At 50.5% G+C, this 71,625-nt stretch overlaps 2 protein-coding genes across 2 annotated transcripts; both read right to left on the bottom strand.

The window, feature by feature from the left end:
- Positions 1-16,332: 16,332 nt before the first annotated feature.
- On the bottom strand, positions 16,333-19,988 carry LOC144951184 (discoidin, CUB and LCCL domain-containing protein 1-like). The gene is made up of 5 exons (XM_078881325.1): positions 19,937-19,988; positions 18,994-19,014; positions 18,017-18,068; positions 17,759-17,828; positions 16,333-17,327 (listed from the first exon to the last, which is right to left on the bottom strand). Exons 1-5 carry the CDS (start codon positions 19,956-19,958, stop codon positions 17,142-17,144), a joined length of 351 nt encoding a protein of 116 aa, XP_078737451.1. The 5' UTR covers positions 19,959-19,988; the 3' UTR covers positions 16,333-17,141.
- A 4,545-nt stretch (positions 19,989-24,533) lies between these two features.
- LOC144951239 (collagen alpha-3(VI) chain-like) lies at positions 24,534-65,627 on the bottom strand. Its single transcript, XM_078881389.1, has 29 exons — positions 65,437-65,627; positions 61,340-61,379; positions 59,955-60,295; positions 59,192-59,486; positions 56,777-57,117; positions 56,011-56,305; positions 53,600-53,940; positions 51,746-52,013; positions 50,659-50,993; positions 49,052-49,280; positions 47,321-47,478; positions 46,725-46,892; positions 46,159-46,390; positions 43,068-43,396; positions 42,581-42,856; positions 41,774-42,109; positions 40,921-41,134; positions 36,681-36,980; positions 35,581-35,912; positions 34,825-35,041; positions 33,067-33,380; positions 32,678-32,906; positions 31,621-31,638; positions 31,446-31,487; positions 30,967-31,298; positions 30,364-30,589; positions 29,466-29,782; positions 27,955-28,183; positions 24,534-24,574 (listed from the first exon to the last, which is right to left on the bottom strand). Exons 1-29 carry the CDS (start codon positions 65,551-65,553, stop codon positions 24,534-24,536), a joined length of 6,912 nt encoding a protein of 2,303 aa, XP_078737515.1. The 5' UTR covers positions 65,554-65,627.
- Between the last annotated feature and the right edge of the window lie 5,998 nt (positions 65,628-71,625).

Here is a 71,625-nt window from a genome sequence, read left to right as displayed (position 1 = left end):
GGCACGGCGACATTGTCCGTGCCTCCATTCAACACTTGCAAAAACGGAACTGACCCGGCCGAACAATCGTCCGTGCCGCGACCAGCGCCAAGCCAGCCGTAACCGCGCTGGACGGCGACAACAACACCCCCGCCGCCCCCTCGACCCCAGACACGGGCTTCCGATAACGCAGTGGAATGAGCATCTGCGAGCCAGGTGGAATGTCAACCGAAACATTGGACAGCGCCTGCACCTGGCGGTCCAGGGTGGACTGGCCCCACGGCGACGGCAAAAAGAAAATCTTTTGGCCTGCCGGTAACTCAATACAATTCTGATCTACCCTTATCTGAATGGGCATCTTTGCCAGGAAATCGGTCCCCAATAAACACGGCACAGCGAGGGACCTGGAGATTAACACCGTCCCCGAAGCAGACACACCCCAAATCGAAATACGCGCCTCCACCTGACCAACGATGCCCATACTCCCTCCGTTCGCCGCAACACATGAATCGTAAACCGGTCGTACCCGCGACGGCGGTAGGGACAGGAGATGGAATATTACGTCCGAGATGATAGTTGCGGACGCGCCCGAATCTACCAAAATCCGCACGTCGATCCCTTGTTTCGAACCCGGCACGGTCGACGACCCAGTAGCGGCTGCGACCACCCTCTGTGCCAATTTTCGCCACTGTGTCAGTGAGCAACGCGGATCCCTTAGAGTCCCCCCGTTAGAACAGGCCGCCGGAACACATACCGACGGTGATGCATGAGATGACTAGGCCTTGCCGGGTGTCTCATGCGTACCGACTTGCCTGACACGGTTGACTCTGGCGTTGACGTCGCATCCCTGGGCGGGGACTCCGGCTGAAGAGGTGGGGCGAGGGCGAGGGCGACTCCAAAAGTCCCGCGTGAAGTGTCCAAGACGCCCGCAGTGGTAACACGACGAGTCGGCCTGCCGCCCGGTTCCCCCCCCCCCATCTCGGCGATCCCTCAGCAGTGGCCCGGAGCGCGACTCCGCTCCCCCTCGAGGAACCCACTGGCCCGCCGCCACAGTGAGATCACCAGGCCCCCTCTCATCCGGCACAAAGACGGCCTTCGACGGAGTCCACCCGACGGCATCTCCCTCCACGGTCGGGCTCCCCATCCAGGCGGTCATCTGCGCCCAACGGCGCAAGTTGAACTGCACTTGGCTGCCATCTGGGAGGTCAACTGCTCATGGCCGCACACCGGCAGCGGAATGCCCAAGTCCTTGGACAGCTCCAACATCTTACCCAGTATCAAGGGCTCCAACAAGTCGGGCTCCGTCTCTGGATACGCGGCCATGGCCAGCTCAAGCACAGTGCCCCAGAAAGCCACAGGTGATTCCTCCATTGCCCATTGCCCATTGCCTCTGGACGAATCTGCGGTGTGCGTCGTCTGGAGGTTCGTACGCTTCCGCCATTTCGTCGAACGCCCCTTTCAGTGTCGCCTTCTTCGCGGCTGTGATGGAGCCGAAGAATTTCAAAGACTTGTCATCCAGGAGCGTCGGCAGAACTTCCAAGGCCTCCGCATTAGTCCACTTGGTGGATCGGACGGCCGACTCAAAACGCCACGCAAATGCGCTCCAATCTCCTCCAACTGAGAATTCTCTAATCGTCGTCAGGCGATGGCTGCGAGTCCCCGAGCTGCTGTCTTCCGATGCAGGCGTCCCATGCGGCAGCGACAAGATGGCGGCTTCCCGCCGTGGCGGTGACAAGATGGCGGCTTCCCGCCGTTCGGCCGCGACCACACCCAAGATGACGTCGTCCTGCCCCGTGTCGGAGAGGGCGGGAAGCCTCGCAGAGGCCCCAATGGCGGACTGCTCGGCCCCACCCTAAGGCTCCCTGCTTGAAGGCCCGCCGCGTGGCTGTCCCGTCATTGTCGTTGGTGCGACCAGGGTGACTAAATCCAGCAGAACTGCCCGCAGGGAATCAAGCTGGACTGCCACGTGTCGCCAGCCGTCCTCGGCGCCCGTTGACGCAGACGGCCCAGCCGCCGCGACGACATTTTGTACTCCCGTCGTGTCGCTCGCCGCCACTTCGCCCATCCCCTCCATGGTCGGGACCGCTACCGCCGGAGGAAGGTCCTCTTCATCTTCTGAAGATGGTGCAGGTATATTTTTTTTCTTGAGATGTTTTGACATCTCGTTCCACTTCTGACACCAGTGTAATAAAAGATTCCGTCATGCACTGCTGGTCTCCGCTTGTTTTTTTATTCAGGTTCTTCTCCGCACCCCGCTGGTCTCCTCCACGGACCAGCATCGTCTCGCGCGCGCCCCGCGCACGCTCCCTCTCGCGTGCCACGCACGCTCCTCCGTTAGCTCCTCTACTCCCGCACTCTGCACACCGCTGGCCGACGGCGTGCTGAGGTCCTCCAGCCACGTGGCCGATGGCGCGGATCTCTCTCTCACCACCCAACGTGGCTCAGACTCTTAACTTCCCCGACTGCCCCGATCTCTTCCGGGCTCCCACTTATATCCATTCCCCCCACGTGACCCTGACTCCTCCCCATCCAGATCGTCAGATCCGGCCTTCCCATACTACCCCGCTGGCCCTGCCCCCATTCACCTCGCCTCCCATTGGAGCCGAGGTGAACGGTGGCCCCTCCCACATGCCCCGCAGACCAGGCTCCGCCCCCCAAAACCCCGGGCCGTGTGATTGACCCAGCAACAACCCCATTTACGCTCGCATTACACAGGTAACAAGCTGAGATTATGAGCACTCCCTTTAAGAGTGTGCTCCTAATCTCAACTCGTTACGTGTGTAATGCGAGCAAGGACAGGGTCACGTGAGTGTGGGAAGAGTCAGGGTCACGCGAGGAAGAGGAGGAGTCAGGGGCACGTGAGGGGGAGGATATAACGGGAGAACCGGAAGGGGATCGGGAGTGGAGACAGGATAGAGAAGGGAGAGGCCACGCGGAGTGCTGGCGAGGAGTGGCGCGATTGCCACGAGGCTGGAGTCACGGCACCGTCGGCCAGCGGTGTTCGTGGGGCAGCGGGGGGTGTCTGCAGAGTGTGCGGGAGCACACGGAGCAGCAGAGTGGCTGCTGAATGTGCGGAGTCACACGGAGCAGCAGGGTGGCTGCGGAGTGTGCGGAGCACACGGGCAGCGGTGTGGCTGCAGAGAGCGAAAGAACAGAGGACTCAGACGACGTGCGGAGGCACGAGGCGGAGAAGGTGTGGGTCTGAACGGAGACATCGCGGGGTGCGAGCAAGAACCCAAATAAAGGACAAGGAGAACAACATCGCCTGAGAGTCCTTTATTACACGTGTATTAAAGACACCTGGGAGTCAGAAATCTTTCTGATTGAGAGGTGGTCAAATACTTATTTCCCTCATTAAAATGCAAATCAATCTATAACATTTTTGACATGCGTTTTTCAGGATTTTTTTGTTGTTATTCTGTCTCTCACTGTTCAAATAAACCTACCATTAAAATTATAGGCTGATCATTTCTTTGTCAATGGGCAAACGTACAAAATCAGCAGGTGATCAAATACTTTTTTCCCTCACTGTATATAGGGTAGCAGCTTATTTCAATACGCTTGACAGCAATTGTTAAATTGAACATAACATGCTTGTGGACGCGATAAAGAGTGGGGTTGTTATTATTATTCTTGGTTCTTTCAGTAAGGTCACGTAGAAGGGAAATAATAAAATAATATTCTTTATTATATGTGTAATAAACGACTGGACCACGATGTCTGGCTCAGTGTGCTTTATTCGGTTCGTGCTGTACACCCACACGGCTGTCTTTACTCTGTAGCTTCTCCACGGTGCTGACTCCAATGTCGGCCCGATCCACAACAGCAGCTCCGCTGCTGTTTCTCTCACACAGCCCCCCTTGGCTGTACTCGCTGCAACTCCTCTCCCTCCGCAGCTCTGACAGCCTCTTGCTGTCTCTCTCTCTCTCTCCGCAGCTCCTCCTGGCAGCCACACCGCTGCCTCTAACATGCAGCCCTTCTGGCTGTCTCCTCTGCAGCTGCACACCACTCCGCAGCTTCCTCTTATCTTCGGGGTTGGCTCCCGATGGCCGTCGGCGCCCCCCCCTCTCCACACTCGCCCGCGTGGCCTCACTCTTTTCCGCTCACACCCCGACTGCCTTCCCCTTCCGGTTTACCCGCTTAAGGCCCCGAACCTTCCACCCACGTCACATGACTCCACCCCCCGTGACGTCACATCCGGAAGGTCGCTTACGCCCGCATTACATATGTAAAAGTCTCTGCACGCTCGCGCTTGCGGGGAATTTGGCTCGGTGGGCTTTAGGAAGAAATGTTTTGACAGTCAGCACGCCCTAAGCCCCGTGGTGGGAATAGGCTATTCCGTTTTCCCATCCGTAAACTTTAAAGTAGTTAGTTAACACATTTGTGCCGTTTCTATTATTCATTATTTACTTATTGCGCGACATCGACCGTACCAACTCACGACAATTGTGTGGGGGGGGCGGACCCTGCCAAGTCATGCGCGTTCGCTCCAGCTCACGGGAGACATTTTATTTTACGCGTTTAACATGGAATAAATATCCAGATCACGCTGCCGATTTCTCTTCACAGTGTGATGTCGTCTCCACACCCCCCCCCCCCACCACAATGCGTGCAGTTACTGCTATAAAGCCCTTACATATTAATTTAATATTATGACAACGCTTACATGGTATTATTCTGCCTCGGGCGGGGGGATGGTGGGGGGGGGGTAGCGGCCCAGCTCGCAGCTTGGCAACGTCTCACCTCCTCCGGCTTGCCAATCTAGGCGAGGCCGCGGGCTCTGCACGGGACGACGCGTCACCACGCCAATGTTAAGTACAATTTTCTTGCATCTTTCGCTAAGAACTGAGGTTTATTATTTACTATTATTAAACAAATAAGTTTACAAATATTACAATGATAATGTTTGTGTGCACATAACAACTCTGCTTCGTTTACTATTATGAAACTAATAAGTTGCCTAATATTACAATTATAATGTTCGTGTGCAGAAACTACATGTGTGTCCCTAAAGTCGATGTCTGTGTGTGTGAGTCCATATTTCTTCGTGTTCGTGTAAGTCGATGGGTTTCTATGTGTGTGGCTCCATGTCTGTGTGTGAGTCCATGTGTATGTCTGTCTTTTTCAAACGGACAACGCCCCATGTGTGTGTGTGTACATACAAGTGTTTGTGTGTGTGTGTCAGTCCATTTGTGTGCATATCAGTCGATGTGTGTGTGTTAGTCCACATGTGTGTGTAAGTCCATACGTGTGTGTTTCACTCGATGTGTGTGTGTCTAAGTGAATGCGTGTGTGTGTGAGTCGATGTGTGTTTATGCCTCCATCTGAGTTTGTAAGTCAATGTGCGTTTGTGGGTCTATTTGTGTCAGTCGATGTGTGTGTGTTAATCTACATGTGTGTATCTAAAGTAGATGTCTGTGTATCACAGTACATATGTCTATGTGTGTGTAGGGCAATGTGTGTGTCAGTCTATGTATGTGTGTGTAAGTCCATGCGTGTGTGTCTTAGTCGATATGTGTGTGTAAGTACATGTGTGTTTACGTCAATGTGTGTGTGAGTCCACGTATGTCTGTATGTGAGTCGATGTATGTGTGTTAGTCTATGTATGTGTGTGTAACTCCATGTGTGTGTATTTAAAGAGCATGTCTATGAGTGTGTCAGTCCATGGGCGTCTGTGTTAGTCGCTTTGTGTGCATGGCTCCATTTCAGTCAGTGTAAGTAGGTCCATGTGTGTGTGTGAGTGAATGTATGTGCTTTATTGACCTGCTCAAGGCCTATGATACCATCAGTAGGCCTGGCCTCTGGGTTGTTTTTGATGCTTTCGGAGTCCCTCAAACTTTGCTCACGATCCTTAAGGACCTTCATGATAGTATGCGGCCCCGTGTCAAACTACGTGGCCGTCAGTCAGAGCGATTCACTCTACACCTTGGGGTGTGACAGGGATGTCCTCTGGCTCCATATTATTTAACATATCTTTTGACCACGTAGTTCGTGAAGCCTTCAATGGCTGTACCCGATCAATTACCATATGGTGCAGATACAATGGGAGGCTGATCGATGCCCGGGTGCGGTCAACGGATGCCTCCCTATTGCTCAACCATGTTATGTATGCCGATGCTCTGGTGATTGCTGCTCACTGCTGCTGAACCTGCCACTAAGAGGTGGGGCCTTACCATCAGCCCCACCAAAACTAAGCACCTGCCTGGTTATTTTGTACCATCGAACAATCCACCCCCACAGCTCACAATTCGTGATGCGCCAGTTGTGGAGAGATTGCCGAGATTACCATACCTGGCCAGTGTGCTCATGGCCGGCTCCGGTATAACAGCAGAAGTCTCACTTCAAATCAGTCGAGCACCATTATCTTTTCATCGGCTGCGTTACGCTGTGTGGAAGCTACCTGGTCTGTCGCTCTTCACGAAGCTTCAGGTCTTCTTGGCCACGGTAATTCCCTCCCTTCTATACGCTTGCGAAACGTGCATCTCCCTAATGGAACATCTTTGCCGGTTAGAAACATTTAGGCTGGCCTGCTAACGATCCATCCTGGGTTTAACCAGGCTGCATTGTGTGAGGAGCTCACAAATCCTTGAAAGATGTGGACAAAGTCCCATCAGTGAGCTCTTCCGCCAGGTAAGGCTGCGTTGCCTGAGTCATGTAGCCCGCATGGCCAGACACCACATGCCTAAACATCTTTTGTTCGGCCGGATCGAGGGCGCTAAACGGCCCGGTACGGGCTAGAAAAGAGATGGAGTGATGTGGTACAGGAGGACGTGGAGCTGAGTCGACTTGCCGATGACTGACTGGTACCAGCCGTGTCAAGATCGGCCTCTGTGGAGGAGCCTTCTGAAGGATGCTACTGGCAAGTTGGAGGCAGTCGCCCTCCAACAACAACGGAGGGCGGAGGAGCGACGCTCACAACAACGAGCGGAGCGCCGGGTGACTAAAGCACAGCAAGTTGCCACAGTAGGGGGCACAGGTGGTGCATCAGCCAGTCGTCTCAGTCAGTCGACCTGTGCCATCTCGGTCTGCCCCGTGACCTCCTGCCAGCGGGCGTTCGACACTTTACGTGGCCTCAAGGTGCACATAGCCTGGCACAAGCGTTGTGGTGATGTTACCGCCACTTACTGGCGAATGGCGGTTGTTGTTGTTCAGTTTATGTATGTATGTGTGAGTCGATATGTGTGTGTAACTCTATGTGTGTGTCAGTCGATTTGTGTATGTAACTACATGTGTGTGTCTGCCTTTTTGGCCCGGGCAATGCCGGGTACTCACCGCTAGTATAAATATAAAACAATAAAAATTCTCACGACGTTTCGACTGAAACACAAGCAATCATCATCAGGTGTGAAATCCACAGCAAGAAAATTTGAAAAAAGTGGCGATTATTCCTAACGTTAGCACCAAGGACAGCGATTTGGCAGTTTGCCAGATGGACGAGTCCATCTATGTTCGGGAAAAGAGGAGGGGGGAGCAGAAAATGGAATGCGGTCTGAAAGTCACCGTAAGCGTGAACACAATCAATTAAGACCTGAAATGGTTTATCAAATCCTTCCAATTATTGCTAAGCCAGAATCCATCTTCTCGGTTGAAATTGTCTCTGTGTTTGTATATGTGAATAGCCTCATATGGGTTGGGGTAGTGATAGCTAGATGGGGTAGTGATTGGGGTAGTGATAGGTGTTGGGTCGTGATAGGGGTTAGGGTAGTTATAGGGGTTGTTATTAAAAGTGGTGGTGTAGATAATGGTGACAGGAGAACAGGCAGGAGTGGTGAAGGAGGGGTTGAGGTAGTGATAGAGGTTGGGGTAGTGTTTGGAGTAGTGATAGGGATTGGGGTGGTGATAGAGATTGGGGTGATGATAGGGGTTGGGGTATTGATAGGAGTTGCGGTGGTGATAGGGGTTGGGGTAGTGATAGGTGTTGGGTCGTGATAGGGGTTGGGGCAGTAATAGGAGTTGGGGTAGTGAAAGGGGTTGGGGTAGCGATAGGGGTTGGGGTAGCGATGGCGGTTGTGGTAGTGATAGCTAGATGGGGTAGTGATTGGGGTAGTGATAGGTGTTGGGTCGTGATAGGGGTTGGGGTAGTGATAGGGTTTGGGGTAGTGATAGGGGTTGGGGTAGTCATAGGGGTTTGGGTAGTGATAGGGGTTGGGGTAGTGATAGGGATTGGGGTGATGATAGGGATTGGGGTAGTGATAGGGATTGGGGTAGTGATAGGGGTTGGAGTAGTGATAGGGGTTGGGGTAGTGATAAGAGTTGGGGTAGTGATAGGGGTCGGGGTAGTGATAGGGGTTGGGGTAGTGATCGGGGTTGGGGTAGTGATAGGGGTTGGGGTCGTGATGGGGGTTGGAGTAGTGATAGGGGTAGTTGTGGGGGTCGCTGGCCCTCGAGATCTCTCCCGCCTGTATCCCGACTGCAGGGGTCCCGCCGCTCCCCGACCCCTCGCTGCTGTGCGAACCGCCCCGGCTGCCGCTGGGCTCATCGCTCACGGGGCAAGGCCTATCGTCTGATGGTTCCCCTCCCTGGGTCCCCCCACCTCGGGTTCGCGTGAAGGGCATGGCTCGTCGCCGGCTCCCGTACGCCCGTTAACGCGGCGTCGCCTCTCTTTCAATCAAACGCAATGCCTCCCCTCACGCAGCCCTGCACAGCACACACACGCCGCGAGCGTACGGACACACAGCCCCGCGCTCGTTCACACTCCATCTTTACACAGCCCCACGCTGCACTCGTCTCAACACCGAATACCCACGTTACGATTGCACACCTGTCGAGCACTGATTACACACGCCGCGAGCGTACGCACACACAGCCCCGCGCGCGTTCACACTTCTCATCGAGACCACACGAGGTTACGATTAGTTATTAATGATTTATTATCGGCTGCCTGCGATTTGCTGGTAAATCAGTGTGGATCGACAAGGCTGACCTACGCTAACGCCCAAGGGTCTATTCCCGATTTATCTACTTATGATACACTTTTACCTCTTTACTCACGGTTTGATGCACTTGGCATTCCATTGGTCTCCTCGCTGCTCACCTTGACGCGTCTCACGGACGTTTGGGCGGCCGAGCTCGAAGTCATCACGAGAGCTGGCTTTTGGGGTAAGAGAGCCTCTACCTGGCTGCGTCCCCCTTTTATCGTCTCCCTACATCAAGGGATGCCAACTCGAGAGCCTTCTTGGCCAATCAGGTCCCCACGCCCATTAAGCCACATTCCCATGTTTCCCTAACAATGGGCGTACGCCGGCCGCGGCGGCTTGCAGGCGCCTTTGTTATGCCAATCAGCCGCGGTTTCCGTAACAAAGCCTCGCTGTGGGCTGCTTCGCGCCGGCAGTTCCCGAGCACTCCGCCACGCCAATCAACTGCCCTCCCCCCCCCTCTGGCTTCCCCTTAGTTCGTGGCTGTTGCCCCCCTGCCGGCCTTGTCGATACGCGTGTTTGTGGGGGGGGTGCATTTCAACCGTGGTGGCTGGACAGCCCTCGCTGTTACCATACAATCTCAACCTGGTCACAGCACCGCGGTGCGAACCAGCATCGAGGGAGGCCGCCCAATTCCCTGGCCGCAGGAAACCGTGAAGATTATCCCTATGAGGGCTTTCGGGTAAAAACCGGCCAGCCAGGTGATCTCCCCTCGGAGCTCTATGGGGGGGAGGGGGGGGGAATGCGTGAGGGTGTGTTTATGTAGGGGGTGGTGAGGGGGAAGTGGGGTTGGCCCCGTCGCTTGGTGGTGGCGAGGTCGTAGATGGGGCGCCCGCCAAGCGGCTTCGCGGCGGCGGCATCACATAGCCCCCCGAGGTGCCAGTCCCCGTCCCGGGTTAACTGGAGCACCTCGTCTGGGCCACACCCACGAGGAAGCGCTGCGGGGTTTGGGGGGTCCGTCCGGACCTCATGGTTGGTCTTGGGGTGGGTGGCTCCGTCCCCTGGGGTTCCTGCGGCGGCCTCCTCCTCCACTCCAATGGCTCTCCCTGTCCCTCGGCACCTGCGGGCTGGGGCACAAACTCTGCAGCAGAAGGGTTTAGGGGTCGCCATCCCCGCCGTCCCCTGGCGGGGCCGGGACGCCTCTGGGCTGGAGGTCCGGCGGGGCCAATGTAGCGCGCGAGGCCCCCGAGCCCGGGTGGTGTGGGGGCCCTGTGGGTTCGCGGTACTCGGGCGGCGGAGTTCTTCCCCACCAGGGCTGCCCTCCATGGTTTTAAGTGGCGGACGTTGACCACCGTTTCTCGGCCCCTCTCTCCACCCTGGATTAATACCGTCCAGGGGGAGATCTGCCGCACCACGGTCCAGGGTCCCCGCCAGTAGGTCGTCAGCTTCCCCACCTGTCCGGCCCCGACGCGAGGGGTGTGTAGCCACACCTTTGCGCCTGTCGAGAAGAGGGGGGGCTCCAGGCGGGGTCGGGTGCCCTGCTCCTGTCGCCGATGCGCGGCCTCCCCTTGCTGTATATGCCCGGCCTCGGGCCCCTCGTAGGGTCTCCATTAGATGTTCCACGGGGCGGCTCCCTTCGTTTGGGGTGGGGGAACGCCGAACAGCAGGTCTGTGGGTAAACGAGACTCACGACCAAACATCATTATGAACGGGGTTTGTCCCGTCGATGTGTGTACAGTGGTGGCGTAGGCAAACAAGGCGTAGGGGAGGTGATCGTCTCAATCCCGTTGATTTGCGGCCGCCATACGTTTGAGCTTCCCCGCTAAGGTCTCATTCATGCGCTCCACCATACCGTTCGCTTGGGGGTGGTACGCTGTGGTTCAGTCCTTCTGGATTCCGAACTCTCGGCACAGCGCCTGGAACAGCTCGGCCTTGAACTCGCTACCCTGGTCGGTGAGGACTCGTTCCGGGATCCCATGCTTAAGTACGTAATGCTCCACGAAGGCCCGGGCCATTACAAGGGCCGTTTTATCGGGGATGGCTACCGCCACGGGGTAGCGGGTGAAGAATTCTACCGCTACGAGGATATAGCGGTTGCCCCGGTGGGATCGCGGGAACGGCCCCTGGAAATCGATGCTGACCAACTGGTTCGTTCGACTGACGCGGAACCGCCTTAGGGTACCTGGTATCGTGCCGGTTTCGGCCCGCACTGCTGATAAGCGCGGCAGCCCTGTACCCATGCGGCCACGTCTTGTGCCAATTTGGGCCAGAGATACTGGCGACGCAGGGTCTCTCGAGTGCGCCGTTCCCCGTCATGGTCCCCGAGCGGGTGGTCGTGCACCAGCCGCAGCAGCTGGGGTCGCACCTGGGCGGGAACACAGATGCACCCTGGCTGGCCGGCCTCAGTTAACTCTCGTACCACCCCGTCCTGCACACACAACCGGGCATACAAACCGCTCCAGGGCCCTGGCAGGGTGCTCTTCCCCTCCTGCAGGGCCGCTTCCACCGCCGCCAGATCCGAAATCCCGCTGCTGGGTCTGCCTCAGCTGCTCGTTGTTCAGGCCCGGGAAGGCGCAGCCGACGTCCTCCTGGATCTATCCGATCGGGGCGGGGTGGTCTGCCAGGTCCCAAGCCGTGGGTCCCGCGCTTGCCGGGCGGTCGATGGGATCCTCGGTTCCACCTGTTCAGGGTCTCTGTGGCGCACACCGCACTCTCTCTCGTTGGGGGTGGGGTCAGTTGCCGCGGCCTCCAGGGGGTCCGTGGCCCGCCGTTCAGCATCCCCCCGTGAAACACTGGCAGGCCTCCTCCGCGCTTGTCTCGGCGCGCACCGCGGGCCGCGTTTGCATGCGTCTGACCAGCCCGATATTCGATTTGCAGGTTGCACTCCTGCAACTGCGCCAGCCACTAGGCCATCTGCCCCCGCAGCTCCTTGAATGTAAGAAGGAACTGCAGAGCATAATGGTCCGAGCGTACTCCACATTTCCGGCCATACAAATATGGTCGGAACTGTTTACACGCAAAGATCACAGCGTACAATTCCTGACAGGTCACATAGTAGTTCAGCTCGGCCCCGCTCAGGGTCCAGCTGGCATGCGCAATAACCCGTTCTGTCCCTTCCTGCACCTGTGACAACACCGCGCCCAGCCCGCTGCTGCAGGCGTCGGTGTCCAAAATTAAATCGGTGGTAAAATCGGGGAAAGCCAGGGTGGGGGCATGCGTGAGGTGGTCTTTGAGGGTAATGAAGGTGGTCTGACAGGTCTCCGTCCACTGATAGGGGTTCTTAGGGGAAGTGAGTCGGGTGAGGGGGCGTGCAATCTCGCTGAATCCCTTCACAAATCGACGATAATAGGTGGCGAGTCCCAAAAATGATCTGATCTCCGTCAGGTTCCTTGGCCATGGCCAATCCACTATGGCGCGTACCTTGTCCGGATTGGTGCGCACCCCTGCCTTGCTGACGCGATGTCCGAGGTACCCCACCTCGCGCTGTGCGATGTAACACTTACGCGGCTTGAGCTTGAGATGAGCCGCTCGTAGTCGCTGGAACACCTCCCGTAACCTGGACCAGTGCTCAGACAGAGATCTACTGAACACTATCACATCATCCAGGTAAATCAGGCACTGTTCCCATTGCAAGCCCCGCATCACCAACTCCATCAGCCGCTGGAACGTCGCGGGCGCTTTGGTGAGTCCGAATCGGAGTACTCGAAACTCCAATAGTCCCATCGGGGTGGTGAATGCGGTTTTTGGCCGATCCTCCTCCGCCATCTCCACCTGCCAGTACCCAGACGCGAGATCGAGGGTGGAAAAATATCGCGCTCCGGCGAGGCTGTCAAAAGTGTCGTCGATGCAGGGTATGGTGAAGGCGTCGCCGAGGGTGACTGCGTTCAATTTACGGTAATCGACGCAGAACCGGGTTGACCCATCCTTTTCCTGACTAGTACCACCGGGGCCGACCAGGGGCTCGCCGAGGGCTGAATTATGTTATTGCAAAGCATGTCCCCAACCGCCTCTTTGATCTGGGTGCGTTCAGGTGCGCCCACTCGGTACGCAGGGAGTTTTATGGGTCGGGCGGCAACGGTGTCATTTGGTGCTTAACAAGATCTGTCCGACCCACGTCCGAGCCGTGTTCGCTGAACACATCGGTGTACTCCCGCAGTAACCCGAGTAGCTGATCGGCCTCCCCCCTCGGTAAATCCGTCCAAGGTATGTGTAATGCGTCAAGCTGGGGGACGACCTCGGCGCGGGGAGTCGGGCCGACTCGCCAGGCCAGGTCCTGGTGGTCCTCGGAGCGATCGGGGTCCTCAGCCCAGAGTGCGAATACCGAGTCGTTGGAGTGGCGCGCGTGTAGGGGGTGCACGGTGGCTACTGTGGTGCGCCGTCGCAGTATTGCCGGGGTACCGTGGGGGTTAAACACACGCATAAACAATCGGCTCTCATCTGCGTTTACCAACGTGGCGGATCCCACGACCCCGTATCGTTTTGCCAACTCCGGGTGAGGAGTTAGCATTACCTCACCCGATGGTCGGAGCGCGGGGTCGGTGGGGGGTGTTGCCACCGGCACCAGCATCTCGGCGAGTGGCCCGATGGTGACTGCCGTCGCCAGGGTAGTGGCCACTGGTGCGAAGCGGGGGCGCATCGGCTCTCATCCCAGGAACGTAATCCGCTCACCGCTACCTTCCACGGTGGCGCATCATTGGCGGGGCTGCACGTTGAGCGCCAGTTTTTCCAGAAGGTCGGTACCTGCAATACACTCGTGGCACAACACACTCGAGACATATAACTCCTGGGTGCACACCTGTGGCCTATGCGGACCTCCAGGGCGGTTCTCCCCAGTAGCCCCATTTCGGCTCCACTTGCCGTGTGCAGTGCGCGGTCCGGGGCCTGCAGGTGACGTTCGTCGACCCCGATCGCGTTGCAGTGTGCTGCGCTCACAAGCGAGGCCACCGCCCCCGTGTCCAGCAGGATTCGGGTACGCATTCCGTTTACCTACACCAGTGATGTGGCCCCCATGATCCCAGCAAATTGCTCCCATAACCATTCGCCAGGAGTCAACGCCTCCACGGGCGTTGTTGCTGGAACCTGTGTGGAGATCACTCGCTCGCCATTATTCCCATTGTCGTCGATATGTGTCGGGACCGCGTCGATTGCACCCCTAGGTGGTGCATTCTCTAGGGGGCGTTGGCGTTTAACCCATGCGTCTGCCTCGCACGGGCGAGCTGAGGGCAGTCTCTCATGAGATGCCCTCGACGATCGCACACATAACAGTCCGGGGAGGGGTGGCGGCTCCGTAGTGGGCCCCCTGCCCGCTCCCTCTCCCAGTACTCAGTTGTCCCAAATCGGACTCTAATTGGGCTACCTTACCGGCCAGCCCCCCTACTGTGGAGCGTAGTTCCCCCATCTCGGTCTCAACGGTAGACTGTAGCTTGGTCATATTTCGGCTCATTTTGTCCTCCATCCCACCAATGCTGGCGTGTATCCCGGCTACCCATCCCGGTGCTGTTTCCCGGGGTCTCGGGGTTTCCCTTGCTCGTCCGTTTGTTGGGATGGCGAGCTCCTCCTCCTCTTCCTCGTCTGAGAGTAGGCTCGCCACGGCGCACTCCCGTCCCCACCCTCGAAGCTGCGTGCGCTCACCGGAGAGCTTCTCGCATTTATGCGCACGCTCGACAAGGGTGTTGAAGGAGAGGCGTGCACCGTCTACATTTGGCTGCCACCACGGGGTGCGTGCCAAATATCGTTGGACCTTCCCAGCGGCAAGGCCCTCAATTACTTTTGCCTCGTACTCCGGGTACGCGATCTGGGTCAGCTCGCGTACGTCCTCGGCATAATCTCGCAAATCCTCGCCGGGTTGGTGGCGGCGCGCCTCTAAGGCCGCCTGCGCGTTCTCCTCATCATATGATGTGCCGTAGCGCAGTTCAAGCTGGCTCATTAATTCTTCCCACTGAGTTTGTGTGCTTACGGGCAAAGCTTCCACAAAGTCGGCTGCCCGCCCATCCAGATGCATCTCCATCTGCTGCAACGCCTCTGCGTCTGTCCAGCCATTAACATTTTTAGCCCCTCTGATGCTGCGGGCAAACGATTTCCATGACGGAATCCCCTTGCCCGTGAACGTGCATTTTATTTTAGCCTGGGTTGGTGTGCCTCTCTCCCTCGGGGGTGCGGGGGATCGTCCCACTTCTGACACCATATTATGGGGGTCGCTGGCCCCCGAGATCTCTCCCAGCTGCATCCCGACTGCAGGGGTCCCGCCGCTCCCCGACCCCTCGCTGCTGTGCAAACCGCCCCAGCTGCCGCTGGGCTCATCGCTCACGGGGCAAGGACTATCGTCTGATGGTTCCCCTCCCTGGGTCCCCCCACCTCGGATTCGCGTGAAGGGCATGGCTCGTCGCCGGCTCCCGTACGCCCGTTAACGCGGCGTCGCCTCTCTTTAAATCAAACGCAATGCCTCCCCTCACGCAGCCCCGCACAGCACTCACACGCTGCGAGCGTATGCACACACAGCCCCGCGATCGTTCACACTCCCTCTTTACACAGCCCCACGCAGCACTCGTCTCAACACCGAATACCCATGTTACGAGCGCACACCTGTGGAGCACGGATTACACACGCGAGCGGCTTCGCGGCGGCGGCATCACATAGTGATAGGGGTTGGGGTAGTGATAGTTATAGGGGTTAGGGTGGTGATAGGGGTTTGGGGTTGGGGTAGGTCTGGTCCGTAGCTGGGGGGCAGGGGCAGGGAGTAGGAGCAGTAGCAGGAAGATGATGGGTTCGGGGTGGAGAGATGGCAGTTGTTTTAAGGGAGTAACGGATGCAGCTGCCTCAGTGTCCCTGCGGCGTTGGAGGACACATGTGAGAACCCTGGACACCGCACTCTTGGCCACTGACGGGGCCGCTTGATGTGGATATCGTGCGGTTGCATCCTGTCAAGGGACCTGGATCGAAACCACTTGACCGCAAAAAGTCGACGCCGCCAGGATGATAATGTGCAGGAGTCTGGGGTTGAGTCACGCATGTGCGTAGAAACATGCATTTAGATTATTTAGATTATTTTGCTGCAAGACATTTCCACGTAAGCTAATTTGTTGAGCTATCATCTGTGGCCAGGTCGCTTCCGAAAAAAATAGCTATATATAGCTCAGTGGGCCTTACCTGGTAAAATTAAGAAAAGTTTAGTTTGTTGCATTTCTTGTACTTTACACTCCTATCGTGTTTTTTTTATTATTGGTTGTTGCAACGTTCTTACCCGCCCCAATTGGACATGTATGAAAAAGAGCTTATATAGCTCATCGGATATCACCAATGTAAACAATCTTCTGATTCTGTTTCTGTACATATGTTGAACGTCTGTTGCACCGTACGTAGCTGCAGGGTTCACGTCCAGGCGGGTAGTAAACTATCTTTTCCGAGGCAGAAATGACGAAAGTGCAACCCAACGCCCGAAACAAAAAATAATTTCAAACTGTAGATCGCACATGGAAAAAAAGTTAAAACCGAACAAGTATTTTCTGGATTCTTTTATTTAAAAGGCGAGTCACATTCGGGGTCTTAGCAAACGACACCGGCGCGCGTCCCGGCCACGCTGGTGACTCTCACACGCATGCGACTGTGGAGTCCTCATGCCGAGCAACGGTCAAATATCCACTTGTGCCACGATTGTCTTGGTCAAGGCAATGCTGGGTCTGTACTAACGGCTGGAATTGCATCATTGCCTCATTGCTCTGTTACAGAACCTTCCATTTATCACGTTTTTGCTTGACCCCACGCTCGGCTCGGTTACGTGGTAACAGAAGAGGTCAGTGGGGAGAGGTTATGTCTGGGCTGTGCTGGCTGTGGCCACACCTGTTAAAAAGCAATATTGGCACGACAATCCCAACGTGTACAGATCTCTAGAGGTGGCCCGGACGGGTGTGCCTAAAGCCTGGCCCATAGACGATCAGCGTGAGCAATGAGCGGCGAGCCACGGGGTCGCTTCTGAACATCACCAGAACGGGTTTCACTTGCAGAGCGACTGACGACACGTAGCGGACGGCCGTAATCCGTGACACCGAATCACCGGGCCTGGTCGCATACGAGCACAGCAAGTACACGCGGAAAAAACACTTTAACGCAAATGTAAGGATTTCCCCTTTTAGATGTGATGTCCAAGCGATGACCGAGTGATTTGCGCAGAATCTGGGAATCCGTGGCTCGGTTGCCGTTGCCGATGATCAACGTCTCGCGCGTGAGCCAGTTTGAAGGGTAGACTGAGACGTCTGGCCAAGCGAGAAGGAGGCGGGGGGCCGGGGGGGGCGAGCGGCCGATCCCAAACGTCTAAGCGCAGGGGCAGCCCTTGAAGACGAAGGAGAGGGGCTCCCCAGGTGCGGCCTCCGACGAGATGCTGTTGATCACGGAGCCGTCGAAGGAGAGGACCCCCGGCTTCTTCACCACCCTCACCACACCGCCCAACTCTGGGATGACCACACCGGCGTGTGCGGCAGCAACGCACACCATCGAGTCCTGCCGAGGGGCCACCAATGTTCATTACAGCAGCAGGGGCGGCGGTGGCAGCGATAACGAGAAATATTTTTTCTCCAGTTTGGCCCGCGTTCGCGTGGATTTTTCTCCGGGTCCTCTGGGTTTTTCCCTCCACATTTAGGATCAACGTGCGTTCAAAGTATTTGGCTACTGCTATAAATGTCCAGACGATGATAAGCCACTTCGTTGAGCTATAATTTGTGATATGCAGGTCGCTTCTGACAGCTATTAAAGCACAATGGGCCTTACCTGATAAAATAAAATTTGTGAAGTTTTAGTTCAAACAACTCGCCATGCTTGAGAACCCACTTCAATCGCGTGCGGCTCATTCCCATATTCTATCCCGGAATCTCAACGGTGCCGGCTTGGTGTTCCAACCCCTGAGTCATGCAAGCACCACTCTCCACCCTTACCAACGAGTAGATGTAGCTGCCCTTGACTTTGTAGCCCTTGACAGCTTGGCATCCCGGAAGACACAAAACCCTACAAACCACAATGACACAGCGAGCGTGACAATTATCAACATCACGGAGCCGTACCATTAGGGGCCCTGAGCAAACGTTCAAATGAAACGACGTCTGTTTAGCCTGCACGCGAAGTGACGGCTTCGTCGGTGCATCAGTGCGCCCCCCCCCCGCCACCCGTATCTTGTAATTCCGGCGTTCTCTTACACTGCGGCGCTGTCCGTCAGTAATTCCTTGGCCGTGGTGGTGCAGGTGATGGCTGCAATACAACGCGCACACACACGCTCGGGTTTAATTATGCTACTAGCCTGTAACAGACTATTGGGGGCAAGTGCTTTTAGAGAGTAGCGGGCACCTATGAAGGCCGGCACGGCGCATGAGGGGGTTGGGTGGCCAGCACCACGCCCTTTGTCTCCCACAATGGCGATCTTTACACAATTCGCACTGGGTACCCATTGGAGGCTGGGTCGACTTAGGGGAGGGCTCGGGCCGACTTCAGATAATCGTCACCGGTGCTGGTGGCCGCCGTGAGCTAGAATCGAACTCGGGTCGTCGGGTTCGTAGCGTGGCATAGCGCTACCCGCTACACTACCCCAATAATACTATCATATCACACACGGGATAGATTTTTACCGATCCTGGCCCGCTGAATTAAATGGGTCCATCCTGTTTTAATTTCTCACTTTTTCAAAACCTGGCACCTGCGTTCTTCTGGTCCATGGGCTTCAGGTGCACTTACTACTCACTTACCACTTTTTATTTTACCAGGTAAGGCCCACTGAGCTATATAGGTCTTTTTCAGAACCAACCTAGCCACAAATGATAGCGCTATGAGGTGGCATATCGTGTAGAAATTTATAACACCCAAATACGCTAAACGTGTGCTGTTGATTCTAAATATGAAGGGAAAACCCGGAGGACCTGGACAAAAATCCATGCGACCATGGGGAGAGAAACATGAAAATTCCAAATATACAGGCGACAGGGTCGAAATTGAACCCACGACCTGCTGCATACCAAGCGAGAGAGTTAACATCCTGCCACCATACCGCCTAGACACTCCACAGCTATGCCCATGTGTTCAGACAATCGTGCAGGGTGGCTACAATCCCCTGGGTCAATCTGCAATCTTTTTGGCAAGGATGTCGTAGGTGGGAAAGTGGAGATGGGAGGCACCAACTCACCTTTAGGTCCCTTGGATTCACCTGTGGGAGGGAAAGGATGGACAGGTGGGGGTCAGTAAAACACGAGACGACACAACAAGCATCGCCCAGGGTTACTGGCGTCCATTATTTCTCCAATTGGTGCCCAGTTGCATTGACAATGCCATTATTCCCGAAGAAACAATGACAATTATCATCGCAGACTTACAAATAACGACGCTGGCCGTCGATCAAAGGCGGTCACCGCTGCGGCACTTTCAAATGCGCTTCTGTGGCCGTCTGGAACGCACTTCCCTTCCGATATTAAGAAGCCACTGGGAGCTATGCGCTTTTAAATAATATAGATTGACAAACTCATTTCTTTAGTACTGCTTTTGTGTTTGTTGCCCTTACCACACACCTCCGATTAACACGGTTGGCTATGTGCGGTGTGAAAGAAGTTCAACATACATACATTCACAGAAGATCAAAACCAGCAGCAGCAGCAGCATCTGAAGCTCAGGACTGTGTGAGACTGACAATCTATATGGGATGAATCTGCAAATTCCACCTTTGAAGTGGAAAGAGCGGACCAGGCTGCGGGAATTTAAACATTAAGTGTGCCACGTCGGATAAAACGATTTAAACCATTAACTGTTAATCTTTTTTTACCAGGTAAGGCCCCACTGAGCTATGTAGCTCTTTTTTCAGAAACGACCTGGTCACAAATGATAGCTCAACGAAGTGGCTTATCATCATCAGGTGGACATTTATAGCAGCCAAATACTCTAAACGTGCGACATTGATTCTAAATGTGGAGGAAAAACTCATGGTGAGAGATACACCGTCAGGGTCAGGATCGAACCCTCGACCTCCTGCATACCAGGTGAGGGAGTTAACATCTCACCACCACCGCAGATGATGGTGAAATGTGAGTCTCTGTTAAAAAAAAGATAAACAGGAGCCTGACTGATGCTGCATTTACCTCCGATGATCCGTGTTTTCATCAGCTGGGTCGTGTCTATGACCACCCCCACATTCTCTGCAAAAGAAGGAGCCACCACGTGAACAGTTAAGTCTGTAAAAAAGTGATTTTAATTACTTTTCATAGAAAAAACAATGTTCTTCGTCTCTTTAACTGCGATTCTTAAAGTTATTGTTAGTGTTTAATGTTAGGTTAGTAACACTTAGTGTGTGCTGTTCTCCAGTTGCCTGGGTTAAAAGTGGGCGAGGTTTTGCACAATCCTGGCGAGCTGGCTCGACAACTTAATAAACTAAACTAACATAGAGACTCATAGAGATGCATAGAGACTCATAGAGATGCATATATACTCATAGAGATGTATAAAGACTCATAGAGATACATATAGACTCAGAGATACGTAGAGACACATAGAGATTGGGTGAAAAGTGGGCTATGTTTTTCCCACAAATCAGCAATGTGTCACTTAAAACCCATTGTAGGGCTGATGAATATGGTATGGAGGGGTCGTGGGGCATGCGCGTGACTGGCTCCACAATTTGTGCGTATACATCACACGGGATGGGTGACGGGAAGTGCCGCTTACCAGTCTTGACGACTGCGGAAACAAAGAGAGCACAAAAAAAACGTTCATTAGCCATTGACTGACTGCCTTGCGTAATCAGGGCCCTCCATAGGGGGGCCCCGGGCAAATCTCACCATGTGGGTCCCACCCCCTCCTCCGCCGACGCCTTCAAACTAAACCGGGGAGTATCGCGTCTAAATGTGTCGTCGTTCACCCACCAGCACAACCCAAGCGCAGCCAACTAGCAAGGTTCGTCACGTGTAAACATAACGTGGTGCTTCTTCTTGGTTCTTTCGGTAAAGTCACGTAGAAGGGAAATAATAAAATAATAAAAATAAAACATAATAAAATAATTCTCACGACGCTTCGGCCACAACGCAAGCAGCCGTCCTCAGATGAAGAATAGGTCTGTCGGAAAGACAGCGTCTGAATGAACACCACCAGGCTTGGCAGCGTATATTTAAGCTGGGTTGGAGGGGGTAAAGCGCCTTGACAAAATAATTTGCATATCAAGAGGAATTTAGCATATTTATGGGAAATGCAGATATGGGATTAGTCACTACTTGTGGAATGCGTCGGAAGTGGGCGGGGGGTTTCAAAGTCATATTATGCCCGTGCATTATGCAGGATTAGCAGCATCAAAGGGAGGGAGTAGGGTTAGCATTAATAAAGGGAAGGAATGTTAATAGTATGGAGCTGCAGCAACGAAACCACCACGTAAAAAACTAAAATATAAACTACATCAGTATCATCAGTATACTAAATATACTCTCCAATAAGCTGAGCTACTAACCTCTTCAGCTGCCGCTATGTCAACCAAATGTAAGGACAACTTGATTTCCAAATTCAACCTCCTCTCTAATAAGAGACCGGACCCACACACTGAAAAGCTAGACGTTAACAAAGTCGTAATTAATCGCCGTAACAGTTGTATTTCTGATGGTCTGAAATCCGTTTTAGCTAAAGGATTAAACTTTGCAGTCACACCTAGACACATACCAGTTAATTATATCATTTCCTGAGTAGATGTGGCTTTCAAGGGCCTGGGTCACATCGCTGCAGACGTAGCAAGATCTGAAATCGCTGCAACCCTCAAAAACGCAAAGATGCCAGGTAGCAACATCAGCAAAGATGAGCCTTTTGAATTAGCTCAATTAAAAAAGAGGGATGACATTGTCATCCTCTCAGCCGACAAAGGCAAAGCCACTGTCATCATGGACAAAATATAATACAACAAAATTCAAGAACTACTCAACGATGGCAGCTATACAAAAATAAAAAGAGACCCCACCAACAGCCTCGTCACTAAAACCAACAAAATCATTTCTGATTCAACCGCATTAATTAATCAAACCAAACAGTTCTCGTTGAAACCTTCTGCAGCCAGGCCACCAAGATTATATGGCTTGTCAAAGATACATAAAGAAGATACACCCCTTCGTCCCATTGTCTATACTATCAACTCCCCTACCTACAAACTGGCTCGTTTTTTGTCTGAAATCCTGCGGCCTTTCATTGGAAAAACCACCTCTGCGGCACTAAACTCTACTGACCTGGTATCGACAATCAAGGGAATTTCCCTGTCCCCAGACGACCTGCTTGTCAGTTTTGATGTGGTTTCCTTATTCACCAAAGTTCCTGTACCTGACACCATCGCAATCATTGAGACTTGGTTCATCAAGGACTGAATACTGAGGTACCCCCCCTGGTGAGACACTGCTTAACCAATACATACTTCACCTGGAATGGAACTTTCTACAAACAAACTGATTGCACCCCAATGGGCTCCCCCCATCTCCGGTTGTAGCCAACGTTTTCATGGAGAAATTTGAGACTGACGCCATCCAGACTGCCACTCTACGCCCGACCTTACGGAAGAGGTACGTAGATGACACTTTTGTCATCTGGCCACATGGCCGGCCTGCTCTGGACCAATTTCTCGACCACATCAATTCCATACACCCAGCCATCAGATTCACCATGGAAGTCGAAAAAGATGGCAAGCTACCCTGTTTGGATGTCCTAATTAAAAGGAGACCTGATGGTTCAATGAGCCACTCTGTCTACAGGAAAGCCACCCATACGGATGCTTACCTAAAACCGGATTCCCACCACCATCCATCCCAGAAAAATTCCCTCATCAAGACTCTACACCATAGAGCCCAATGCATCTCCGACCAGTAACACATTGCCAGTGAACTCAAGCACGTACGCCAAGCTCTTAAGGCTAATGGTTACTCCGACTACACAATCCGCAAAGCCATCACTCCAACCATCAAGAAGGATCCTGTTGAGGAGCCTTTCAAAACCATCACCTTACCCTATATTGCTGGGGTCACAAAAAAGATCTCCAAAATCCTGATTAAACACAAGATCCAGGTCCGATTCAACACAATACATACAATCCGTGATCTGGTCCCATCTGTAAAAGATGTGGTTCCAGACATACAGTACCCTGGCGTCTACAAACTAAGTTGCCTCTGTCATAGCAGTTACATTGGAGAAACCAAACGACATGTCTCGGACCGCATCCGTGAACATAAAGCAGACCTGAAACACGGTAGGACAAACACCTCAGCCATGGCAGATCACTGTTACAATTCAGTGGGCTCACATGACATTGACTTCTCCAAGACAGAGGTTCTCTGCAAGCCATCTGGCTACCATGAGAGATTTGTTCATGAGGCGATCCACATATACAAATACATAGACAATTTCAACCGAGAAGATGGATTCTGGCTCAGCAATCATTGGAAGGACGTAATAAACCATTTCGGATCTTAACTGATTGTGTTCACGTTTACGGTGACTTTCAGACCGCAGTCCACTCACTGGCATTGACTATATATATTTTATTCTCCGCAGGGAATGGATTCTTTGCTCCGCTGCAAGTCTCCTATCACCACTCTCCCATTGACATATTTCGTTTCTTCCTCTTAGTACCTTTCACGCGACGGTCAATGGTATAGTGTATAACATATTGTAAAATAATAAATAGTATTAAAGTGTAATGTTTAATACAATGTATAAGGTAATATATAGTATCGTAATTGTATAGTGAATATACAGCAGTGTGGTATACAGTAGGGTGGGTAGAATAATACATAGTGTAATATTACAATATATGGTCTAAGGCAGGGGTGTCCAAACTTTTTGCAAAGAGGGCCAAATTTGATAAAGTGAAGATGCCCGGGGGCCAATATTTCCTTCTGAAATTTTTGTAACTACAAAAGTTACGTGAAAATACACACTGTTATAAAACAATTTTCATTGTTACAATTACCTTTATTTTTCAAATTACAATGTAACCAAATATAAGCCACTCCGGCAGACGTGAACAACTCTAAAAACACAATTCTGCCTTTCATTCAGTCAGATAACATTGAACAAACTGTATAGAAAACCTTACATTTACATGAGTTAAATATCTTTGCCTCATGAACATTTTAAGCAGGAGTTATAAGTAATGCAAAGTGGTCTGTTATCATTAAACTTTAAAACAAGTGAATGTTGCCCTTGTCTTTTACAAGATCTTTCAGAAAGCAATAGTTTGTGTCACATCTACAGGTACATAACATCAACAGTTATAACCAAATCTTATTCAAGAGTTTAATAAAACAAGTGCCATAAGTACAAGTGCATTAGTGTGCTTTAGGCTTTTCACTGTTAATAGTGACAGATGTTACCGTTCAAAACACTCAATTTCAGATTGATCAAGGAACAGATAACTTGCTGACACTAATGAGAAGGGTGATACTGAGATCTAGATTTAATTAAAGAGACCAGGTCTGGCTTGAGGGCAGTGGTTGAGATGCGTAAAATGTCACGCAAGTGGGAGTCACTCATCCTTGACCTCAATCGGTTCTTGTTTAAGTTCATGACTGAGAATGTTTGCTCACACAAATATGTGGAGCCGAATAAGCTCAGCATTTTCTTAGCGAATGACCGCATTTATGGAAACCTGCTTTTGTCTAGCTGCCGGTAAAAGTCAACAAGAGAACACTGCTGATGTTTTCCGCGCCACTCATCGTCACACTACAGCTCAATGAGCTCCAGCTGCAGCTGTGGAAGAGCATCTTTAGGGTCCACGGAGAAGGGAGAAGAGAAAAGCAACATGTCTTTTTCAATAAATGCAAAGTCCCGAAAGTGTTTGTTAAATTCCACAGAAAGAGATGCGATAGCTGTTGCATAACTCTTCATTTGCGCACCGATGTTGTCCTGTGGGAAACTGTCAATGACCTCTTTCAAAGCTGGGAAGTGCGCGGTGCAGGGCTCTGTATGGGACAAGTGTCTTTGGAAAAGTTGCAGTTTGGTTCCAAAGGCCTTGATGTGAGTGTATAGCTGGCTCACCACTGTATCTTTTCCTTGAAGATTAACATTCAGTGCATTCAGATGCTTCGTTATGTCAACCAAAAAATCCAGATTTGCCATACATACAGATCGGACAGTTCTTCCATTGGTTGTCCCTTTTCACCCAAAAAATGTCCAATTTCCTCTTTGAGAGAGAAAAATCGCTGCAGTGCGGACCCCCGACTTAGCCACCTCACATCGTTGTGATATATTACGTCACCGTATTCAGCCTGGATGTCACGCAAGAACTGCTGAAAATGTCAGTGGTATAGAGCTTTAGAGCGAATAGAATTGATTGCCTTTGCCACTGGTTTCATACATCGTCAAATTTGAGATGTTTGGCGCAGAGAGCCTGCTGGTGAATGATACAGTGAAGTATAATAGCGTTACCTGCTTCTTCGCTGACTTTATTGCAGATCAGTGTGGACAATCCACTTCGCTCACCAACCATGGCAGGCGCACCATCGGTAATGATCCCAGAAACTTTACTCCATGGTAGTTTCATATCATCAACAGCTTCACAAACAAAAACGAATAAATCTGTTCCTCTGGTTTGCCCTTTAAGGCTTTTGAGGTCAAGCAGCTCCTCTGTCACATTCATGTTGTCATCAACTCCTCTTTAAAAAATAGGTAGTTGTGCAGTGTCAGATGCATCGGTGCTTTCATCCCAGGCTAATGAGAAATAATTAAAAGCCACTCCCATGTCCCCCAGTTGTCTCTGAATATCTGACGATATGTCCTCAACTTTCCATGCCACAGTGTTGCGTGCCAGGCAAACATTAATAAATTCTTGCTTCTTCTCGGGGCAAATGTTCTCCACCATTTTCATGACACAGTCTTTGATAAACGCACCTTCAGTAAAAGGTTTGCCATGTTTAGCTATTAACATGGCCACTTCATAGCTGGCTTTGGTGATGTTTTCTTTGACTCAATGGCCCGCGTGAAGAATCGCTGTTGCGATGCCAGAGCAGCTTGGAGTTGTTTCACTTTTTCAGCACGATCACTCCCTGTTAGCTAGTCGTATGTTGTAGCATATTTAGTCTCGTAGTGTCTCTTTACGTTGGAATCCTTAAACAAGGCAACCGTCTCTTTACAAATTAGACAAACACAATTGCCTCGATTTTCAGTGAAGAAGTATTGTAATTCCCACCGCTCTTGAAAGCGGCGGCCCTCACTGTCAAATTTTCTCTTTTTTTTTGCAGTCGCCATGGCAGAAATCACTCGAGAAGGGTTCGCGGCACGAATGCAGAGCCAGATAGCATTAGAATGGTGCTGCCACCGTGTGGTAAAAGGAGGAATTACATCTTTAAAGTTTCATGATTTATTTATTTTGACAGAGCTAGCGAGCCATAAATAACACATTATAAGACCAAAGCTGCGGGCCGTATGAAATCTGACCGCGGGCCGTAATTGGCCCGCGGGCCGGACTTTTGACATGCCTGGTCTAAGGTATAGGGTGGTGTATAGTAATACAGTATATAATTTAATGTTGGGTTTGTCTATGGCAGTATATAGTACGGGGTAGACCAGTGTGATGTAAAAGAAAAAAGTTTAGCTGGAGGCATATTGTGTTTTTTGCGACGTAGAATTGTAATGTATGACTTACTGTTAGTAGCTCAGCTTATTGGAGAGTATATTTAGTATACTGATGATACTGATGTAGTTTATATTTTAGTTTTTTACGTGGTGGTTTAGTTGCTGCAGCTCTATACTATTAACATTCCTTCCCTTTATTAATGCTAACCCTACTCCCTCCCTTTGATGCTGCTAATCCTGCATAATGCACGGGCATAATATGACTTTGAAACCCCCCGCCCACCTCCTACGCATTCCACAAGTAGTGAATAATCCCATATCTGCATTTCCCATAAATATGCTAAATTCCTCTTGATTTGCAAATTCTTTTGTCAAGGCGCTCTTCTCCCTCCAACCCAGCTTAAATATACGCTGCCAAGCCTGGTGGTGTTCATTCAGACGCTGTCTTTCCGACAGACCTGTTCTTCACCTAAGGATGGCTGCTTGCATTGTGGCCGAAACGTCGTGAGAATTATTTTATTATGTTTTATTTTTATTATTTTATTATTTCCCTTCTACGTGATTTTACCGAAAGAACCAAGAAGATTAATCCCTGCAGTCACGAAAGCTTTAAATCGAAACATAACGTGGTGCTGATTAGTTACTATTGCTCCGGCCCGCCGGGCGTCGTTTGCTTCAAAAGACGTGATTTGTGTTTTCCCATTATTTGTCAGAGGTGGGAGGGGAAGAGCTTTTGTTTTCTCTCTGTCGTATTCTTCCAAATTGTGCTCCTGTCCTCCTGACGTTCCTCCGGTGTCAGAGGAACGTCAGGAGGTCCCTCTTTTATCTGCGAGCCAAGTGTGCAACGTCATTTTTTTCTTTTACAATGAATAATGGATCTGGTGTACCGATGCACTCGCTGTAATAACAAAGCAAAGGTGCGTCCCTGCAATGTCTCGCTGACGCTACTGCTGACGGAAAGGCCTCAAGTAGAGGGCCTACTCTTCAATGCTGGCCAGATATCGTGGAATAGGTAGGAGGAAGTACCCAAACTTTGCCCAAACATGCACAACTTGTGCCGCTCAATTAGCTTTGGTCTTTTCCATTGCCACACCGGGGAGACTGAATTGGTGACTTGTGGATTGTACGTCCAGCGTGCTAACCAATCACACCAGCGTGACATTGACACACATTACACCTCGTGCATAATTCGTGACCAGATATTGCCCAACGTCCCGAGTGAAACTCCGGTATGAAGGGTACTGGCTGAAAACCTTACCATTCATATGTTCTATGCGACCAGTCCAATTATTATTGTGTGCGCACTCCCCGGTGAATGTCAATAAACATCACTGCCATACTCACCACACTACTGGGATGGAAGCAAGGTCGAGGGCGAAAAGTGTAACTGTGTATTTCTATAAGCCGGTCACCTAATCTTTTCCTTAATAACATGGCGAAAGGCCGCTGCACAAGCCAAGTCACTGACATAACCTGTGGGTCACCACAATTATCAAAGGGCCACCAGTTAAAACTCCCCCGGGCTGCCCTCCTGCAAAAAACTAGGTCTACGTGAAAAGAGATTACTCACTTGCAGGCAGGTAGAGGGCCTTGTTGACCATCTGGCCTTGCAGCCGGAAGAGCAGAGAGTAGTCTGAGAGCTGGTAGTAGTATCCTCCACGGGAGACGAGCGTCTGGAGCTGCTTAACGTCGCTGGACTTCACGCCCACCGCAAACAGGCTCACCACGTGCTTCTGCAGCAGCTCCGCGATGGGGCCAACGGAGTCGCTGGAAGGCCCGCTCGTTATCAGCACCACGCTCTGATGGAATAAACGATCACCCGGGGTTACAAAGTTATTTCTGGGGACGATGAATGCGTCTTGGAGTGTGCGAACGGTAAAAACGTATTATGGCCGCCTTTTACCGCCGGCACATGTGAGCTGAGCGAGCGTGGAGTCCCTCACGAGAACGGTTGTTTTCGAAAGGCTATTTGTCATGCCGAGCCAGAACCGAGCCCTGATATGTTGGCCAAGCGAGATATGTGAATCTGGCTCAGGGCTAAGATGGGCCAGTTGTGGAGCTAATGATGCGTTCATTGCTTGTGACGTCGGTAGCAAGGTTCAGCTTCTGCAGCAAAAAACGACCTGGGGCCTCCTGAGCCACAGCTGGTTGACTTGGCATGGCTCCAGTAGGGGTCAGTTGTACAGTGGAAAAGAAACATTCAAGGCCGAGTCTGTCAAGTTCCCAGACTTTGCAGTCACAACTTCACTCTCTTAAAGCCTCACCTCTCCCCCCAATGCCCATTCTCTTCCCTCCCCTCGCGCTGCCTCTTCTTATCTTATATATAATTACATAGCACCTTTTTACGAGGAGCATTACAAGATGTACGTAAGATGATGATTGAAATAAAGAGTGGGGGTGTCATTAAAACGGGACGTGCAGTTGTGGTGACAGGAGAACAGGCAGGAGTGGTTAAGGAGGGGTTGGCGTAAGGGTACTGATAGGGGTTAGGGTAGGCCTGGTGATAACTGGGGGGGGGGGGGGGGGTGGAGGCAGCGAGTAGTAGTAGATTGGGTTAGGGGAGAAAAGGTGCATCCCCCCCCCCCCTGATACGAGGCTGGACTGGTTTGGGTAGTGGTGGGAATTGTGGAAGGGGGGGGGGGGTGTAGTAGCAGGGAGTGGTGGGTAGGGATAGTATGGTACCGGTAGGCGTAGTGAGTAGGAGTTAGGGCACCTGGGATCAGTGGGGGTAGTGGTGGGGGGGAGTCATTGGGGGTTTTGGTGGGGGGTGACAGTCGGGGTAGAGCGGCTTCATGAAAATGAGGAGAATCCCTCTTAAAGCAGCAATACAATAACATATTCTCACATTAACAACGCAAGTATTGAATTACATGTCTAGGAATTGATCGCTTACAAATTTTGTCAATTACGCCGTTAAATTCCAGCTCGTGGAGTGAACAAATGTACAAACGAAACTGAATGCAAACCGAGGGTAAGAACCAGAAGCGTTATCCAGAATCGTGACGAAGTGGTAAATCATGAGAAGTCTAGAATGTTGAGTCACCACAAGCAACTGCCTCACAGTGCATGAGCGCCACTCACCTTGGTGGCATCTGCAGGTTCCTTGGCCAGCAGGTCGGTGATGGCGTAGGTGAGGGCCTTGCCAGTGTTTGTGGCGCCGCCCGTGGACACGAGGACACTGCCCAGCTTGGCCTCCAGGTCCTTGGGCGAATTGATCTCTGCCGGACCCACCAGCTTTTGGTAGTTGGCTCCATAGCTCACCACGGACAGCCGCACGCTGTCGGGTGCCAGGTTCAGGCGATGGGCCATGCCCACGATGAATGTCTTCACCACCTTGAGCTCATCGGCCGTGATGGTGCTCGATGTGTCCACCACAAACGTCACACTTGCTTTCTTCTCTGCAGACAAACATACAGATTTAAGGATTTGTCTTTATTCAATTCTGCAGCATGCAATTCTGTAGCCATTTCTGCCATGTTGGTGCAAGAGATACACTTCTATTCATCCCTCTGCTGCCCGTAGAGCTTTCACCTCCTTCAGCCCAGCCCACCCAGCTCTTTATGATAAGTCACTCAGCTTGTCCTCTACCTGTCCGTCCGTGCCCTTTGCCAACTCAGCATTTGTCCTTGCCAGTTCACGTTTTATGCTCTCACATCGCTGTAGTTATCTTGTTACTATTGCTGGTAAAGGCTTATGCTCACATATTTGACCTGTGATGTTTTAATCGATCGGATTTGCAGGTGCGGTATGCTGTATACGATGCACAAAAATAATGGAAAATATGGCATCTCAAAACGCCTTTTTGCAACAACTTGGTTCTTCCATAAGGGTACACTTTCCACACAACGCATAAATATAATGGCTCAACAATAACAATATGTGTAGGACAAACGACAGTTAGTATTTCTAACAAGAATCCTTCAACAAGGCTTTTAGGGTGCAGCTGTGAGGTCCAGGCCAGTAGGCTGGCCCAACGTACTCGGCAGGTAGAGGCTGTTCCCCGTGAGGGAGCTGCTCTTGGTGACCAGGTCCTGGAAGCTGGACCAGGTGGACACCTGTGAGCTGGAGGTGGCGATGCTGGACAACACGCTGGAGTCCTGGTAGCCGGCTCCGAACGCCGACACGAGCACGCCCATACCACGCAGCAGGGTTGCTCCCGCGGTCACATCGTCGGCGGGCTTGCCACCCAGTATTGTGTAAACGATCTGAGAGTATAAGAGGACAGTGCCGGGAGAACGAACTGCATTCCTATCTCAGCTGGGATGCAGGCAACCCAGTAGTAAACCAGACAGAGCTGATCAGAACCCAGAATAACAGTTGGTCAAAATTATCGAAAGGATACAGAGATTGGACATTTTTAGGCCCAAGTTTATCTTCGTGTAAAATACATTCACATGAAAGAGCACTGTATGTATGTGTAACTTCTCTCACACCGTAAGTAGCCAACCGCGCTAATCCGAGGTGCGAACAGTAGTTGCCTCTAGGTCATGATTCTCATGGCTGCAGATGTGATTCGAGTAGTGTATTTCATCAGGTAGAGCTGCATAGCTTTGTCCCCTCTACACAGGAAGAACGACCGTACCGTGGTAGAGCCCAGTTGACTGCGCGAGCCCTTGTCAGGCTTGAGGACGCTGTTGGCCACCAGCTGCAGAGCCACTCCCAGATTGCGCGGTCCCCCAGCCGGCGCCAGCTTTCCCACCGCGGCCAGGAGCTCGGCCTTTCCAGGGAACGAGTTGAATGAGATATCCGCTCTGGGTGTGCCCCCTACGGTGACCAGTGCGACGCGAGTCGCATCCGGTGCCACGTCCAGCCCCGCGATTATTTGGGAGACGAGCGTCCGCACTAGTGCGAAGTTGGCGTCCGACACCTCGGATGAGCCGTCCACGATGAACACGACGTCCGCATCGCGGTTTCCTGTTCGATGGCCACATACAGACACAGAGACCATCACAGCCAGGCCTAGCCAACGACATTCTACAACACCAGCAGAGTAACACGACAATGGGCAGGGACAACTTAAAACTTCTTCACCGACGGCACGCACGGGAGGGAGCATCTCACCTGGCACCAACTTGTACTGGAACCCGGTTGTCACCACCGTAGCTGTGAATTGGAATAGAGGGTTACACGATTTGATGGCATGAACATGGAGCATGCACAACACAACGTGACAAAGCTTCAATGTTCGGAGTTTACGGTGTTTGATGAACAGTGAAGATAATGAAACAGCACTTACTTGTGACAGCCTGTTGAACTGAAACACACGCCAAACACTCCATTAGATTCCAGAGTAAATGTGCATTTTTGTAAAATAATACCAAAGAGAAACCGGGTTTTTTTAATACCTCCTTCGCCAGATTGAGGAACATTCTATGACGTATACTTAGAAACGGACATGCCTAGCTCATTTATGGTTTCAATATTTATGTGTGTTGAACTTCTTTCACACCGTACGAAGCTAACCTTGCTAATCCGAGCTGTGTCGGAAGGACAACAAACTAAACACAAAAAAGCAGTTCTAAAGAAATTATTTTCAATCTAAATTTGAAAGTGCATAGCTCCAGTGACAGAAGTGCACCTGAAAGCGCATGATGTAGTGTCCGTCTTTGTTTTTTTGTTAGCCAAAGGCCACTGGCAGGATAATCGGACTTCTCATGATGATGTATGCTCCTCGACGAGATCAACAAGGTCTTGTGGTTAATTTATGGCAAGCACTTTGTGTGAATCAGTGCGACCTCATCACGTTTTTGTTCACCAATGGATAGGATCAACAAAATCAAACATAACTGGATGAATCGTGCTATTGACAAACTTACATTATGTAAGTGTTAACTGGGATTTCTTGAAATTACATGAGATATGTAGAACGTTTTCCGCAATAAGAGATTCCTTTCAATTTGGTGGCAACTGATAGTGAAGTTTCAGCATCTCTACATTTCTACGTGCTATGTGAGTATATTTGTCACCGGAGGTCCACAAAAATTTACATATCATAGAAAGAAGAATACCTCACATCACTGGCAGAGGGGAGAGCTACATGTACTAGCATTGTCTTGAGTGGTGTACCTTTACACAACTGACAACAAATTGGGACGTCTCGTGTCCCTGGGAAGACTTACAGATTTTCCAGAAAATCTCCCTGAAAAAGAGTAAACCAGGACAGGTGGAGACTCTCTCTATATATCTGTGAGTGTGTGCGATGAGTGAAGAACAGTTACTATCATGAGCAGAGAAGTGAATCCTATTGGTGGTAGATCATTGGATAGTGGGGTAGATACGAAGGGCACACTCACTGGCAGGCAGGTAGAGGGCTTTGATGATGATCTGGCTCTGGATCATTGAGAGCAGTGAGTAGTCTGAGAGCTGGTAGTAGTATCCTCCGCGGGAGACGAGGGTCTGGAGCTGCTTGAGGTCGCTGGACTTCACGCCCACTGCAAATAGGCTCACCACGTTCTTCTGCAACAGCTCCGGGATGGGGGCCACGGAGTCACTCGAAGGTCCGCTCGTTATCAGCACCACGCTCTGATGGAATAAAACGAGCCTCCGTTACCTGCACTCTTCCTGCGACGACGACTAAGTTCTGCCACGTACAGTGCCGAATGTTAAATAACGTAGAAATAGGGGCTGAGTTTGTCAGGAGCTTACCTGATACATGAACCTCACAATGCCAAACGTTACTCACCTTGCTAACATCTGCAGGCTCCTTGGCCAGTAGATCGGTGATGGTGTAGGTGAGGGCCTTGCGAGTGTTTGTGGCGCCGCTCGTGGGCACGAGGACACTGCCCAGCTTGGTCTCCAGGTCCTTGGGCGAGTTGATCTCTGCCGGACCCACCAGCTTTTGGTAGTTGGCTCCGTAGCTCACGACGGACAGCCGCACGCTGTCGGGTGCCAGGTTCAGATGATGGGCAATGCCCACGATGAATGTCTTCACCACCTTGAGCTCATCGGCCGTGATGGTCGATGTGTCCACCACAAACACCACGCTCGCCTTTTCCTCTGCACGCACACACATTTTCTCATTTGTAATTTACAGTTTGTGGCAGCATGATCGGCAGACTTCTCACACAGACTCATGCATTAATATAATAAATGATGCCCGTAGGTTGGAGTTAGGTTTTGGTGTTTTCTTATTTACAGACATACAGAACCCAAAACGTAATTAACTTTTTATAGATACTTACCTGTGGTACAATAGAAAAGAGCACCCCCCTACCACAATGATGTATTTTTGTAACAAAAGGATAATTTGGACCTGTCTATGTAGCAGGCACGTATGTATGTTGAACTTATTTCCCACTGTACGTAGCCAACCGTGCTAATCCGAGGTGCGAGCACAGATCATCGACAGCTCCCTCCGACATCCACAGCTTTCTGCTCCTGTCTCTCTTTCGGTCACCTATCCCATTCCATCCCATCAACCTCATCCTCGTCACCTTAATCCCAGCCACCAATCATACGCATCATCACATCTCGGACCACATCTCCTCATCTCCCGCCACCAATCACAGATCTATTCTGGCCAATAGGTTGCTGGTGGGGCTGTTGTGAGTACCGTACTGGTAACCTAGTAACCACACCAGGTAGAGAAGTTCCGGGAGACGTGGGACTACCTCGCCACACGCAACCTTATGTCTGATTGCGGCTGTGGTGAACCCATGTATGCTGCTTGCTGGGGAGTAGCAGCGGGGATCTAAGATAACTGTGGGCCTGTTGTTTCAACTGCCACGCCAGGAGATCGAACTGACAACCTCCTCTGGATTGCAATTTCTGTTCACCTAGCCATTTTAGCCGCGGTGGCGAGATGTTAATGACCTCGCCTGGTATGCAAGAAGGAGGTCATGGCTTCGGTCCCGACTCTGACGTCTGCTGTATATTTGGAGTTTGCATGTCTCTCGCTATCCCCGTGGTCGTGTGGATATTTCTCCGGGTGGTCCGGGGGGTTTCCCTACAAATTTAGAATCGACGTGCATTTTAAGTATTTGGCTGTTAGAAATTATCCGCGTGATGATAAGCCACTTCGTTGAGCTATAATCTGTGGCCAGGTTGCTTCTAAAAAAGAGCTACATAGCTCAGTGGGCACCTACCTGGTAAAATAAAAAGAAAATAGTTAACAGTTTCATGACATAATTGTAGCAGCACCCCCTGATCTGCTGCACGCAGTGACCTGCGTGTTCCGAAAGATGAAAACGGCATTCGGAAACCGCACCTTTGGCGTTGCCGGCATGCGGGCAACTGCCATCATTCAGAAGCTCGCTCAAGACTACGCAACACTGTGAATAGCCACAAGTGTCACCGCATCAACTTTCTCACTGCAGTGGACTCATGATGAACGTTCAATGTTTTTTTTTGTTCAGCACCCTTCTAACGGCTGGCCATGTTACGGCGCTATAGAGCTTGACGCTTTCGTTTATGCAGACAAAAGTGACAACGTGGAACTCACTTGTCTTGTAGACGAACTGGCCCAGGTTGAAGTTGAGGATGGACTGGAATGAGGACCAGGTCTTGACAAGGCGCGAGGAGGTGGCGATGCTGTTCAGCACCTTTGTGTCCTGGTACCCGCCCGACAGCACTACGTGACGCACCCCCAGCCCGTTCAGTGTCACCACCGACCCCGAAACATCGTCGGCTGGTTTGCCGCCAAGGATCGTCACCAGCATCTGCAGTACATCACCAGCGGGTCAACTTCAGCACCGCGTAATTACCACAACTGCATCGGTTTGAGAGTTCCAGTTTGTACAATGATCTGAGGATAAGAGACCCTGGTCCTCATTCCAGTCCATTCCTCAACTTCAACCTGGGCCAGTTCGTCTACAAGACAAGATCGTTCCTATTGGCTGCTCAATCTGCGGTACTCTTTTCGCGCAAGTTCCAATCAACCACGAGTAGACCGTACAGATCCTTGAATAGCTATAATTATCTAGAAAGAGAGGAAGATTAACTTTTTTGGCCCCAGAAAATACTCCTTCAAACTCTTTTGCCTCGAAGATCAGTAGACACTGGTTCCAGTTAGAGCATCACCCTCAGCAATGCAGATGTAATTCAGCTAATTTATGTACGTATATGTTGAACTTTTTCACACCATACGGAGCCAAATGCGCTAATCGGAGATGCGGGGGAAGGACAACAAACTAAAGACAAAAAGCAGTTAAATGGAGAGCTGTACACTTTTTCCCGTACAAAGGAAGACCGATCATACCGTGGGAGCTCCAAGCTGAATGCGGGAGCCCTTCTCAGACTTGAGGACGCTGTTGACCACCAGCTGCAGAGCTGCGCCCACATTGAGCGGCCCTCCAACCGGCGCCAACTTTTCTACGGCCGTCAGCAGCTCGGCCTTTCCGGAGAACGAGTTGAGGAAGATGTCCACTTTGGGAGTGCCCCCAATGGTCACGAGCGCAACACGCGTGTTGTCCGGCCCCACTTGCAGCCCCGCAATTATCTGGGAGACGATTGTCCGCACGGTCCCGAAGTCGGCCGACGAGATGCCGGAAGATCCGTCCACCACGAACACCACGTCACCGTAGCGATTGTCTGTAAAGTGGCGAGAATAACGATCGCGGCATGTCCCGTGGTACTCATGCACGTTGGCTAACTGATCCACTCTACAAACATCAGAAACAGGCAAGTGAAATTATTTGCTCAAAATCCTCATCCTGATGAGACCTATCAGAAAAAAGATACAGCCCTGCAATTGCTTTCTCACACCAGTGCTGATGAAAGACCATTGATTAAAGGAAGCTCTCGGGAGTCCCGACATCTTGACTGAAACAAGGGCAACTTGTCGATCGGCTGTAGTGTACCAATTTATACTGATGGGAAGAGGAATGTGGGTGTAGAATTTAACAAATAAAAAATCTTGCCCCATCGTTTCAACTGACGCCAGTAACAAAATAAATAACAATGGCAGTGCACCTCGGGCATCATCATTGCTTACCGCAAATGAACCACAATACCTTGCCGATCTTGTCAAGGACCATAAATCATCACATGAAACTCTGGTCATCCTCGCAGTGGCTTTTGGCTAAGCCATCAAACAAAGATGGCCAACGTATCGCACGTTTTCCGACGCACTTCTGCGGCAACCTGGAATGCTCTTCCGATATTAGGAAGTTACTGGAGCTACACACTTCTAAATCTAGATTTTAACTAATTTCTTTTGTACTGTTTTTGTGTTTAGTTTGTTGTCCTTCCCCCGCACCTCTGATTAGTACGGTTGGCTACGTACAGTGTGAAAGAAGCTCAACATACATACATCAAACCGACGCTTTTGTGCACATTTATCCAAACATCCTCACTCACCGATGTTATATGGTGACGGAACAGTCACCGGAACGACCGTGGTGACGGGAGCAGGCTTCGTTGTGGGTTTTGGAGTGGTCGGTGCTAGCGTAGTAGTCGTTGGTGCTTTTGTGGTTGTGGGTTTTGGAGTGGTCGGTGCTAGCGTAGTAGTCGTTGGTGCTTTTGTGGTTGTGGGTTTTGGAGTGGTCGGTGCTAGCGTAGTAGTCGTTGGTGCTTTTGTGGTTGTGGTAGTGGTTGTGGTAGTGGTTGTGGTAGTGGTCGTGGGAGCCTGCGTGGTCTTGGGTATCGGGACGACAGGCACTGTGAAATCAAGAAGACGCCATCACCATGGGGGGCAAGTAGAGAAGGGCACTCCTGAAGAGTAGGACAGGGATGGGCAAACTCGCGTTCTTTGGCCAAACTACATTTCATATTGTCTCCGGCGACACGACGCCTGCCACCTATGAAAGTATCTTAGCCGCACTCGTAAAGTGCTAGGTAAAGGTGAAGCCCAGTAATTGCTTGTTCATGCCACTTCTGGAGGAAGGGCCCATCGAGAGGGTATTCTACAATGGCCAGACATCTTGGTTGAGGTATACCCACACTTTACCCCACTAGAGGCAGCCTGCTGATTGACTAGGCAATCTGGTAATAGAGGGAATTATTATTTGTTTCTTTCGGTTAAGTCACGTCTAAAGATAAAATAATAAATTAAATTAAATAATAGAATACGACGTTTCGATTGCAACACAAGCAATCATCATCAGGTATAATGAAATAGCGACAAAATCTAACCAGAAAACTATAGACAGACATATTAGCAGACAGATATCACCAAGATACATAGCGAGAGCAACACAGGTAACAGAGAGGGGTGATCGTCTCTGTGGGGTGGCCTTAAATAGACAGAGGGGGGGGCGGAGGCAGAGAGAGGGAGGAGGGTTAGAGAACAAATTAGCATATCAATGAGTGGTCAACAGACGTGGTGCTGCGAATGCGATGGCACGGCAAGCAAGCCTGAAAATCAGGAGGACACACTAAAATGAAATAACCTAGTAAAATATCGAAATGTAATGTAATACAACACAGAGGGTCGGTCAACACACAATTAACGCATAGCCTGGTTGATTACGTATTTCAAAGATTGCTAAGTTAGAATTTAAGTGTGAACAATCTAAAGAGAGGACACAGGCAGAGAAAACAAGTCGCCAGAGAGAGAGAAAAAAGATAAGCTTAAAACTTCCCCGTAGAAGTGGTTCAATCTTAATTTTAGAACTTTCGTGACTGCAGGAATAATTATTTGTTTCTTTCGGTTAAGTCACGTCTAAAGATAAAATAATAAATTTAATTAAATAATAGAATACGACGTTTCGATTGCAACACAAGCAATCATCATCAGGTATAATGAAATAGCGACAAAATCTAACCAGAAAACTATAGACAGACATATTAGCAGACAGATATCACCAAGATACATAGCGAGAGCAACACAGGTAACAGAGAGGGGTGATCGTCTCTGTGGGGTGGCCTTAAATAGACAGAGGGGGGGCGGAGGCAGAGAGAGGGAGGAGGGTTAGAGAACAAATTAGCATATCAATGAGTGGTCAACAGACGTGGTGCTGCGAATGCGATGGCACGGCAAGCAAGCCTGAAAATCAGGAGGACACACTAAAATGAAATAACCTAGTAAATATCGAAATGTAATGTAATACAACACAGAGGGTCGGTCAACACACAATTAACGCATAGCCTGGTTGATTATGTATTTCAAAGATTGCTAAGTTAGAATTTAAGTGTGAACAATCTAAAGAGAGGACACAGGCAGAGAAAACATGTATCTTGGTGATATCTGTCTGCTAATATGTCTGTCTATAGTTTTCTGGTTAGATTTTGTCGCTATTTCATTATACCTGATGATGATTGCTTGTGTTGCAATCGAAACGTCGTATTCTATTATTTAATTTAATTTATTATTTTATCTTTAGACGTGACTTAACCGAAATAAACAAATAATTATTCCTGCAGTCACGAAAGTTCTAAAATTAAGATTGAACCACTTCTACGGGGAAGTTTTAAGCTTATCTTTTTTCTCTCTCTCTGGCGACTTGTTTTCTCTGCCTGTGTCCTTTCTTTAGATTGTTCACACTTAAATTCTAACTTAGCAATCTTTGAAATACGTAATCAACCAGGCTATGCGTTAATTGTGTGTTGACCGACCCTCTGTGTTGTATTACATTACATTTCGATATTTTACTAGGTTATTTCATTTTAGTGTGTCCTCCTGATTTTCAGGCTTGCTTGCCGTGCCATCGCATTCGCAGCACCACGTCTGTTGACCACTCATTGATATGCTAATTTGTTCTCTAACCCTCCTCCCTCTCTCTTCCTCCGCCCCCCCTCTGTCTATTTAAGGCCACCCCACAGAGACGATCACCCCTCTCTGTTACCTGTGTTGCTCTCGCTATGTATCTTGGTGATATCTGTCTGCTAATATGTCTGTCTATAGTTTTCTGGTTAGATTTTGTCGCTATTTCATTATACCTGATGATGATTGCTTGTGTTGCAATCGAAACGTCGTATTCTATCATTTAATTTAATTTATTATTTTATCTTTAGACGTGACTTAACCGAAAGAAACAAATAATTATTCCTGCAGTCACGAAAGTTCTAAAATTAAGATTGAACCACTTCTACGGGGAAGTTTTAAGCTTATCTTTTTTCTCTCTCTCTGGCGACTTGTTTTCTCTGCCTGTGTCCTCTCTTTAGATTGTTCACACTTAAATTCTAACTTAGCAATCTTTGAAATACGTAATCAACCAGGCTATGCGTTAATTGTGTGTTGACCGACCCTCTGTGTTGTATTACATTACATTTCGATATTTTACTAGGTTATTTCATTTTAGTGTGTCCTCCTGATTTTCAGGCTTGCTTGCCGTGCCATCGCATTCGCAGCACCACGTCTGTTGACCACTCATTGATATGCTAATTTGTTCTCTAACCCTCCTCCCTCTCTCTGCCTCCGCCCCCCCTCTGTCTATTTAAGGCCACCCCACAGAGACGATCACCCCTCTCTGTTACCTGTGTTGCTCTCGCTATGTATCTTGGTGATATCTGTCTGCTAATATGTCTGTCTATAGTTTTCTGGTTAGATTTTGTCGCTATTTCATTATACCTGATGATGATTGCTTGTGTTGCAATCGAAACGTCGTATTCTATTATTTAATTTAATTTATTATTTTATCTTTAGACGTGACTTAACCGAAAGAAACAAATAATTATTCCTGCAGTCACGAAAGTTCTAAAATTAAGAATAGAGGGAATTGTGTTCGAGCTGGCATTGTGTATGTAATTCGAGAATGCTCGTTCATCAATGGGCAGAGCACTCCAGAGTGCTTTTCTTTTGAACAAATTATGAGCAGCCCAGAACACGTCATCGTAACAGGAGCTTTTGGTCCGAGGAGCTTCTTCGCTGAGCGTTAGGTCGTGGGGGCGTGTCACAATCCAGCCAATTGGACGAGGGTGGCGCCCTACCTTCCTGTGAGCTCTCGATTCGCAGATGCAACGCGCGTACTCATTGGCTGAGCGGACCCATGACGTCACACTGCTGTTGCGAGGCTCTCGGCGTCCTCACACAAAGTTCAACCAGAGAGCCAACGTCCGCCAAGTAACACAACCACCATGGCAGAGCACTTTGGCCCAATCAATGCACCCCGGCTGTCTTTTAGGTCGTTTTGAGCACACAGTAAACACGTCCCAGACTTAGCTTGATCAGAGTTTAGTGTCAAGTAAGGTGAGGTTTGTTTGTATTTTGAAGCCTTTTTCAGCTCCCAGTACGGAACATCTTCCCGACCCCTGATGCACACTCCCATGGTGGCTAGATGTTAGCTACCTCACCTGGTATTCAGGAGGTTGTGGGTTCGACTCTGATTCCTTTATATTTAGAGTTTGTATAATCTCCCCGTGGTCACGTGGATTTTGCTCTGGGTCCTCCAGTTTTTTCCCTCCACATTCAGAATCAACATCATGCGTTTAGAGTATTTGGCTGCAATACATTTGCACATGATAAGCCACTTCGTTGAGCTATAATTTTTGATAGCCAGGTCGCTGCTGAAAAATATCTATATAGCTCGGTGGGCCTTTCCTGGTTAAATAAACATCGTTCAGTTTCGTTTCGGAATGGTTGCAAGCGATGCAAGGTACTTTGAGTTGCAAAGACATAGCCCCCTCTATGAATGCAAATCCTCATCTTTCAACCACGTACCCGTGAAGAAGAGACTGCTGATGATCTTGTAATAGCTGTTGAGGATGGTGCTGGATTCCGTGAACTGGAACCAGTGAGACGAGGTGCTGACGACGGTGTCGAGCTGGGACGACTTGTGGCCCACACCCGTTATCGTGATCCCGCGCTCTCGCAGCAGTTGCACCGCCCCCGTTACGTCGTCGTCCGACTTCCCCCCGGAAATGATGAAAATGCTCTGCATGACACCGATTCCGACACGCCAACATCAGACCCGCCGTACATTTCCACGTGATGATAAGCCACTTGGTTGAGCTGAAATGTGTGATAGCCAGGTCGCTTTCTTAAAAATATTCATATAGCTCAGTGGGCCTTACCTGGTAATATAAAAAATTGCTTAGTTTATGCCGCTCATTGTGTCTTGTAGGGTTACCATCGTTGTATGTTTTTCTCAGCATTGTACTCTCCGCGAGGCATAGCGTTTCCCTTGTAATTCGTGAGGGGTAGGTTCTGGAGACACTCGTGAATCGCAAATTTCACGGGCAATGATATTGACCTATTTTTATTATTTTACCAGGTAAGGCCCACTAAGCTATTTACTCGTTTTCAGAAGCAACGTGGCCACAATTTATAGCTCAGCGAAGTGGCTTTTTCACATGGAAAATTATAGCGACCGAATACTCTAAACGCTGTTGATTCTAAATGTCGAGGGAAAAATCAGAGGACCTGGAGAAAAAACATGCAACCATGGGAAGAACATGCAAACTCCAAATATGTAGCCGTCAGGGTCGGGATCGAACCCACGACCTCTTGTATACCAGGTGAGGTAGTTAACATCTCCCCACCGTGGCGTGTAGTATCGGCACGTTGCACACACCTGGGAGAGCTTGGCGGTGGTGGTTTCCTTGTAGATGTTGCTAAGGACGTAGGTGAGCGACGCACCCAGGTTCCGTGGCCCCGAGACCTTCTGGATGTTGACGATAGTCTGCGTGAGGCTGTCGACGTCTTTCTGATTGCCCAAAGGTACCTCGAGGCGACCCGCGCCGCCGATCTGGTAGACGGCCACCCGCAGAGAGCCCCCTATGTAGTAGTAATGGGTGATGATCCGTTCCACAAACTTCTTGATCAAGTGGAACGTCTGCTGCTCCACACTTGTCGAGCCATCGATCAGGAACACGAGGTCGCCGGAGACCACTGCCAGGGCGGGGTGACACACACGGGAACCGGGGGTTAATTTTCAGTTGCATTCAGGGTACAGCTGTGACAATCTTGTGTGATCTGTATTGAACTCAGGTGTGCTGCAGGTGTGGACTATGATACAGGTGTGCTGTAGGCGTGGTCTATGACCCAGGAGTACTGTAGGTGTGGTGTCTAACACGGGCATGGTATATTTGCCCTGGTTATTTGAAGGACAAACAAATTATTTTGGCACTCAGTAGGCTATGCCTAAAATCGATAGCCCTGAATTACTGGTAGTTCGTAATGGGAACATTTATCTGCCGGAGACCAAATAGAAGTTGTTGTACTTCATACGTTGCACCTCCGATTAGCACGGTTGGCTATGAACGGTGCGAAAGAAGTTCAACATACACACATTATATATATACGACCCCTTCCGGTAGCGGCGGAGTCTGAAAGCAACTTGCGAGTGCCGCCCATTTTCCTTGCAAGCGAAGGGTTAGAAATCCGGGCCTCTCGGGGGGGCGGGGGTCTCACCGGGCCGGAAGATGTACTTGACGAGGCTGGTGACGACGACGTTGCTGAGCCCCTTGTAGTCCGTCACCGTGAAGGAGTGCAGAGCGTACGGGAACGACGCCACGCCCTGGATCAGGGCCTGGTCCACGCCAGATCCCACGCCCACCACGAAGAGGCGCACGCCGCTCGCCTGGAGCTGCGCCGCAGCCTTGGCCGCGTTGTCGGCCGACGCTCCGCCCGTCAGCAGGATCCCCACCTGGGTACGCTGCACGCACAGAGGTCGCGAGGTCACCGTGTGCGTGTGGGCCAATTGTATGTATGTATGTTGATGTACGTCTGTTTGCTGAACTTCTTTCACACCACCGAACGTAGCCGACCATGCCAATTGGAGCACGAAAGCACAAAACCCAAAGCGGACGATGGGAAAGGGCCCCCCCGCCCGACGGCTGGAGGATCCCTACAGGACCAGGACGCACCTGTATGCCAGCGTCGACTGCTTGCGAGAAGTAGGTCGTGTAGCCCAAGGAGAGCGCCGCGCCCACGTTCCTGGCCCCGCCCACAGCTTTGAGCTGGGAGATGGCAGCGACGAGGGTGCTCCTCTCGGAGTACGCGTCGAACTGGAAGGCGGCGACGGGCGCGCCGCCCACCTGCACGACCGCCACGCGCACTGTGTAGCGCCCCACCTGCAGGTAGGAGAGCACCTGCACGAGAAACGCCTTGAGGGACACAAAGCCGGCCTCGCCCAGCGTGGCCGAGCTGTCCAGGTAGAAGACGATGTCGGCGTACTGGGCGCCGCGCGTCACGCCTGTCGGTAGCAAGGTGGATGGGGGGGGTGGTGGAGGGAGGACAGGGAGGGGTACGCTGAGCACGTGGTGGGGGGGGGGACGCACATCTCGTTTGGTGGAGCTGTTGCATCTCCCGTCCTGTGCTCTCATTGTGTTCGGCCCTCGTGTATGTATGCACGCACGTTGAACTTCGTTCGCGCCGTACGTAGCCGACCGTGCTAATTGGAGGTGCAACGGCGAGGTGGTTCAGGAGCTCGATGCAAATGTCGAGGTCCGCTGCTGGCCACGACGAGAGGGCTTCAGCAGAGAAAGAATTCGTGTCGTGTCATAAGAATAGGTTTGACCCTTTCTGGCAATAAAACAGGTGGTGTTAAGATGTTCAAACACCACATATAAACCTTTTACAAGGAATCATGTGCTGCATTAATCACACGTACTTGTGGTGAACATGCAATCAAACATCCTCTGATAATGTAGTCTCAAAAACAATTCAGACCTTATTGGTGACCCCGTGCCCCTATAAATCTCAACATTCATCCTACAAAGTCCCACCACAAGGGAGAAACACAAATAGACAAAAAAAACATGTTGTTGCCCGTATTGAAACGGCTGTACGCCGTATGGACATGAGAACTCAATTTCCCTGCACAAGAATATGTGATGCCGCTGCCGCAAAGCCGTACGGCCGGCGCCCCATCTACGACCTCGCCACCACCAAGCGACGGGGCCGACCCCGCTTCCCCCTCACCGCCCCCCACATAAACACACCCCCACACATTTCCCCCCCATAGAGTTCCGAGGGGAGGTCACCTGGCCGGTAGGTTTTCACCCGAAAGCCCTCATAGGGATAATCTTCACGGTTTCCTGCGGCCAGGGAATTGAGCGATCTCCCCCAATGCTAATTCGCACCGCGGCGCTGTGGCCTGGGTTGAGATTGCATGGTCACGGCGGGGGCTGTCCAGCCACCATGGTTGAAACGCACCCCCCACACACACCTATCGGCAAGGCAGGCAGGGGTCCGCAGCCACGAACGAAGGGAGAAGCCAGGGGGGCGGCTGATTGGCATAGCCGTGCAGCAGCCCACGGCGAGCCCTTTGTTATGGAAACCGCAGCTGATTAGCATAGCAAAGGCGCACGTGGACCAGCGCCGCAACCAGCGGGGGCCCATTGTTAGGGAAACCGGGAATCCGGCTGAACCGGTACGGCGACCTTATTGGCCGAGAAGGCCCTCGGGTCGGCTGTCTTTGATGTAGGTTAACGATAAAAGGGGAGCGCAGACAGGTAGAGCTTTTTCTTGCTCATGAAGTCAGCCCTCGGGACGGTCTCCAGTTCGGCCACTCGAGCGTCCGTGTGACGCGTCGAGGTGAGCAGGGAGGACGAGCTCGCCGGAGTGCCGTACGCATCGAATTGTGAGTAATAATAAGAGGGAAAGAGAGTGGTGAGATTTGGTCTACAAACAGAGTATTGAGATTTAGTCTAAAAACCAAAGCAGCTTAGATCGTATCAAACTAGATAAATCGGGTACAGACCATCGGGAAATAGTGTAAGCCTGCCTCGCCGATTTCTACTGACTCAACAGTGGCTCACAGTCGGCCGGTAATAAATAGTTAATAACTAACCACAGTCTCGTGTGGATTCTACGAGTGTGTTGAAAGCGCGTGGTGCTGTGTGTGTGCGCTCGTAACGTGGGTGGTGGGTGTTTTTGCGGGTGTGCGCTCCGTTCTGTCGCCGTGGAGACTCGTGCTGCGTGAAGGCTCACACCCACCGTAAACACCTGTTCCATGGCCCCTTTAAACGAGCGTTATTACCCGCTCGCGGCGGCCGCGCGTGTGCGAGCAACGTCATTCGCCCTCCGACCCCTGACCCCCCGTTCAGAGCGTGTGATTGCTGCGCGGGGCTGTGTGAGGGAAGGCACGCGGAGGGTGTTTGAATGGACAAAGTGGCTAAGGGGCCAGCCGAGAGGTATGTCTCACAGAGAGGAATCGGGGGGCAGTAGCCCCTACAAATACGGAGTAAACTATACGTGTTGACACGGCATGGATTGGTGCCAGAAAGATGTGGCCACTACTTTAGCATATTGACACAAGACAGAGAGTAAAGTGGAAACAAATGACGAAATGATAATTGTTTTTTTACCCTTCCATCTGGCAAGGAGTCATGTTTGCATAGACCACAATACCTGCAGTCATAATGCAAACAAAAAACACAACTCTGATAATGTGCACTGTCCTTGAAGTTGATTGGTCTATACCCGAGACAGCTTTCCTTAGAGCCTAGTCTCACATGGGTTGGACCAGATGACGCCAAAAGACGACAAAATCTACAGGCCTATCTGCCCCATGGATCGTGATGACGACAATGATATAGCCGATCATCGATTAGCCAGCGGCTTCAGTGGGAAGGGGGTGCCGAATATGCAAAAACGCCGAATAATCACTACATCATTATTAAAAAAAACATGTCATGTACATTCTTGATGTTTTGTATATGTTTTTTGGTGATTTAAAATAGTTTACTATACAAAAATAAATAACCTTCTGTAAAAAGTTACTCTTCTGACTGTACCCTACTTACCACTCCAATCTCGAAGACTCTGCATGGGGTAATGTATGCACTACGCTTTAGTTTCAACAACCATGAGTTTGACGATCGCCGGACTGGGCTACAGCCTTTGGAGAGATGTTGACAGTTTCGCCGGATCGGCCCGGGACCGCCGGACAATGCTTGGAAGCAGCCGGATAATCGCCCGGTCGGATAATCGATGATCAACTGTAGTTCTCACCTGTATAGAGCGAGGTGTGGAGGATCCTGCCCAGTGCGAGTGGCAACACCTGTGCACCGCCCGACAGCTTGTAGTAGTGCAGATTGAAGGGCGTGCTAACGAGGCCGCCCAGCTGAGCCAGTGCCAGCCCGCCCAGGTCCAGCACCAGGACCCGCACGCCAGACGCCTTGAGCGCGTACAGCGCCTGGGACGGCTCGTCCGTGGAGGGGCCCGCCATGAACAGCACCACCACCTGCGCATGGAGGTCGTTGCAGTCGTCGAGGTGAGAGAGAGGTGCTCCGGTAAGAATTGTGAGAGGCTCCGTGCGCGTGAGCCGATGGGCCGCGGGTAATAAACGGTGTTCACACGCGAACGTTAAGGACGTCGAAGGTGACCCTTTTTGATTTCTTTGTTGTTGCCACTTGCTGACCCCGTGCCCCTACTGGACGTGTCCTGACTTGTGGTTGAATCAAATATTGGGGGGGGGGCGGGGGGCGGCCACCTGACCGATCGGCCGCACCCCCTGTATCGATAACGTCCTGACTACCCCCACCGGCTGTCGGTGTGGTGTGACCGGTCGCGCTCACCTGGTTGACGCCGGCGTCGCCGCGCCCGCCCTTGGCCGCCGACAGCACCGTGCCGCCCACGAAGCTCACCGCCTTGCCCAGGTTGCGTCCGCCGGCGCCTGACAGCTGCTGCACGGACTGCAGCTTGGCGAGCACCGCAGCCACGTCCGTGCCCTGGTCCAGGTAGAGCTGCACGGGGCGCGCGGGGAGCGGGGGGGGGGGGCGACACGAGTTTGCACGGGTGCTGGGCCTCCCCTAGGTGGACTCGGGCTCAAATGAGTACCCCGGTGCGGTGTGTGAACATCGCCACTGGGGGAGACAAAGGCGGCCAGGCGTGGTGCTGGCCACCCACCCCCTCGTGTGCCGTGCCAGCCTTTATAGGTGCTCGCTAACAGCACTTGCCCCTTGATGCATTGCTGCTGGAGTCATGCGCTTTTACATCATCTAGATTAAAAACATCTCTTCAGATCGAATTTTGGTGTTGTGTCTGTTGTCCTTCCCCCGCACCATCCGATTTTCATGGTTGGCTACGTATGGTGGTGCGAAAGAAGTTCAACACACACGCACACACACGCACACACACACGCACACACACACGCACACACACACGCGCGTACCTCAACGGTGACATCGCCAGCGAACTGGACAAACGCGACGCGCAGGACACCTCCACCGCCCTGCACGTAGAGGAGCAGGTGGGACACGAAGGCCCTGACGGCCCCCCACGCAGCGCCCAGAGAGCCGTCCACCATGAACACCAAGTCCAGGGAAATCGCTGTGGGGGGGGGGAGAAGACGAGGGAGAGACGGAAGACAACGGGAGGACATGGGGGAGTGAAGAATGGCGATGAGTGATTTGGAGAGACACAGGAGCGCAGCTGGGAATGTTGAACTTGCCGAATAAACCTTGCAGTCACGAAAACTTCAAATCCGGAATTAATGTTGAACTTATTTTCGCAGTGCACGTAGCTAAACCGCGACAATCGGAGGTGTGCGTGAAGGACGACAAATTGAACACAGAAAGCAGTTCTAAAGGAAGGAAATAGCAGGAGGCTGCGCTGGTGGATAAGATCGACGTTCTTCCCTCGTTACACGTCCACTCAATACGCAGAATGTCCCTTTCGAACGCAACTTGTAAATTCGGGAACGAAATTGATGTTACGTTAAATTCGAATTAACGGCATTTTGAATCTCTTAAATGAGAAAAAATACAAATGCTTTCGGGGAGTCGGGGGGGGTGGGGGGAAATAAATCGAACGATTGGAACGGCCTATCGTTTTTCCGAACGTGCATTTCGTGCCTCTCCCGGTGGGTTTTGCGCGTGGGAATTTTTTCCACGCCGCGCTGGGGTTTCCCGAGTTATTGCAGCCGAAGCTCGGCCTCGTTTTGGTTGCGTCCCCTCGTGCCTATCACGCCCGTGTACCTCCGATTAGCACGGTCGGTTGCGTAGGGCAGCGAAGGAAGTTGAACATAGCGTACTGCACTGTGCAGGGGTTCACCCTTTGTTTGAACGTTTCTTCGGTGAATGTCACAGCGGTGTCTCGTGAAAGCGTACCGTGTCAACCCATCACGGTTCACCTCGTATTGTTGTGCGGAGAAATTAGGTTTTCAGGTCCGTATGGCGTACAGCCGTTTCAATGCGGGCAAACCACGTAGTGGTGGATTTGCGAAACGACGTTAATAGGGGGCGTCGTTTATCTGGGCATTACTGCACTATGAATTATTTATCGTAAGACTTTCGATTTCCCATTAAACATGTGCTTCAAAAAGGTTTGCATGCATTTTCAAGTGTCGTTTTATTACAACTCAGAGCCAAAACGTTTTCCATAGGAACGCTACTCCAGTTGTATATTGAACACTGATGGGAAAACAGGCTTCAACGTACGGAATCTATTCACTTTGCAGGCAAATTTTCACGAACGTATCTGTCCCGTATATCGAGGCACGCCCGTATCTTCCTCCGCGGCCCCAAGGCTTCGTTCCCACGTTGGCGAGTTGTTAACTACCTCGCCTGGTCTACAGCAAGTCGTGGGTTCAATCTCCATGCTGATGCCTGCTGTATATTTGGAGTTTGCGTGTTCTTCCCATGGCCGTATGGATTTTTTTCCGGGCCCTCCGGTTCCCCCCACCCCACATTTAGAATCCACGTGCATTTAGAGTATTTGTCTGTTCTAAATGTTCACATGATGATGATATAAATGTCCGGCACGATGATGATAACCCACTCCCTCTGGCCATCCATCATCCGCGATGGGCCAGGTCGCTTCCGAAAAGGAGCTACGTCGCTCAGTTGACACCTACCAATGAAAATAACAACAACATAGTCACGAACAAAAATACGTCCCTCACCTGGTCTGACGATGACGGATGTGACCTGGCCGGCGATGCCCAACAGCTGCCCGTAGCCGCCCACGGCGTAGAGGTGCATGCCGATGGGGTCGCTGGGCAGGCGCTGCAGGTCGAGCAGCTGGAAGGCGCCGATGCCGACGACGAAGGAGCGCACCCCTTGGGCTCGCATCAGCCCACGGTACTGGGCGACGGCGTCAGACGATGCACCGCCCGTGATGATGACCAGCACCTGCGGGCAGAGTGGGAGCGGCGGTGGGAATGGTCAGCGGACAGCGGCAGCACCAGGGGGCAGCAACGGCATCTGGAGCAGCAGCAGCATTATCGCCAGCAGGAGCAGCACGACATTTGACACAATGTGGTGTCGCTGCCATGTCAGCAGTCTGTCAATACACTGCAGGCACGCTGGTCACTGCAGGTTGAGGTGGGTGCCCCGGGTGTCGTGGTTTCGACGTTTTTTTATTGGCCACGATAGTCTCCTTACTTGACTTGACGATGTCAAGACTTGACGATGTGCGTATGTTTAACTTATTGTATGTGTGTGTATGTTGAACTTAGTGTATGTGTGTGTATGTTGAACTTAGTGTATGTGTGTGTATGTTGAACTTAGTGTATGTGTGTGTATGTTGAACTTAGTGTATGTATGTGCGTATGTTGAATTTAGTGTATGTATGTGCGTATGTTGAACTTAGTGTATGTGTGTGTATGTTGAACTTAGTGTATGTGTGTGTATGTTGAACTTAGTGTATGTATGTGCGTATGTTCAAGTAAGTGTATGTATGTGCGTATGTTCAACTTAGTGTATGTGTGTGTATGTTGAACTTAGTGTATGTATGTGTATGTTGAACTTAGTGTATGTATGTGCGTATGTTGAATGTAGTGTATGTATGTGCGTATGTTGAATTTAGTGTATGTGTGTGCGTGTGTTGAACTTATTTCGCACCACCGCACGTAGCCAACCGCGCCAATCCGAGGTGCGGAGGAAGGACAACAACAACAAAGCAGTTCTTAAGAAATGTGTTTTCAATCTAGATAAAAAAAACAATCGATGATCATCTACTGATGCATGTGGATTGATGCTGCATTCGACCACACGCTGCTGCATTAGCCCGAGGACAGCGTTCCAGTCGAAATGTGTTTGATGTCTTATTTAATCATGTAACCTAAATTATGGACATTCTGTCAGCCTGACTCTGAATTGCGGCCTCACCCGAGTCAGACTTGGAGAGTTGTTGTTACAATCACAGAACACCTGAAGACGATTGCTTGTGTTGCGATCGAAACGTCGTGATATTCTTTGACATTTTCTATCTACGTGGCTTTCTCGAAAGACCCATAGAATATGTAAATTCCTGCAGTCATGAAAACTTTAAGTCAAGATTTAGTCACAGACCATTCACCACAATCGTCGTGTCCACCGGCACTTACCGTCATCATCCTTGCAGCGCGAACGAAAACCGCCATCGTCACCGCCAACCACAGAACCCCCCGTCAATCACGCCCCACCCCCTGTCAATCACATTCCCCCCTCCCCTGTCAATCACGGACCCCCCCGGTCAATAACGGACTCCCACCCCACCCCTCCCCACCACTCCCCCACGTTGCTTCACCTGCGGGACTCCATCTCCGGCCCTGCCGCCCTCTGCCTGCGAGAACCCGGTCGCGAGCACGAACTGCACGGTGGCGCCGATGGCCCTGCTGCCACCGTGCGCGGACACCTTCCCCACGGCGGCGACCACCTCCTGCTGGCTGGAGAACTGCCCCAGCTTGAACTCGGAGCTCTGCTTGCCGCTCAGCTGCACCAGCCCCACGCGGACCTGTGCCGCCCCGACGCTGAGGCCCTGCACGATCTGCGCAACGAAGCCCTTGATGAGCGCGAAGTCGGCGGCCGCGACGCCGGCCGAGCCGTCGATGGCGAAGATCACGTCCAGCTTGGCGAACGGACCTGGCGGTGGAGATAGCGACGGCAGTGATGAAGACGTTTTTTTTTCTTACAAAGCGGCAAGCGACGGGGGAGAAGGAGGGGGTACAGATGAGCACCGTAGACTTTCGCGACCAATATCATCCATAATAGAGTTTTTTTTGGGTTAGATTGCGTAAATATATAAATGTGTCGTTTCAACCCGCCACCACCCGACACAGCCAACTAGTAAGGGTTGTCACCAGAACCGGCCCTAGACCTTTAGGGGCCCTAAGCAAAATTTGGTTGGAGGCCCCTTTGATGTATGATTTTTTTCACCCACTTGCTCGCAGTGACTCTAGGGGGCCCTCTGCTGGACACGGGGCCCTTTGCAATTGCAAGGGTCGCTTAGTGGCTGGGCCGGCTCTGGTTGTCACGTAAATAGAACGTGGCCAATTCGTCACTAGTACAGCACGCACCGGTTGTGTGTTGGAAAGCAAAGCCAAGTACGACGTTCCGCTAGTTGTAATTACTGGCGAGACGTCGTACTCAGATTGTAGATGTTCAAGTTCATTTGTTAGGTATAGCCCTATGAGCCATGCAGCTCTTAAGTCGGGTGCGACCTCAACAAACAAAATATGAACACAGAACATCTTAAAGCGACAACGCGTAACAGAAACATCCTGGAATAAACCAGCAAATATTTTTTTAAAAACCCGTTATGGCTTAGGGGAAAGGGAAGGTGGTTGATGACGACGACGATGCCGAGAGCCGGCGGGCACAGTGCGATCACTCACCGGGCGGTGGCGTCGGCGCCGGGGTCTTGGCCTCCTGCACGACGGTGCAGACGGTGGAGGTGAGCGCCGTGATGATGGAGTCGAGGCCTGCGAAGTCGGTGGCGTGGAACATGTGCTTGTCGACGGGCGTAGACGCCATGATGGCCAGCTCTTTGCGGTCCGCCTTGCCCACGCCCACGGAGAAGATGACGATGCCACTCGACTTCACCTCGTCCGAGGGGTCCTTCACCTTGTCGTTGGCCTCGCCGTCTGTCACCAGCACCAAGATCTGAGCGGGCGGGGGGGGGGAGATACGGCAGCATCGGCATAATCAATCGTCATCATTATCTCATACCGATCGTAATTATTGTCATCGTCATCATCATATATGACCATTGACAACAACATTATCATCATCATCTAACACAGCATCATCATTACATCAATCATTGGGAAGGAGATACGGCAGTATTGGCATAATCAATCGTTATCATTATCCCATACCGATCGTAATTATTGTCATCAACATCATCATATATGATCATCGACAACAACATTATCCTCATCTAACACATCATCATCATTACATCAATCATTGGGGGGGGGGCAAGGGAGATATGGCAGTATAGACATATCCAATCGTCATCATTATCCCATACTGATAATAATTATTGTCATAATCGTCATCATATCATATGATCACCAACATCATCGTCGAACACTGTGCATCTTCATTACATCAATCATCATGGGAGGGGGGGGGGAGATAAACTTGTATCGGCATAATCAATCGCACCAGAGACTCGTTTAAGGCTGAGTTCAACAAGAGGGATGGCCGGCCCTGGACTGGTTCAGAATATCACCACCGGTCATGGTCGTGAGTGGGAATCGAACTTTGGTAGCGAGGCTCATAACGCAGTTCGCTAAACCATGAGCGCCACACTGCTCCCCAGCAGCCTCAATGCACTGTTATATCAGCAATGCAGTCCGTGACAACCCATTCTCATCATCGTCACCATCAGCATTATCACCACCACCACCTCCCCGCATGTCCCAAGAGGGCCGTCCAAAAATGACGTCACGCGATTTTGGACGATTTTTAACCCCCCCCCCGCTTCGTCACACGACGTCACAAAAAGTCAGACCCCCCCTCAAATATGACGTCAGAAAGCTCTGCCCCTCCCCCCTCCAAAAAAATAAAACATGCTTCAAATCGCTTTACACTATTGTCATTGTAGTGCGCATTTAATGTGGCGCTGCACTCTGATGTTGTAGGAGAAAACATTTATTTAAAAGTCTATTTTATTAAGCAGAACGTGTTGTCTATATTTATTTAAAGTTGCGCATTTTGATGTGACGTCACATTTCTCAACCCCCCCCCCCCGTCACACATCGTCACAAATGTCTGACCCCCCCACCCCCCCAGGTGCGTGACGTCATTTATGGACGGCCCCAAGGCAATACAAGGATACAGCTTATCCCAGAGCGCCATGCACGAGTCAAGCATCTTCAGAATTAGAGTTGCCATCTGTCTCTGCCGGCTTTGACCCGAAGTAGTTCAGGAATTGGCATCGGCGTTCGGGTGGCGGGAATTTATTTGTACCTAGAATGTTGGTCCCGGTCACACAGGACACGAGCACGGTTTCGCTCACAGACCTCTTCCTGACTGAGAAATGCGTTCGTGTGCGTGTGTGTGTCGAGCTTTTTTCGCACCATACGTAGCCAACCGGGCTAACCGGAGGTGCGACAAAAAAAGGTGGTAAATCGTATTCCAGTGCTTCTTCCCAATTGTGTATGAGGGGTGGAGGGAGTCCCATTATAATGATCAAATCTTTCCCTGCTTGCCTCCGGTGACACTCCCATCGCGAGGCTCACCTTGCCGACGCCGGGGCGTCCCTGGCTCTTGAAGAGCTGCAGAGTGTGCCGCAGCGCCGCTCCGGTGAACGTGAATCCGCGCATGTATTTGGTGCCCTGGATGGCGTCCTTGAGCTTCCCCTTGTCCGCGTACTGCCCCAGGTCGAACTCCGTCTTGATCTTGGGGCTCCTCATGTTGCCGCTGTACTGCACCATGCCCACGCGAACCTTGTCCTTGCCGATGTCCAGCTTGTCCACCAGCTTGGCGAGGAACTTGAGCACCAGCTGAAAGTTGCCGGCCCCCACGCTGCTGGAGCCGTCCACCAGCAGGTATACGTCGGCCGTCTGCTTGTCGCTGCACTCTGTGAGTGCCACAGTGGGGGCAGCAAGGGTCAGGGCGGTGGCTAACCCGGCATCTCTTCCCGAGACACGTATGAGGCCCTTCAATAAACAATCGCACGTGGCTCTATCGAAGGTGGGGGGGGGGATAGCGTAGAACGTGCTGTCAAAAGTAGCAAAGATTAATGGTTTAAAGTTTTACAGTCTGCTCTCCTATAATGCGGTCATTGTGTTGCTGAAGAACACCACATTGTGGAAAAATCGCGTTATAATAAATGATATAAAACATAGGGGTAAAGCACAGTCCACGACAACACGTGAGATGCGTTACGTAGGCCGAACAAAGACTGAGACGCGCAGGTAGCATCTAGAAGCATCCAGCAGCATCCCAATGCCTTGTGTGCGACGCTATGCTAAGGCAGCCGTACGACCACTTATTCTTACTTACCCAAAGTAGTTCCACCCCCTCTAATCAAAGTTCCATTGATTAGAGGGGGGTGAGAGTTGGAGAGGCGGGGGGGGGGGGCAAACGTTACATTCGTCGAGGGCAGAACATTGTGGAGGAGCCCCGGTGTGGCTCCAGACCAGGGAGGTCCTGCGCAGATGCCATATTCGCTGTTTATCTGCTAGAGCATAGGCGTAGGGGAATGTAAACAGGACCTACCTACATCTTGCTTCATTGACCTGGTCAAGGCCTACGATACCATCAATAGTCCAGTGCTCTCTAGCGTCGCTGACACCCTCTGCTCACAATCGTTAAGGACTTTCATTATGGTAGACAGGCCCCTGGCTGGGAGTTTGAGCCGTTCCCTGTTCACCTTGCGATGTCCTCTTACCCAAACACGATTTAACATCTTCTCTGACCATGTCGTTCGAGAGGCTACCCATGGCTGTATTGGATGAATTTCCGTGTAGTACAGATATAATGGGATAATGATGTATGCCTAGGTGCGGTGAGGTGGTGGTTCTGTATTGGTCAATCTAGTTATATATGTTGATCCAATAATCGCTGCTCACTCTCAAAATGAGTTGGAGGCTCGTCTGATGAACCTGGAGCATGCCACTAATATGTGAGGTCTTACCATACTTCCCACAAAAACAAAGGACCTTCCAGGGTATTTTCTGTATGCCTCTGTGTCAGTGGTGGCTCCTGCAAAATATCTCAGGGGGGGCAAATGTCTGGATGATTGATAAGGATAAGGTCCACCCATGCAATGGATAAATTAACAGCTTAAGCATGTAAAGGCAACTTCACTTCTTTAATATTAATGAAAAATAAAGTGACTCTTACAATACATCTTGTTTGTTTCTATACTCACTATTAAAACAAACCACTCGAGTTTCTTTTATTAAAGATTCCACTAGGTGGCGACAAATTATATTGTTGGATGAAACGTGCTTACGTATGATGACGTAAGCACGTATGATGACGTAAGCACGTTAGGGCGAGCCCTCCCAGAAGCCATAGAAAATGCATTGCAGCGCCCCCGTTCGAAAAAAAACATCTTTGAATGTAAGTCTATGAGACCACTCGGGGCGATTCTCAGCTGGAGGGAAATCGCCCAAAAAGAGGCGGTACTCCACAGAACGTAGCATGACGCTGATTGGACTATATCCAGAGGCACAGTGACGTCTAGCGTGACTCTGTGGTTGAATGACATTGGTGGTGCGTCGCCCAATCGCCCTAATGAAGAAACCGCCCCTGCTCTGTGTGAGTCTCTCTCTCTGCTTGTGTGTCTGTCTGTGGATCTCCGTGTCTATGTTCCGTCTTTCTCTCAAATGTAGCAATTTTTGGAAGAACGTCATCAACCAGGTGGAGTGTTGACTGTTGTATTGGCCGACTCTCTGTGTTGTATTCATTATATTTCCAAGTTTACTATGTTTGTTTTCTCTTTCATTTGTACCTGATGATGGTTGCTTGTGTTGCAATCGAAACGTCGTATTCTACTATTAAAAATGTATTTCTACGTCACTTTACCGAAAGAACCAAAGAGTAATTCCTGCAGTCACGAAAGATTCGAATCTATTTAGAATAAACTGACTTGAGAAAATGCGTTTTCAATGCGAGACGGCGCCGCACAGACCACCCGCACCTTTACTCGGCAAGGCGACGGCCTGGGTCGCCGCAGTCACCGGCACCGCAACCTTGGCCTCCTGCGCGACGGTGCAGACGGTGGAGGTGAGCGCCGTGATGATGGAGTCGAGGCCTGTGAAGTCGGTGGCGTGGAACATGTGCTTGTCGACGGGCGGAGACGCCATGATGGCCAGCTCTTTGCGGTCCGCCTTGCCCACGCCCACGGAGAAGAGGACGATGCCGCTCGACTTCACCTCGTCTGAGGGGTTCTTCACCTTGTCGTTGGCCTCGCCGTCTGTCACCAGCACCAAGATCTGAGCCGGGGGGGGGGGGAGATACGGCAGCATCGGCATAATCAATCGTTATCATTATCTCATACCGATCGCAATTATTGTCATCGTCATCATCATATATCACCATTGACAACAACATTATCATCATCTAACACAGCATCATCATTACATCAATCCTTGGGAAGGAGATACGGCAGTATTTGCATAATCAATCGTTATTATTATTATCCCATACCGGTCTTAATTATTGTCATCGTCATCTTATTGTCTGATCATCATCCTGAGAAAGCTCCCAGCACGTGCAGAAAAAACGTCGGACCTGTTTCTAAGCGACGTTCTTTACTACACTAAAAGCACACCAGAGAGCAACGAATGGCACGTGTGGCATTGTCGCTTTGTGACGTCACGGGTCTACGCTTGTATTCATTTGTGAATGTGGATTTGCGAGCTTTTGTCTTGGATCCCTTCACACCCTGTCCTCTGCGTTCTCACCTTGCCGACGCCGGGGCGTCCCTGGCTCTTGAAGAGCTGCAGAGTGTGCTGCAGCGCCGCTCCGGTGAATGTGAATCCGCGCATGTATTTGGTGCCCTCGATGGCGGCCTTGAGCTTCCCCTTGTCCGCGTACTGCCCCATATCGAACTCCGTCTTGATCTTGGGGCTCCTCATGTTGCCGCTGTACTGCACCATGCCCACGCGGACCTTGTCCTTGCCGATGTCCAGCTTGTCCACCAGCTTGGCGAGGAACTTGAGCACCAGCTGAAAGTTGCCAGCTCCCACGCTGCTAGAGCCGTCCACCAGGAGGTAGACGTCGGCCGTCTGCTTGTCGCTGCACTCTGTGAGTGCCACAGTGGGGGCAGCAAGGGTCAGGGCGGTGGCTAACCCGGCATCTCTTCCCGAGACACGTATGAGGCCCTTCAATAAACAATCGCACGTGGCTCTATCGAAGGTGGGGGGGGGGGGGGGGCGGATAGCGTAGAACGTGCTGTCAAAAGTAGCAAAGATTAATGGTTGAAAGTTTTACAATCTGCTCTCCTATAATGCGGTCGTTGTGTTGCTGAAGAACACCACATTGTGGAAAAATCGCGTTATAATAAATTATATATAACATAGGGGTAAAGCACAGTCCACGACAACACGTGAGATGCGTTACGTAGGCCGAACAAAGACTGAGACGCGCAGGTAGCATCTAAAAGCATCCAGCAGCATCCCAATGCCTTGTGTGCGACGCTATGCTAAGGCTGCCGTACGACCACTTATTCTTACTTACCCAAAGTAGTTCAACCCCCTCTAATCAAAGTTCCATTGATTAGAGGGGGGTGAGAGTTGGAGAGGCGGGGGGGGCAAACGTTACATTCGTCGAGGGCAGAACATTGTGGAGGGGCCCCGGTGTGGCTCCAGACCAGGGAGGTCCTGCGCAGAGGCCATATTCGCTGTTTATCTGCTAGAGCATAGGCGTAGGGGAATCTAAACAGGACCTACCTACATCTTGCTTCATTGACCTGGTCAAGGCCTACGATACCATCAATAGTCCAGTGCTCTCTGGGGTCGCTGACACCCTCTGCTCACAATCGTTAAGGACTTTCATTATGGTAGGCAGGCCCCTGGCTGGGAGTTTGAGCCGTTCCCTGTTCACCTTGCGATGTCCTCTTACCCAAACACGATTTAACATCTTCTCTGAACATGTCGTTCGAGAGGCTACCCATGGCTGTATTGGATGAATTTCCGTGTAGTACAGATATAATGGGATAATGATGTATGCCTAGGTGCGGTGAGGTGGTGGTTCTGTATTGGTCAATCTAGTTATATATGTTGATCCAATAATCGCTGCTCACTCTCAAAATGAGTTGGAGGCTCGTCTGATGAACCTGGAGCATGCCACTAATATGTGAGATCTTACCATACTTCCCACAAAAACAAAGGACCTTCCAGGGTATTTTCTGTATGCCTCTGTGTCAGTGGTGGCTCCTGCAAAATCTCTCAGGGGGGGCAAATGTCTGGATGATTGATAAGGATAAGGTCCACCCAGGCAATGGATAAATTAACAGCTTAAGCATGTAAAGGCAACTTCACTTCTTTAATATTAATAAAAAATAAAGTGACTCTTACAATACATCTTGTTTGTTTCTATACTCACTATAAAACAAACCACTCAAGTTTCTTTTATTAAAGATTCCACTAGGTGGCGACAAATTATATTGTTGGATGAAACGTGCTTACGTATGATGACGTAAGCACGTATGATGACGTAAGCACGTTAGGGCGAGCCCTCCCGGATGCCATAGAGAATGCATTTCAGCGCCCCCGTTCGAAAAAAAACATCTTTGAATGTAAGTCTATGGGACCACTCGGGGAAATTCTCAGCTGGAGGGAAATCGCCCAAAAAGAGGCGGTACTCCACAGAACGTAGCATGACGCTGATTGGACTATATCCAGAGGCACAGTGACGTCTAGCGTGACTCTGTGGTTGAATGACATTGGTGGTGCATCCCCCAATCGCCCTAATGAATAAACCGCCCCTGCTCTGTGTGAGTCTCTCTCTCTGCTTGTGTGTCTGTCTGTGGATCTCCGTGTCTATGTTCTGTCTCTCTCTCAAATGTAGCAATTTTTGGAAGAACGTCATCAACCAGGTGGAGTGTTGACTGTTGTATTGGCCGACTCTCTGTGTTGTATTCATTATATTTCCAAGTTTACTATGTTTGTTTTCTCTTTCATTTGTACCTGATGATGGTTGCTTGTGTTGCAATCGAAACGTCGTATTCTATTATTAAAAATGTATTTCTACGTCACTTTACCGAATGAACCAAAGAGTAATTCCTGCAGTCACGAAAGCTTCGAATCTATTTAGAATAAACTGACTTGAGAAAATGCGTTTTCAATGCGAGACGGCGCCACACAGACCACCCACACCTTTACTCGGCAAGGCGACGGCCTGGGTCGCCGCAGTCACCGGCACCGCCACCTTGGCTTCCTGCGCGACGGTGCAGACGGTGGAGGTGAGCGCCGTGATGATGGAGTCGAGGCCTGTGAAGTCGGTGGCGTGGAACATGTGCTTGTCGACGGGCGGAGACGCCATGATGGCCAGCTCTTTGCGGTCCGCCTTGCCCACGCCCACGGAGAAGAGGACGATGCCGCTCGACTTCACCTCGTCTGAGGGGTTCTTCACCTTGTCGTTGGCCTCGCCGTCTGTCACCAGCACCAAGATCTGAGCCGGGGGGGGGGGGAGATATGGCAGCATCGGCATAATCAATCGTTATCATTATCTCATACCGATCGTAATTAGTGTCATCATCATATATCACCATTGACAACAACATTATCATCATCTAACACAGCATCATCATTACATCAATCATTGGGAAGGAGATACGGCAGTATTGGCATAATCAATCGTTATTATTATTATTATCCCATACCGGTCTTAATTATTGTCATCGTCATCATATCGTCTGATCATCATCCTGAGAAAGCTCCCAGCACGTGCAGAAAAAACGTCGGACCTGTTTCTAAGCGACGTTCTTTACTACACTAAAAGCACACCAGAGAGCAACGAATGGCACGTGTGGCATTGTCGCTTTGTGACGTCACGGGTCTACGCTTGTATTCATTTGTGAATGTGGATTTGCGAGCTTTTGTCTTGGATCCCTTCACACCCTGTCCTCTGCGTTCTCACCTTGCCGACGCCGGGGCGTCCCTGGCTCTTGAAGAGCTGCAGAGTGTGCTGCAGCGCCGCTCCGGTGAACGTGAATCCGCGCATGTATTTGGTGCCCTCGATGGCGGCCTTGAGTTTCCCCTTGTCCGCGTACTGCCCCAGGTCGAACTCCGTCTTGATCTTGGGGCTCCTCATGTTGCCGCTGTACTGCACCATGCCCACGCGGACCTTGTCCTTGCCGATGTCCAGCTTGTCCACCAGCTTGGCGAGGAACTTGAGCACCAGCTGAAAGTTGCCAGCCCCCACGCTGCTAGAGCCGTCCACCAGGAGGTAGACGTCGGCCGTCTGCTTGTTGCTGCAGTCTGTGAGTGCCACAGTGGGGGCAGCAAGGGTCAGGGCAGTGGCCAACCCGGCATCTCTTCCCGAGACACGTGTAAGGCCCTTTAATAAACAATCGCACTTGGCTCTATCGAAGGGGGGGGGGATAGCGTAGAACGTGCTGTCAAAAGTAGCAAAGATTAATGGTTGAAAGTTGTACGATAGGTTCTACAGTCTGCTCTCCTATAATGCGGTCGTTGTGTTCCTGAAGAACACCACATTGTGGAAAAATCGCGTTATAATAATGATATATAACATTGGGGTAAAGCACAGTCCACGACAACACGTGAGATGCGTGACGCAGGCCGAACAAAGACTGAGACGCGCAGGTAGCATAGCGGCAGTGTAGAGGTCAGCGCGCTGTGCTACGAACCTGGCCACCCGAGTTCGATTCCCGCTCACGGCCAACACCAGCGGCGATTATCTGAACCGATCCTGGGACTCCCCTAGGTCAACTCAACCTCAAATGAGTACCTGATGCGGTGCTTAAAAACATTGCCACTGGGGAGACAAAGGCGGCTAGGCATGGTGTATAAATACCCATTAATTGACTGAAAACATCTTCATATATTATGGGACCACAGAGGGCTTCGGCAATGCTTGGCACTGGGTTACCGCCTGGCGGCTTCTCGTCTGTGGTTCCTCCTCGCGTCTCCGACTCACACCCTCGCTTCGAGAGTGAGCGAATATGATGCAGTTCGTTATAGGTCGAACATTTACCGTAATACGCGCGGTGCTAAGAACCAGGCGAGCCGTGTTTGAGTCCCTTTCATGGCCAATAACGGTGGTGAATTTCAGAACCGGTCCTGGACCTCCAGGTTTGGTTTTGTTCAATTTCCAGGTTTTCCGCTGTGGTGTCCCAGAAGCGATGACACCCAAATCTTGCCCTGCATTTCCCCCGGTGATCCATATCGTGTTCGCTGTCGATCGGTCAGTGCGTGGGCAAATAGTGACCCCCACCCCCCCCCCCCAATGTTGACCCTGACTTGTGTGCTAAGGGCCATCATGAATCGTGCAGGGATTCTTACCCTGGCTGCGTCGAGAGATGATGTGTTCGTCGTCGTTTTGCTGGAATCAAGAAAATAAATAGCTTGAGGTTAAACAAAACGTACAAATCACAAGAGCCATCATCATCATTTTCATTTCTTTAGAACTGCTTTTTGTGTTTGGTTTTTTAGTCCTTCCCCCCGCACCTTCGATTAGCATGGTTGGCTCCGTGCGGTGCGAAAGAAGTTCAACATACATACTGCACTATACACTACACTACACAGACTATGCGATACACTACACTATACACTACTATACACTGAACTACTATGCTAAATTGAAAACTCTTTTCTTTAGCACTGCTTCTTGTGTTCAGTTTGGTGTCATTCCCCTGATTCGAAAGGAATTATCTTTATTTTATTTTAAAGAAATACATTTTCTTTATTTTTCCGAAGCATGGTACGCTTCCAACAACAACAACATTTTGATTGATTAATTTATTATCATTATTATTGGAATCTAACATGGTCGTGGAGGGAAGGCGATGGGGCGAGGTGAGTATGCGATATGAATCGAGATGAGATAAAATCCTTGAGATGAAATCGCAGAACCCAGAGAAGTCCCAGCCCACGTGGAGTGACACCCACCCTCGTTGGTTCCGCGGGTATTCCCCCGATGACTCTTATTTCATATTTTGTATTTCAAGTTTATCTATGTATAGTAAGATTATACACTTGTTTTTTTAAACCTATCTTTTTGAAATGTTCCTATGTAATGCGAGCGTAAATGTGGTTGTTGCTGGGCTCTGGTCCAATCACACGGCCCGGGGTATTGGGGAGCGGAGCCTGGTCTGGGGGCGTGTGGGAGGGGCCACCGTTCACCTCGGCTCCAATGGGAGGCGAGGTGAATGGGGGCGGAGCCAGCGGGGTAGTATGGGAAGGCCGGATCTGACGATCCGGAAGGGGAGAAGTCAGGGTCACGTGGGGGGAATGGATATAAGTGGGAGCCCGGAAGAGATCGGGGCAGTCGGGGAAGTTAAGAGTCTGAGCCACGTTGGGTGGTGAGAGAGAGATCCGCGCCATCGGCCACGTGGCCGAAGGACCTCAGCACGCCGTCGGCCAGCAGAGTGCGGGAGTAGAGGAGCTAACGGAGGAGCGTGTGTGGCACGCGAGAGGGAGCGTACGCGGGGCACGCGCGAGACGACGCTGGTCCGTGGAGGAGACCAGTGGGGTGCGGAGAAGAACCTGAATAAAAGACAAGCGGAGACCAGCAGTGTCTGACGGAGTCTTTTATTACACCTACAAAATTTAATCGCCATATGTTCATCATAGTTGTGTTTAAATCTATTTCTTTCGTACACTTTTATTGCCGATATTATGATGTTTCCTCTGCGGCGCTTTGAGGCCAATTTATTGGGAGAGGCGCAGTTATTAAACAAAGATCGGTCGAACTTGAAGCCGAACGTTCATTTGCAGAGGTGTGGACTCGAGTCATGTGACTTGGACTCGAGTCAGACTCGAGTCATGAATTTGATGACTTGCGACTCGACTTGGACTTGCATAACAATGACTTTGTCCCACCTATGAGGTGTGGACTCGAGTCATGTGACTTGGACTCGAGTCAGACTCGAGTCATGAATTTGATGACTTGCGACTCGACTTGGACTTGCATAACAATGACTTTGTCCCACCTCTGTTCATTTGTATCATCATGCGAGATGCAACCGGACAGCCTGGGGAGAAAGCATCAGTGCAGCGCTACAGAGATGTTAACTACCTCTCCTGGTATACAGGAGGTCATGGGTTCAATCCAGAATCGTACGCCTTTATATTTGGAGTTTGCATGTCTCTCTCTCTTTCCCCTTGGTCGCGTGGATTTTTCTCCGGGTCTTCCGGGGATTCCCCTCCACATTTATAATCGACATGCGTTTAGAGCAGTTGGCTGCTGCTATACATTTCCATATGAGATTATGGTTCCCCTTTTATCTGGCAACAAAACAGGTGTTAAGATTTGATTTGAAGCTTTCGTGACTGCAGGAATTACTCTTTGGTTCTTTCGGTAAAGTAACGAAAAAAAGAAAATAAATTAAATTAAAAAAACATATTCTTGATAAACCACTTCGTTGAGGCTATCATTTATGAAGGTCAGGTCGCTTCTGAAAAAGAGCTACATAGCTCAGTGGGCCTTACCTGGTAAAATTAGGAATGGTTTTATAGTGTTAGTTCAGAAGTGACTCCAAATCACCATCGTCATTGTGGAGAATATATTAACAATTAATAAGCGTTTCATGTTTTATTTTATTTTAGTCGTCTTAAATCGAGTTTGACGACAGCCGGTGAGATTTGTCAATTCTCAGCCTGTGGATTTAATTTGGTCATTCCAATATTCAGTCCGTACATATATTACATATATTGCCAATTATCATGTATGGTTGCTGTTATGACTGGTTCTAGTATCGTCAGTGAGTCGGCGCCTTCATACGGACTAGATCATGTTCGGCCCATCACACTCATAGCCCCAAGTTGCGAGTGAGCACAAGGCAGACCCTCCAATAATTACAACCAAAAGGGATCACCAAATAATCCCGCAAGGGCATTAGAGTCATCGCCGACATCGTCACGCCCGCTCATTTGTATCCCACCTGCTGGTCACCGTTGACGAAAATAAAATCGAGTGCCGCGGCCTGTAGCATATTGTTATAAAGGGGCCCTACATTTTTTAAAAGACGTAAATATTAAAACACATACATTTTTACCTTGCATAGTAAAAAGTAATTGTATTTTTTCATTTGCTATACAAGCCAGATAATACGATGAATCGCTAACCTTAAACACCCAGTCGTTCGTAAAAGTTGAAGGCGGTATAGTACTATAGTAATAGAGCAAGTGCAGAATCGCTGAACCGGAATTTAAAGCTCGAAAGCATTTAGCGCGTAGCTACTACATATGTAGCTGCTTGTACTACTAGGATAATCTTGCACTTATCAGCACCGCGGCCTTAGATTGCATTCAGCTGTGGCGGCTAGCGAAGGATAAGGATCGCCTGGTGGCGCACGTGGCGACTTCTACGCCCGGAGGGACATGCGCATCGTGATGGTGATGATGACGAACGCAGCCACAACTGCATTCGTTTCTATATTAAAAACGCTATATATATAGATATATCTATGAGATGGACGTAAAAATATTTTTTTTGAAGAAAACAAACCCGATGGTGATAATGATGCAGGCAGTGATGAGAAGGAAACTGGCACTATTTGGACAGAAACGTAGGATGGACAACAGCGGGGAAATTAAAAGTGCGTTGTTGTTCAGAAGAATGGAAGGAACCGGAAAGAGATGAATACCTCACAGAGAATGGCTTGATGACGACGACGGCAATCAGAGATCGGTTCCAGAAAAATGTGGCACACTACTTGAGCATCGTGGCACAAGGCAGAGAGAGGAAAGTGGAAGAAAATTACGAAAGGTGCAGTGGACACCTACGGGACTATCTTGCCTATGGATCGTGATGATGATGGTGGTGGTGGAACGTTTTGACCAGTATCACAACGACGAAAACATTAGTAGAGGTTTTACCCTTTCTGGTACGTAAGACGAGAGTTGTTAAGGTGTTCAAACGCCAAATAGACACCCATTGCAAGTCATCAAGTTACTGCATTTGCCATTCGTTCGGTGCGTTGAAGGCAATTTCCACATCGACGCCCAACGCAGAACTGGAGGAGCGTTCTTACGGAAAACACCTTGGCTCCAAGATGTCATGCAAAATCACACGAGAGAATGCAGAAACCCTTTCTAAAGCACGTATTTAATGGACAAGCGATACTTTTACGATACATAATTCACAATAGAGGGATAGCCCGATTTATATCTTTGTTGTAGGCCAATCACTTTCAAATACAATACATATAATCGAGCATGTTTGCGTGCATATTTTGCCACAAAATACGTGTGCTAACTGCAGCCTCGACGCTCTTGAACATGCATCTATTAGTTTGTTCTACCATCTTAGCACCTCCTCCTTTAATGCGAGAAAGGGTAAAATCTCTACTTATTTTTCATCATTATCGATAGATAGCTCGATAGATAGATATTAACACACAACTTCGGTGGTGAGAAAAGTGCGTCCGCTCGCTCACCTGTACGATGCCCGGTCGGAACATATCAGCCGTCGCTACCATCGCCGCAACCGCCATGAACACCGCCACCATGGACAGCAGAGACGGTACCACGGGCACCTCGCCACGAGGAGACATGGCTCTGGCTCTGGCTCGCACCTCGAAGCGTTCCTTTCCAACTTCGTATCCTGACTCCTCCGCTTGCCCTGCCCCTGCCTGACTGCCCTGTGCCTACGCCGTCGCTTATATAGCCGCCTCGGTCACTGCGGTCAGCGTTGCGGTGTTGCGCTCCCCCCCCTGGGGCATGGACGCAACGACGCGGCTTTGCTGCGTGGAAATTACTGCCATCGTCATCGAATTCAACCCCGACGACGGCCATGCGTCGTCGCATTAATTGCAGGCGGGGTTAGAAGATGATGCAGACGGAGGGTGAGCTCTGTTCAGTGGGGGGTGGTGGTGGGGGGGGAGATGCGGATCTTGATAGGGAACCGTTTCACAGGGGGTCACGGACCCCCCCACCCCCCCCCCCCTGATTAGCACGGTTGGTTGGCTACGTGCGGTGCGAAAGAAGTTCAAGACACATGCGGAGAGTGATGCTGAACAGAGGGGGGGGGGGATCATGGGTGACACGTTACAGTTGACACAGGCAGAGGGGGCGAGAATTGATCACGTTGGAGAAATGTACTTGAATGTGGTACTTAAAAAAATGTGTACTTGAAGCTTTTTGCTGTTGTTGTTGTTGCTGCTGCGAAAGGATAAGTTGCACGCGCGAAAAGTTCCATATTTCCAGGTGTGTTGTCCACGACACGCATGCTTTGTTATGCACAGTGCCGGATTATCCTCGTAGCACAAGTAGCTACACATGTAGTAGCTACATGTGGAGTAGTAGCTACATACTACATATGTAGTACATATGTAGTATGTAGCTACATATGTGGTAGCTACGGGCCCCGCACTTTCAAAGGCCCCGCGCTAAACGCTTTCAAGCTGTCAATGCCGGTTCGGTGATTCTGCACTTGCTCTGTTACTATAGTACTACACTGCCTTCAAGTTTTATGGACGACTGGGTGTTTAAGGTTAGCGATTTGTCGTATTATCTGGCTGTATAGCAAATTAAAAAATACAATTTCTTTAATATGCAAGTTAAAAATGTATGTTTTTAATATTTACATGTTTATTTTATTTCATTTAGGGCCGTTTATAACATATGCTACAGGCCCCGCACTAGCTTAATCCGGCACTGGTTATGCATTGCATTTGGACATAATCTGTGCATTTCCCTGTACTCCATCCATTGCCGGCACCACTCACAGATTCGCGCCCGGGGCAGCCGTTGCGATCGTCCAACCACAAGCCCCGGACCTAGTTCTCAATGTATCGCCCCCGGGGTGGATGATTGGCTGAATCGGCCACTGACTGGGATCAGTGAGGTTTATTTTCGCAGAGCACCGCGGTGGTGAGATGTTAACTACCTCGCCTGGTATACAGGAGGTCGTGGGTTCGATCCCGAGTTTGCGTGTCTCTCCCAATGGCGACGTGGATTTTTCTACGGGTCCTCCGGTTTTCCCTCCACATTTAGAAACAGGCGCTTAGAGTATTTGTGGCTGCTTTAAATGTCCACGCGACAATCGAAATTCGATGCGCTATCATTTGTGGCCAAGTCGGTTCTGAAAAAATAGCTACGTAGCTCAGTGAGCCTTTCCTGCTAAATAAAAAAATGGTTTAGTTTATGTACTGTAGGATAGACGTATATATATTTATCGATTAACAGCTATTATATAAATTAAATGAATAGTTTAACAGTGTATATGTACGTCGGAAAGTAATCCATTGTAGGTCAGGGTATCCATAAAGCTGTTACATCATCAGCCATGATCCACTGCTGGATAAAATCCTGCCCAAGCCGTCGCCATCGTGGTTGTGAGTGGAGGACTTGTGCCAGTCGCGACCCGTGGCACCTGCTGGGTCTGCCCCGTGACCTCCTGCCAGCAGGCGTTGGACACTTCACGTGGCCTCAACGTGCACATAGGGGCCGTCCATAAATGACGTCACGCACCTGGGGGGGGGGTCAGACATTTGTGACGATGTATGACGAGGGGGGGGGGGGTTGAGAAATGTGACGTCACATCAAAATGCGCACCTTTAAATAAATATAGACAACACGTTCTACTTAATTAAATACATTTTGTAATAAATGTTTTATCTTACAACATCAGAGTGCAGCGCCACATTAAAGCGATTTGAAGCATGTTTTATTTTTTTGTGGGGGGGGGGGGGGGGCAGAGCGTTGTGACGTCATATTTGAGGGGGGGGTCTGACTTTTTGTGACGTCTGATGACGAAAGGGGGGGGTCAAAAATCGTCCAAAATCGCGTGACGTCATTTATGGACGGCCCCATAGCCTGACACAAGCGCCGTGGTGACTTCACCGCCACGGTTGTTGCTGTGGGTGTGCATATAAATTGGTGTGATGGTGATCTGTGGTTACCGCGTTGATATGCATGGAAGTGAGTTGTGTTTCATTGGCTGTTTCTCGTCTGTGAGATTGGACCTGCATGTGCGTGCGTGTGTGTGTGCGTGGGAACGGTGGCGCAGTGGTTAGGGCATCGCGCTACGACTTTATCAAAATACCCAAAGAATATGAATTCCTGCAGTCACGAAAGCTTTAAGTCATGATTTTAAAATTTTATTACTAAACTAGGGGTTGTTCGAGGGTGCCTGTGGCGCCCCTCACAACCATTTATGGCCAGGAAAGTCACCAAAAAAATTGCACACGAACGACGCATTCACGCAAACACCCGATGCCCTGTTTTCAAGTTTTAAAATGAAAATTTTTTTGAAAATAAATCACGACATTTCGATCGCAACACAAGCAATCGTCTTCAGATGAAAAAATATTCAGCGCTGTTGAGGCTTTACTGGGGCGGTTGTGGTGAATATGTATGTGGCCAACTCTCAGGATGTCCAGGTGTGTCGCTTGGCGTTTGTTCTGAGCTCATGGCACGCCCGGCGCCAGGTGCGAGCGAGCGATTTATTTCTGCTCCTGCGAAGCATCAAGCCTCGAGCTGGTGTCTCACGGTGTGCGGGTTTTTTTTGTTGAAACTTAATTTTGATTTTATCGGCAAGCCGGGGCCTCCTCGCGCTTTGCTGCTGCCATCGTTTGGCGGTCGTCCTGCCGCACGGCTGCCGATTCCGACGGCGGAGCGACGAGCAGCGAGCGAGTGGGGAGTGCTTCGTCGCATGCTGTGCTGCGTACTCTTTGGTTTTTTCGGTAAAGTCACGTAGGTAACACATTAAAATAAATTAAATCACGACGTTTCGGGCGCAACACAAGCGTCGTGTGTGCTGCAAGGCTGTAGCCATGTAGTCAACATTGGGGGGGGACCAAATCTACCAGGGTGTCCCCACCGCCAGGAAAAAAAAAATCGAAATTTGAAAACGAATTTCCTGCTATTTCCTGCCTAAAATATAAAAAAAAATTCACTAACACATAGAATGGACTTTTTAGTTATTTTTTACAATAATGTCTAATACTGTATTGTATTACATTGCTCTGTTTTTTTTCTTATTTACCTTTTCTTGTTTCATTGTATGTGATTGCAGAGATTAGAGATTAATAAAGTACAACCAAAACCACAATAATATAAACAGAACTCTATTTTACAGCAATATATTGGGGGGGGGGGCATTTTGAGCATATTTGAATATTGGGGGAGGATGACCCCCCCCCCCCCAATATATATTGTAATTACGGCCTTGGTGTGCTGAGTGTACACTTTGTGTGTGTGTGTGCGCTCGCTGTGTGGGCACACTACGACTGGAGAGTTTGTATTTATTAAAAAATTGTGCATCATGTATCAGCGTCTCCTGGACGTGGTTTGTGCCGCCCCATTTCACTTTGGCAATCAACCAGGAGTGGTGGCAGCCACAGAGCGTGGGCACCGATGCCATCAGCAGCTGCACCTTCTTAATCGGCATCGTCGTCGTCAGCATCACGCAGCAGAAGAGCTGAATCAGCGGCGAAGATTGCATCGGCAGATTTTGTTCATGCCTGCAGGACTGGATGAATTAATGCTTCCAACCATGGCACCAAACGTGGTTTTAATATCGAGCAAGTAGGCCAACCTAAACCTCTCGCTTGCAAAAATATCTCAATGGATTCGTCAATGACACCGTGTGTATGTACAGTGAGAGAAAACGTATTTGATCCCCTGCTGATTTTGTACGTTTGCCCACTGACAAAGAAATGATCAGTCTATAATTTTAATGATCGGTTTATTTGAACAGTGAGAGACAGAATAACAACAACAAAAATCCAGAAAAACGCATGTCAAAAATGTTATAAATTGATTTGCATTTTAATGAGGGAAATAAGTATTTGACCCCTCTGCAAAACATGACTTAGTACTTGGTGGCAAAACCCTTGTTGGCAATCACAGAGGTCAGACGTTTCTTGTAGTTGGCCACGAAGTTTGAACACATCTCTGGAGGGATTTTGTCCCACTCCTCTTTGCAGATCTTCTCCAAGTCATTAAGGTTTCGAGGCTGACGTTTGTCAACTCGAACCTTCAGCTCCCTCCACAGATTTTCTATGAGATTAAGGTCTGGAGACTGGTTAGGCCACTCCATGACCTTAATGTGCTTCTTCTTGAGCCACTCCTTTGTTGCCTTGGCCGTGTGTTTTGGGTCATTGTCATGCTGGAATACCCATCCACGACCCATTTTCAATGCCCTGGCTGAGGGAAGGTGGTTCTCACCCAAGATTTGACGGTACATGGCCCCGTCCATCGTCCCTTTGATGAGGTGAAGTTGTCCTGCCCCCTTAGCAGAAAAACACCCCCAAAACATAATGTTTCCACCTCCATGTTTGACGGTGGGGATGGTGTTCTTGGGGCCATAGGCAGCATTCCTCCTCCTCCAAACACGGCGAGTTGAGATTATGCTAAAGAGCTCCATTTTGGTCTCATCTGACCACAACACTTTCACCCAGTTGTCCTCTGAATCATTCAGATGTTCATTGGCAAACTTCAGACGGGCATGTATATGTGCTTTCTTGAGAAGGGGGACCTTGCGGGTGCTGCAGGAATTCAGTCCTTCACGGCGGTGTGTGTTACCAACTCTGTTCTTGGTGACTATGGTCCAAGCTGCCGTGAGATCATTGACAACATCCTCCCGTGTAGTTCTGGGCTGATTCCTCACCGTTCTCATGATCATTGCAACTCCACGAGGTGAGATCTTGCATGGAGCCCCAGGCCGAGGGAGATTGACAGTTATTTTGTGTTTCTTCTATTTGCGAATAATCGCACCAACTGTTGTCACCTTCTCACCAAGCTGCTTGTCGATGGTCTTGTAGCCCATTCCAGCCTTGTGTAGGTCTACAATCTTGTCCCTTACATCCTTGGAGAGCTCTTTGGTCTTGGCCATGGTGGAGAGTTTGGAATTTGATTGATTAATTGCTTCTGTGAACAGGTGTCTTTTATACAGGTGTAATAAAAGACTCCGTCAGGCACTGCTGGTCTCCGCTTGTCTTTTATTCAGGTTCTTCTACGCACCCCGCTGGTCTCCTCCACCGACCAACGTCGTCTCGCGCATGCCCCGCGCACGCTCCCTCTCGCATGCCACGCAAGCTCCTCCGTTAGCTCCTCTACTCCCGCACTCCGCACATCGCTGGCCGACGGCGTGCTGAAGTCCTTCGGCCATGTGGCCGATGGCGCGGATCTCTTTCTCACCACCCAACGTGGCTCAGACTCTTAACTTCCCGACTGCTCCAATCTCTTCCGGGCTCCCACTTATATCCATTCCCCCCACGTGACCCTGACTCCTCCGCTTCCGGATCGTCAGATCCGGCCTTCCAATACTACCCCGCTGGCTCCGCCCCCATTCACCTCGCCTCCCATTGGAGCCGAGGTGAACGGTGGCCCCGCCCACACGCCCCGCAGACCAGGCTCTGCCCCCCAATACTCCGGGCTGTGTGATTGGACAAGAGCCCAGCAACAACCCTATTTACCCTCGCATTACATGACCCCCCCCCCCCTGATGAAAAAGCCAGCCATCCAGGCTGCAATAGGACAAAATAATGCGAGCGACAGCATCACAATCAGGAATCACCAGACACAACCGAGAGTACAACAACACAATTAACGAAAGGGAAGGGATTTGGAGGGAGTGCGGGTCGCCGGCCCGTCCTTCACAAGAGGCGGCACCCTCAAAG

The sequence above is a fragment of the Lampetra fluviatilis genome, chromosome 61, assembly GCF_964198595.1.
Source record: "Lampetra fluviatilis chromosome 61, kcLamFluv1.1, whole genome shotgun sequence".
Lineage (NCBI taxonomy): Eukaryota > Metazoa > Chordata > Hyperoartia > Petromyzontiformes > Petromyzontidae > Lampetra > Lampetra fluviatilis.
Note: the sequence above shows the minus strand (reverse complement) of the source record. Positions and strands in the feature narration are given on the sequence as shown.

Bases quoted from the DNA above. Each gene is read 5' to 3' on its own strand.
- LOC144951184 (XM_078881325.1), bottom strand. From the start codon at position 19,958: ATGAAAACACGGATCATCGGAG. The intron at 19,015-19,936 runs GTAAATGCAGCA...TCCCTCCCACAG, and splicing joins GAAAACACGGATCATCGGAG to GTGAATCCAAGGGACCTAAA. The intron at 17,328-17,758 runs GTAAGGGTGGAG...GCCCCTCGGCAG, and splicing joins GCAGCTACATCTACTCGTTG to GACTCGATGGTGTGCGTTGC.
- LOC144951239 (XM_078881389.1), bottom strand. From the start codon at position 65,553: ATGTCTCCTCGTGGCGAGGTGCCCGTGGTACCGTCTCTGCTGTCCATG. The intron at 61,380-65,436 runs GTGAGCGAGCGG...TCTTGATTCCAG, and splicing joins TCCGACCGGGCATCGTACAG to CAAAACGACGACGAACACAT. The intron at 28,184-29,465 runs GTGAGTGGCGCT...TTATTCCATCAG, and splicing joins AACCTGCAGATGCCACCAAG to AGCGTGGTGCTGATAACGAG.